The sequence below is a fragment of the Amia ocellicauda genome, chromosome 8, assembly GCF_036373705.1.
Source record: "Amia ocellicauda isolate fAmiCal2 chromosome 8, fAmiCal2.hap1, whole genome shotgun sequence".
Taxonomy (NCBI): Eukaryota; Metazoa; Chordata; class Actinopteri; order Amiiformes; family Amiidae; genus Amia; species Amia ocellicauda.
The window spans coordinates 13,518,511-13,587,738 of NC_089857.1; the positions used below are offsets into that span (position 1 = coordinate 13,518,511).

Sequence of the window (69,228 nt, forward strand, 5' to 3'; positions counted from 1 at the left end):
AATACATAGTAAAATGCACACAATACATACTGAGACACTACATAATGTGGTGGACATGATACTGAGACGCTACATACTGAGACGCACACATTATAAAATGAGACAATATACTGAGACAATATACTGAGACAATACATACTGAGACGCAAACAATATATACTGAGACAATATACTGAGACAATACCGAGACGCACACAATATATACTTAGACATTACATATTGTGACGCACGCAAAATATACTGAGACAAAATACTGAGACGCTACGTACTGCGACACCATATATACTGAGAAAATATACTGAGACAATAAACTGAGACGCGTGCAATATATACTGAGATACCATATACTGAAACGCACCCATTATCAGAGACGTCATATACTGAGACGCACATAAAAAATACTGAGACAATGCATACTGAGACGCAAAAAAAATATACTGAGACAATATACTGAGACAATATTAACTCATACAATATACTGAGACCCACAAAATACATACTGAGGCACCACTTACTGACACGCACACAATATAAACTGAGACGCTATATACTGAGACGCACACCATATATACTGAGAAAATATACTGAGTCGCACGCAATATATACTAAGACAATATACTGAGACAATACATACTGAGACGCACACAATATGTACTGAGACGCTACATACTGTGACGCACACTATACTGAGACAATATACTGAGACCTACGCAATATATACTGATACAATATACGGAGAGAATACATACTGTGACGAACACAATATTTACTGAGACAATACATTGAGACAATATATATTGAGATACGCAAAATATATACTGAGACAATATACTGAGATAATACACACCGAGACGGATGCAATATATACTGAGACAATACACTGAGACGAGCGCAATATATACTGAGATACCATATACTGAGACGCACACAACATTATCAGAGACGCGATGTAGTGAGACGCACATAAAAAAAACTGAGACACTACATACTGTGACGCACACATATTTACAGAGACAATATACTGAGACAATATACTGAGACGCACACATTACCAGAGACGCTATATACTGAGACGCACATAAGAAATACTGAGACAATACATACTGTGAAACACACTATACTGAGATGCTACATACTGAGACGCACACTATACTGAGACGCTGCATAATGAGACACACACAATATATACTGAGACAATATACTGAGACAATATATACTGTGACACACACAATATATACTGTGACACACACAATACATACTCAGACAATAAATTGAGACCCACGCAATATATATTGAGACAATAGATACTGAGACGCACAACATATACTGAGACGCACGCAATATATACTGAGACAATATACAGAGACGCTACATACTGTGACGCACACAATATATACTGAGACAATAAACAAAGATGCACGCAATATAAACTGAGACGCTATATACTGAGATACACACAAAAAATACTGAGACGATGCATACTGAGACGCACACAAAATATACTGAAACAATATACTGAGACAATACCGAGACGCACACAATATATACTGAGACATTACATATTGTGACGCACGCAAAATATACTGAGACAAAATACTTAGACGCTACGTACTTCGACACCATATATACTGAGAAAATATACTGAGACAATAAACTGAGACGCGTGCAATATATACTGAGATACCATATACTGAAACGCACACATTATCAGAGACGTCATATACTGAGACGCACATAAAAAATACTGAGACAATGCATACTGAGACGCACAAAAAATATACTGAGACAATATACTGAGACAATATTAACTCATACAATATACTGAGACCCACAAAATACATACTGAGGCACCACTTACTGACACGCACACAATATAAACTGAGACGCTATATACTGAGACGCACACCATATATACTGAGAAAATATACTGAGTCGCACGCAATATACACTCACCTAAAGGATTATTAGGAACACCTGTTCAATTTCTCATGAATGCAATTATCTAACCAACCAATCACATGGCAGTTGCTTCAATGCATTTAGGGGTGTGGTCCTGGTCAAGACAATCTCCTGAACTCCAAACTGAATGTCTGAATGGGAAAGAAAGGTGATTTAAGCAATTTTGAGCGTGGCATGGTTGTTGGTGCCAGACGGGCCGGTCTGAGTATTTCACAATCTGCTCAGTTACTGGGATTTTCACGCACAACCATTTCTAGGGTTTACAAAGAATGGTGTGAAAAGGGAAAAACATCCAGTATGCGGCAGTCCTGTGGGCGAAAATGCCTTGTTGATGCTAGAGGTCAGAGGAGAATGGGCCGACTGATTCAAGCTGATAGAAGGGCAACTTTGACTGAAATAACCACTCGTTACAACCGAGGTATGCAGCAAAGCATTTGTGAAGCCACAACACGTACAACCTTGAGGCGGATGGGCTACAACAGCAGAAGACCCCACCGGGTACCACTCATCTCCACTACAAATAGGAAAAAGAGGCTACAATTTGCACAAGCTCACCAAAATTGGACAGTTGAAGACTGGAAAAATGTTGCCTGGTCTGATGAGTCTCGATTTCTGTTGAGACATTCAGATGGTAGAGTCAGAATTTGGCGTAAACAGAATGAGAACATGGATCCATCATGCCTTGTTACCACTGTGCAGGCTGGTGGTGGTGGTGTAATGGTGTGGGGGATGTTTTCTTGGCACACTTTAGGCCCCTTAGTGCCAATTGGGCATCGTTTAAATGCCACGGCCTACCTGAGCATTGTTTCTGACCATGTCCATCCCTTTATGACCACCATGTACCCATCCTCTGATGGCTACTTCCAGCAGGATAATGCACCATGTCACAAAGGTCGAATCATTTCAAATTGGTTTCTTGAACATGACAATGAGTTCACTGTACTAAACTGGCCCCCACAGTCACCAGATCTCAACCCAGTAGAGCATCTTTGGGATGTGGTGGAACGGGAGCTTCGTGCCCTGGATGTGCATCCCACAAATCTCCATCAACTGCAAGATGCTATCCTATCAATATGGGCCAACATTTCTAAAGAATGCTTTCAGCACCTTGTTGAATCAATGCCACGTAGAATTAAGGCAGTTCTGAAGGCGAAAGGTGGTCAAACACAGTATTAGTATGGTGTTCCTAATAATCCTTTAGGTGAGTGTATACTAAGACAATATACTGAGACAATACATACTGAGACGCACACAATATGTACTGAGACGCTACATACTGTGACGCACACAATATATACTGAGACAATATACTGAGACCTACGCAATATATACTGATACAATATACGGAGACAATACATACTGAGACGCACACAATATATACTGAGACAAAAAACTGAGACGTACGCAATATAAACTGAGACGCTATTTACTGAGACACACACAATATCTACTGAAAAAATAAACTAAAACAATATACTGAGACGCGCGCAATATATACTGAGTTACCATATACTGAGATGCACACAAAATAACCAGAGACGCTTAATATTGGGATGCAAACAAAAAATACAGAGACAATACATAGTAAAATGCACACAATACATACTGAGACACTACATAATGTGGTGGACATGATACTGAGACGCTACATACTGAGACGCACACATTATAAAATGAGACAATATACTGAGACAATGCATACTGAGACACACACAATACTGAGACAATATACAGAGACACTACATACTGAGAAGTACACAATATTACTGAGACAATATACTAAGACAATATATATTGAGACATATATACATGAATACATACTGAGACGCACACAATATAAACTGAAACAATAAACTGAGACGTACGCAATATAAACTGAGACGCTATATAATAAGACGCACACAAAATATACTGAGAGAATACATACTAGGACGCACACAATATATACTGAGACGCTACATACTGAGACACACACAATATATACTGAGACGCACACAATACTGAGACAATGCATATGTGACTCACTCAACATATACTGAGACAATATACTGAGACGCACGCAATATATACCGAGACAATATACTGAGATGCACGCAATGTATACAGAGACAATACACTGAGACAATACATACTGAGACGCTAAATACTGTGACGAACACAATACATAATGAGACAATATACTGAGACGCACACATTACCAGAGACGCTATATACTGAGACGCACATAAGAAATACTGAGACAATACATACTGTGACACACACTATACTGAGATGCTACATACTGAGACGCATACTATACTGAGACGCTACATAATGAGACACACACAATATATACTGAGACAATATACTGAGACAATACATACTGAGAAGCACACAATATATACTGAGACAATATACTCAGACAATATATACTGTGACACACACAATATATACTGTGACACACACAATACATACTGAGACCCACGCAATATATACTGAGACAATAGATACTGAGACGCACAACATATACTGAGACGCACGCAATATATACTAAGACAATATACTGAGACAATACATACTGAGACACACACAATATGTACTGAGACGCTACATACTGTGACGCACACAATATATACTGAGACAATATACTGAGACCTACGCAATATATACTGATACAATATACGGAGACAATACATACTGTGACGCACACAATATATACTGAGACAAAAAACTGAGACGGATGCAATATAAACTGAGACGCTATTTACTGAGACGCACACAATATCTACTGAGACGCTACATACTGAGACACACAAAATACATATTGAGACAATATACTGAGACAATACATACTGTGACGCACAAAAAATATACTGAGACAATATACTGAGACAATATTAACTCATACAATATACTGAGACCCACAAAATACATACTGAGGCACCACTTACTGACACGCACACAATATAAACTGAGACGCTATATACTGAGACACACACCATATATACTGAGAAAATATACTGAGTCGCACGCAATATATACTAAGACAATATACTGAGACAATACATACTGAGACGCACACAATATGTACTGAGACGCTACATACTGTGACGCACACAATATATACTGAGACAATATACTGAGACCTACGCAATATATACTGATACAATATACGGAGACAATACATACTGTGACGCACACAATATATACTGAGACAAAAAACTGAGACGAACGCAATATAAACTGAGACGCTATTTACTGAGACGCACACAATATCTACTGAGATACCACATACTGTGACGCACACTATACTGAGACGCTACATACTGAGACACACAAAATACATATTGAGACAATATACTGAGACAATACATACTGTGACGAACACAATATTTACTGAGACAATACACTGAGACAAAATATATTGAGACACGCAAAATATATACTGAGACAATATACTGAGATAATACACACTGAGACGGATGCAATATATACAGAGACAATACACAGAGACGAGCGCAATATATACTGAGATACCATATACTGAGACGCACACAACATTATCAGAGACGCGATGTAGTGAGACGCACATAACAAAAACTGAGACACTACATACTGTGACGCACACATATTTACAGAGACAATATACTGAGACGCACACATTACCAGAGACGCTATATACTGAGACGCACATAAGAAATACTGAGACAATACATACTGTGACACACACTATACTGAGATGCTACATACTGAGACGCACACTATACTGAGACGCTACATAATGAGACACACACAATATATACTGAGACAATATACTGAGACAATACATACCGAGAAGCACACAATATATACTCAGACAATATACTCAGACAATATATACTGTGACACACACAATATATACTGTGACACACACAATACATATTGAGACAATAAACTGAGACCCACGCAATATATACTGAGACAATAGATACTGAGACGCACAACATATACTGAGACGCACGCAATATATACTGAGACAATATACAGAGACGCTACATACTGTGACGCACACAATATATACTGAGACAATAAACAAAGACGCACGCAATATAAACTGAGACACTATATACTGAGATACACACAAAAAATACTGAGACGATGCATACTGAGACGCACACAAAATATACTGAAACAATATACTGAGACAATACATACTGAGACGCAAACAATATATACTGAGACAATATACTGAGACAATACCGAGACGCACACAATATATACTGAGACATTACATATTGTGACGCACGCAAAATATACTGAGACAAAATACTGAGACGCTACGTACTGCGACACCATATATACTGAGAAAATATATTGAGTCGCACGCAATATATACTAAGACAATATACTGAGACAATACATACTGTGACGCACACAATATATACTGAGACAAAAAACTGAGACGTACGCAATATAAACTGAGACGCTATTTACTGAGAAGCACACAATATCTACTGAAAAAATAAACTGAAACAATATACTGAGACGCGCGCAATATATACTGAGTTACCATATACTGAGACGCACACAAAATAAACAGACACGCTTAATATTGGGATGCAAACAAAAAATACAGAGACAATACATAGTAAAATGCACACAATACATACTGAGACACTACATAATGTGGTGGACATGATACTGAGACGCTACATACTGAGACGCACACATTATAAAATGAGACAATATACTGAGACAATGCATACTGAGACACACACAATACTGAGACAATATACAGAGACACTACATACTGAGAAGTACACAATATATACTGAGACAAAAAACTGAGACGTACGCAATATAAACTGAGACGCTATTTACTGAGACGCACACAATATCTACTGAGACGCTACATACTGAGACACACAAAATACATATTGAGACAATATACTGAGACAATACATACTGTGACGAACACAATATTTACTGAGACAATACACTGAGACAATATATATTGAGACAAGCAAAATATATACTGAGACAATATACTGAGATAATACACACTGAGACGGATGCAATATATACTGAGACAATGCATACTGAGACGAGCACAATATATACTGAGATACCTTTTACTGAGACGTACACAACATTATCAGAGACGCGATGTAGTGAGACGCACTTAAAAAAAACTGAGACACTACATACTGTGACGCACACATATTTACAGAGACAATATACTGAGACGCACACATTACCAGAGACGCTATATACTGAGACGCACAAATTACCAGAGACAAAACATACTGAGAAGCACACAATATACTCAGACAATATATACTGTGACACACACAATATATACTGTGACACACACAATACATACTGAGACAATAAACTGAGACCCACGCAATATATACTGAGACAATAGATACTGAGACGCACAACATATACTGAGACGCACGCAATATATACTGAGACAACATACAGAGACGCTACATACTGTGACGCACACAATATATACTGAGACAATAAACAAAGACGCACGCAATATAAACTGAGACGCTATATACTGAGATACACACAAAAAATACTGAGACGATGCATACTGAGACGCACACAGAATATACTGAAACAATATACTGAGACAATACATACTGAGACGCAAACAATATATACTGAGACATTACATATTGTGACGCACGCAAAATATACTGAGACAAAATACTGAGACGCTACGTACTGCGACACCATATATACTGAGAAAATATACTGAGACAATAAACTGAGACGCGTGCAATATATACTGAGATACCATATACTGAAACGCACACATTATCAGAGACGTCATATACTGAAACGCACAAAAAATATACTGAGACAATATACTGAGATAATATTAATTCATACAATATACTGAGACCCACAAAATACATACTGAGGCACCACTTACTGACACGCACACAATATAAACTGAGACGCTATATACTGAGACGCACACCATATATACTGAGAAAATATACTGAGTCGCACGCAATATATACTAAGACAATATACTGAGACAATACATACTGAGACACACACAATATGTACTGAGACGCTACATACTGTGACGCACACAATATATACTGAGACAATATACTGAGACCTACGCAATATATACTGATACAATATACAGAGACAATACATACTGTGACGCACACAATATATACTGAGACAAAAAACTGAGACGTATGCAATATAAACTGAGACGCTATTTACTGAGACGCACACAATATCTACTGAGACGCTACATACTGAGACACACAAAATACATATTGAGACAAAATACTGAGACAATACATACTGTGACGAACACAATATTTACTGAGACAATACACTGAGACAATATATATTGAGACACGCAAAATATATACTGAGACAATATACTGAGATAATACACAGAGACGGATGCAATATATACTGAGACAATACACTGAGACGAGCGCAATATATACTGAGATACCATATACTGAGACGCACACAACATTATCAGAGACGCGATGTAGTGAGACGCACATAAAAAAAACTGAGACACTACATACTGTGACACACACATATTTACAGAGACAATATACTGAGACAATATACTGAGACGCACACATTACCAGAGACGCTATATACTGAGACGCACATAAGAAATACTGAGACAATACATACTGTGACACACACTATACTGAGATGCTACATACTGAGACGCACACTATACTGAGACGCTACATAATGAGACACACACAATATATACTGAGACAATATACTGAGACAATACATACTGAGACAATATACTCAGACAATATATACTGTGACACACACAATATATACTGTGACACACACAATACATACTGAGACAATAAACTGAGACCCACGCAATATAAACTGAGACAATAGATACTGAGACGCACAACATATACTGAGACGCACGCAATATATACTGAGACAATATACAGAGACGCTACATACTGTGATGCACACAATATATACTGAGACAATAAACAAAGACGCACGCAATATAAACTGAGACGCTATATACTGAGATACACACAAAAAATACTGAGACGATGCATACTGAGACGCACACAAAATATACAGAGACAATACATACTGAGACGCAAACAATATATACTGAGACAAAATACTGAGACGCTACGTACTGCGACACCATATATACTGAGAAAATATACTGAGACAATAAACTGAGACGCGTGCAATATATACTGAGATACCATATACTGAAACGCACACATTATCAGAGACGTCATATACTGAGACGCACATAAAAAATACTGAGACAATGCATACTGAGACGCAGACAATATGTACTGAGACAATATACTGAGACCTACGCAATATATACTGATACAATATACGGAGACAATACATACTGTGACGCACACAATATCTACTGAGCCACTACATACTGTGACGCACACTATACTGAGACGCTACATACTGAGACACACAAAATACATATTGAGACAATATACTGAGACAATACATACTGTGACGAACACAATATTTACTGAGACAATACACTGAGACAATATATATTGAGACACATAAAATATATACTGAGACAATATACTGATATAATACATAGAGACGGATGCAATATATACTGAGACAATACACTGAGACGAGCGCAATATATACTGAGATACCATAAACTGAGACGCACACAATATTATCAGAGACGCGAAGTAGTGAGACGCACATAAAAAAAACTGAGGCACTACATACTGTGACGCACACATATTTACAGAGACAATATACTGAGACAATATACTGAGACGCACACATTACCAGAGACGCTATATACTGAGACGCACATAAGAAATACTGAGACAATACATACTGTGAGACACACTATACTGAGATGCTACATACTGAGACGCACACTATACTGAGACGCTGCATAATGAGACACACACAATATATACTGAGACAATATACTGAGACAATACACTCAGACAATATATACTGTGACACACACAATACATACTGAGACAATAAACTGAGACCCACACAATATATACTGAGACATTACATATTGTGACGCACGCAAAATATACTGAGACAAAATACTGAGACGCTACGTAATGCGACACCATATATACTGAGAAAATATACTGAGACAATAAACTGAGACGCGTGCAATATATACTGAGATACCATATACTGAAACGCAAAACATTATCAGAGACGTCATATACTGAGACGCACATAAAAAATACTGAGACAATGCATACTGAGACGCACAAAAAATATACTGAGACAATATACTGAGATAATATTAATTCATACAATATACTGAGACCCACAAAATACATACTGAGGCACCACTTACTGACACGCACACAATATAAACTGAGACGCTATATACTGAGACGCACACCATATATACTGAGAAAATATACTGAGTCGCACGCAATATATACTAAGACAATATACTGAGACAATACATACTGAGACACACACAATATGTACTGAGACGCTACATACTGTGACGCACACAATATATACTGAGACAATATACTGAGACCTACGCAATACATACTGATACAATATACGGAGACAATACATACTGTGACGCACACAATATATACTGAGACAAAAAACTGAGACGTATGCAATATAAACTGAGACGCTATTTACTGAGACGCACACAATATCTACTGAGACGCTACATACTGAGACACACAAAATACATATTGAGACAATATACTGAGACAATACATACTGTGACGAACACAATATTTACTGAGACAATACACTGAGACAATATATATTGAGACACGCAAAATATATACTGAGACAATATACTGAGATAATACACAGAGACGGATGCAATATATACTGAGACAATACACTGAGACGAGCGCAATATATACTGAGATACCATATACTGAGACGCACACAATATTATCAGAGACGCGATGTAGTGAGACGCACATAAAAAAAACTGAGACACTACATACTGTGACACACACATATTTACAGAGACAATATACTGAGACAATATACTGAGACGCACACATTACCAGAGACGCTATATACTGAGACGCACATAAGAAATACTGAGACAATACATACTGTGACACACACTATACTGAGATGCTACATACTGAGACGCACACTATACTGAGACGCTACATAATGAGACACACACAATATATACTGAGACAATATACTGAGACAATACATACTGAGACAATATACTCAGACAATATATACTGTGACACACACAATATATACTGTGACACACACAATACATACTGAGACAATAAACTGAGACCCACGCAATATAAACTGAGACAATAGATACTGAGACGCACAACATATACTGAGACGCACGCAATATATACTGAGACAATATACAGAGACGCTACATACTGTGATGCACACAATATATACTGAGACAATAAACAAAGACGCACGCAATATAAACTGAGACGCTATATACTGAGATACACACAAAAAATACTGAGACGATGCATACTGAGACGCACACAAAATATACAGAGACAATACATACTGAGACGCAAACAATATATACTGAGACAAAATACTGAGACGCTACGTACTGCGACACCATATATACTGAGAAAATATACTGAGACAATAAACTGAGACGCGTGCAATATATACTGAGATACCATATACTGAAACGCACACATTATCAGAGACGTCATATACTGAGACGCACATAAAAAATACTGAGACAATGCATACTGAGATGCACAAAAAATATACTGAGACAATATACTGAGACAATATTAACTCATACAATATACTGAGACCCACAAAATACATACTGAGGCACCACTTACTGACACGCACACAATATAAACTGAGACGCTATATACTGAGACGCACACCATATATGCTGAGAAAATATACTGAGTCGCACGCGATATATACTAAGACAATATACTGAGACAATACATACTGAGACGCAGACAATATGTACTGAGACAATATACTGAGACCTACGCAATATATACTGATACAATATACGGAGACAATACATACTGTGACGCACACAATATCTACTGAGACACTAAATACTGTGACACACACTATACTGAGACGCTACATACTGAGACACACAAAATACCTATTGAGACAATATACTGAGACAATACATACTGTGACGAACACAATATTTACTGAGACAATACACTGAGACAATATATATTGAGACACATAAAATATATACTGAGACAATATACTGAGATAATACACAGAGACGGATGCAATATATACTGAGACAATACACTGAGACGAGCGCAATATATACTGAGATACCATATACTGAGACGCACACAATATTATCAGAGACGCGAAGTAGTGAGACGCACATAAAAAAAACTGAGACACTACATACTGTGACGCACACATATTTACAGAGACAATATACTGAGACAATATACTGAGACGCACACATTACCAGAGACGCTATATACTGAGACGCACATAAGAAATACTGAGACAATACATACTGTGACACACACTATACTGAGATGCTACATACTGAGACGCACACTATACTGAGACGCTACATAATGAGACACACACAATATATACTGTGACAATATACTGAGACAATACATACTGAGACAATATACTCAGACAATATATACTGTGACACACACAATATATACTGTGACACACACAATACATACTGAGACAATAAACTGAGACCCACGCAATATAAACTGAGACAATAGATGCTGAGACGCACAACATATACTGAGACGCACGCAATATATACTGAGACAATATACAGAGACGCTACATACTGTGATGCACACAATATATACTGAGACAATAAACAAAGACGCACGCAATATAAACTGAGACGCTATATACTGAGATACACACAAAAAATACTGAGACGATGCATACTGAGACGCACACAAAATATACTGAAACAATATACTGAGACAATACATACTGAGACGCAAACAATATATACTGAGACAATATACTGAGACAATACCGAGACGCACACAATATATACTGAGACGATATATACTGAGACGCACACCATATATACTGAGATAATATACTGAGTCGCACGCATTACATACTAAGACAATATAATGAGACAATACATACTGACACGCACACAAATTGTACTGAGACGCTACATACTGTGACGCACACAATATATACTGAGACAATATACTGAGACCTACGCAATCTATACTGATACAATATACAGAGACAATACATACTGTGACGCACACAATATCTACTGAGACACTACATACTGTGACGCACACTATACTGAGACGCTACATACTGAGACACACAAAATACATATTGAGACAATATACTGAGACAATACATACTGTGACGAACACAATATTTACTGAGACAATACACTGAGACAATATATATTGAGACACGCAAAATATATACTGAGACAATATACTGAGATAATACACACTGAGACGCATGCAATATATACTGAGACAATACACTGAGACGAGCGCAATATATACTGAGATACCATATACTGAGACGCACACAGCATTATCAGAGACGCGATGTAGTGAGATGCACATATAAAAAACTGAGACACTACATACTGTGACGCACACATATTTACAGAGACAATATACTGAGACAATACATACTGAGACGCTAAATACTGTGACGCAAACAATATATAATGACACAATATACTGAGACAATTTACTGAGACTCACGCAATATATGCGGGGACAATATACTGAGACAATACATACTGAGACACACACAACATATACTGAGATGCTGAATACTGACTCACACAATATATACTGAGACAATATACAAAGACGCTAAATACTGTGACGCACACAATATAAACTGAGATAATACACTGAGACGAGCGCAATATATACTGAGATACCATATACTAAGACAAACACAACATTATCAGAGACGCTATGTAGTGAGACGCACATAAAAAGAACTGAGACACTACATACTGTGACGCACACATATTTACAGAGACAATATACTGAGACAATATACTGAGACTCATGCAATATATACTAAGATAATATACTGAGACAATACATACTGAGAAGCACACAATACATGCTGAGATAATATATTGAGACAATACATACTGAGACACACACAACATACTGAGACGCTAAATACAGACTCACAAAATATATACTGAGACAATAAACTGAGACGCACGCAATATGAACTGAGACGCTATATAATAAGACGCACACAAAAAATACTAAGAGAATACATACTGAGACGCACATAATATATATTGAGAAGCTACATACTGTGACGCACACAATATATATTGAGACAATATACTGAGACAATACATACTGAGACAATACATACTGTGACGCACACAATATTAACTAAGACAATATACTGAGACAATATAATCAGATGCACGCAATATATACTGTGACAATATAATCAGATGCACGCAATATATACTGAGACAATATACTGAGACTCACGCAATATATACTAAGATAATATACTGAGACAATACATACTGAGACACACACAACATATACTGAGACGCTAAATACTGACTCACACAATATATACTGAGACAATAAACTGAGACGCACGCAATATGAACTGAGACGCTATATAATAAGACGCACACAAAAAATACTAAGAGAATACATACTGAGACGAACACAATATATATTGAGAAGCTACATACTGTGACGCACACAATATAAATTGAGACAATGTACTGAGACAATACATACTGTGACGCTCACAATATTAACTAAGACAATATACTGAGACAATATAATCAGATGCAAGCAATATATACTGAGACAATATACTGAGACTCACGCAATATATACTAAGATAATATACTGAGACAATACATACTGAGAAGCACACAATACATGCTGAGACAATATACTGAGACAATACATACTGAGACACACACAACATATACTGAGACGCTAAATACTGACTCACACAATATATACTGAGACAATAAAAAAGACGCTAAATACTGTGACGCACACAATATATACAGAGACAATATACAGAGACGCACACAACATATACTGAGACACACACAAAATAAACTGAGATGCTACATAATGAGACACACACAATATATACTGAGACGCACGCAATATGAACAGAGACGCTACATACTGTGACGCACACAATATATATTGAAACAATATACTGAGACAGTACATACTGAGACAATACATACTGTGACGCACACAATATTAACTAAGACAATATACTTAGACAATATAATCAGATGCACGCAATATATACTGAGACAAAATACTGAGACAATGTACTGAGACGCACGCAATATATACAGACACACTACATACTGTGATGCACACAAAATATACTAAGACAAAGTAAGACGCACGCAATTTAAACTGAGACGCACACAATATATACTAAGAGAGTATACTGAAAAAATACATATTGAGACATACACAACATATACTGAGACGCTACATACCGTGATGTACACAATATATACTTAGACAATATAATGTAATGCACGCAATATAAACTGAGACAATATACTGAGACAATACATACTGAGACGCACAGAATATATACTGAGACAATAAACTGAGACGAACGCACTATATACTAAGACGCTATATACTGAGACGCAAATAAAAAAATACTGAGACAATGCATACTGAGATGCACACAATATATAATAAGACAATGTACTGTGACGCACGCAATATATACAGAGATGCTACATACTGTGACGCACACAATATATACTGAGACAATAAACTGAGACGCACGCAAAATGAACTAAGACGCTATATAATAAGACGCACACAAAAAATACTAAGAGAATACATACTGAGACGCACAAAATATATACTGAGAAGCTACATACTGTGACGCACACAATATATATTGAGACAATATACTGAGACAATACATACTGAGACAATGCATACTGTGACGCACACAATATTACTTAAGACAATATACTGAGACAAAATAATCAGATGCACGCAATATATACTAAGACGCTACATACTGCGACGCACACAATATATACTGAGACACTACATACTGTGACGCACACTATACTGAGACGCTACATACTGAGACACACAAAATACATATTGAGACAATATACTGAGACAATACATACTGTAACGCACACAATATTTACTGAGACAATACACTGAGACAATATATATTGAGACGCGCAAAATATATACTGAGACTCTACACACTGTGACGCACATAATATATACTGAGACAATACACTGAGACAATATATATTGAGACGCACAGAATATATATTGAGACGCTACATACTGTGACGCACACAATATATACTGAGAATATATACTGAAACAATACATACTGAGACGCACACAACATATACTGAGACTCTACATACTGTGACGCACATAATATATACTGAGACAATAGACTGTAACGCACGCAATACATACTAAGACAATATACTGAGACAATACATACTGAGACGCACACAATATATACTGAGACAATAAACAAAGACGCACGCAATATAAACTGAGACACTATATACTGAGATACACACAAAAAATACTGAGACGATGCATACTGAGACGCACACAAAATATACTGAAACAATATACTGAGACAATACATACTGAGACGCACAAAAAATATACTGAGACAATATACTGAGACAATATTAACTCATACAATATACTGAGACCCACAAAATACATACTGAGGCACCACTTACTGACACGCACAAAATATAAACTGAGACGCTATATACTGAGACGCACACCATATATACTGAGAAAATATACTGAGTCGCACGCAATATATACTAAGACAATATACTGAGACAATACATACTGAGACGCACACAATATGTACTGAGACGCTACATACTGTGACGCACACAATATACACTCACCTAAAGGATTATTAGGAACACCATACTAATACTGTGTTTGACCCCCTTTCGCCCTCAGAACTGCCTTAATTCTACGTGGCATTGATTCAACAAGGTGCTGAAAGCATTCTTTAGAAATGTTGGCTCATATTGATAGGATAGCATCTTGCAGTTGATGGAGATTTGTGGGATGCACATCCAGGGCACGAAGCTCCCGTTCCACCACATCCCAAAGATGCTCTATTGGGTTGAGATCTGGTGACTGTGGGGGCCAGTTTAGTACAGTGAACTCATTGTCATGTTCAAGAAACCAATTTGAAATGATTCGACCTTTGTGACATGGTGCATTATCCTGCTGGAAGTAGCCATCAGAGGATGGGTACATGGTGGTCATAAAGGGATGGACATGGTCAGAAACAATGCTCAGGTAGGCTGTGGCATTTAAACGATGCCCAATTGGCACTAAGGGGCCTAAAGTGTGCCAAGAAAACATCCCCCACACCATTACACCACCACCACCAGCCTGCACAGTGGTAACAAGGCATGATGGATCCATGTTCTCATTCTGTTTACGCCAAATTCGGACTCTACCATCTGAATGTCTCAACAGAAATCGAGACTCATCAGACCAGGCAACATTTTTCCAGTCTTCAACTGTCCAATTTTGGTGAGCTTGTGCAAATTGTAGCCTCTTTTTCCTATTTGTAGTGGAGATGAGTGGTACCCGGTGGGGTCTTCTGCTGTTGTAGCCCATCCGCCTCAAGGTTGTACGTGTTGTGGCTTCACAAATGCTTTGCTGCATACCTCGGTTGTAACGAGTGGTTATTTCAGTCAAAGTTGCTCTTCTATCAGCTTGAATCAGTCGGCCCATTCTCCTCTGACCTCTAGCATCAACAAGGCATTTTCGCCCACAGGACTGCCGCATACTGGATGTTTTTCCCTTTTCACACCATTCTTTGTAAACCCTAGAAATGGTTGTTGGTGAAAATCCCAGTAACTGAGCAGATTGTGAAATACTCAGACCGGCCCGTCTGGCACCAACAACCATGCCACGCTCAAAATTGCTTAAATCACCTTTCTTTCCCATTCAGACATTCAGTTTGGAGTTCAGGAGATTGTCTTGACCAGGACCACACCCCTAAATGCATTGAAGCAACTGCCATGTGATTGGTTGGTTAGATAATTGCATTAATGAGAAATTGAACAGGTGTTCCTAATAATCCTTTAGGTGAGTGTATACTGAGACAATATACTGAGACCTACGCAATATATACTGATACAATATATGGAGACAATACATACTGTGACGCACACAATATATACTGAGACAAAAAACGGAGACAATGTACTGAGACGCACGCAATATATACAGAGACACTACATACTGTGACGCACACAAAATATACCAAGACAATAAAGTAAGACGCACGCAATTTAAACTGAGACGCACACAATATATACTAAGACAATATACTGAAACAATACATATTGAGACGCACACAACATATACTGAGACGCTACATACTGTGATGCACACAATATATACTTAGACAATATAATGTAATGCACGCAATATATACTGAGACAATATACTGAGACGCACAGAATATATACAGAGACAATATACTGAGACGCACACAACATATACTGAGACACACACAATATAAACTGAGATGCTACATAATGAGACACACACAATATATACTGAGACAATAAACTGAGACGCACGCAAAATGAACTAAGACGCTATATAATAAGACGCACACAAAAAATACTAAGAGAATACATACTGAGACGCACAAAATATATACTGAGAAGCTACATACTGTGACGCACACAATATATATTGAGACAATATATTGAGACAATACATACTGAGACAATGCATACTGTGACGCACACAATATTACCTAAGACAATATACTGAGACAAAATAATCAGATGCACGCAATATATACTAAGATAATATACTGAGACAATACATACTGAGAAGCACGCAATATATACAGAGACGCTACATACTGTGACGCACACAAAATATACTACGACAATAAAGTAAGACGCACGCAATTTAAACTGAGACGCACACAATATATACTAAGAGAGTATACTGAAAAAATACATATTGAGACGTACACAACATATACTGAGATGCTACATACCGTGATGCACACAATATATACTTAGACAATATAATGTAATGCACGCAATATATACTGAGACAATATACTGAGACAATACATACTGAGACGGACAGAATATATACTGAGACAATAAACTGAGACGAACGCACTATATACTAAGACGCTATATACTGAGACGCAAATAAAAAATACTGAGACAATGGAAACTGAGACGCACACAAAATATACTGAGACAATACATACTGAGATGCACACAATATATAATAAGACAATGTACTGTGATGCACGCAATATATACAGAGATGCTACATACTGTGACGCACACAATATATACTGAGACAATAAACTGAGACGCATGCAATTTAAACTGAGACGCTATATATTGAGACGCACACAAAAAATACTGAGACAATGCATACTGAGATGTACGCAATATATACTAAGACGCTACATACTGCGACGCACACAATAAGTACTGAGACACTACATACTGTGACGCACACTATACTGAGACGCTACATACTGAGACACACAAAATACATATTGAGACAATATACTGAGACAATACATACTGTAACACACACAATATTTACTGAGACAATACACTGAGACAATATATATTGAGACGCGCAAAATATATACTGAGACTCTACACACTGTGACGCACATAATATATACTGAGACAATACACTGAGACAATATATATTGAGACGCACACAATATATATTGAGACGCTACATACTGTGACGCACACAATATATACTGAGAATATATACTGAAATAATACATACTGAGACGCACACAACATATACTGAGACTCTACATACTGTGACGCACATAATATATACTGAGACAATAGACTGTAACGCACGCAATACATACTAAGACAATATACTGAGACAATACATACTGAGACAATGCATACTGTGACGCACACAATATTACCTAAGACAATATACTGAGACAAAATAATCAGATGCACACAATATATACTAAGATAATATACTGAGACAATACATACTGAGAAGCACGCAATATATACAGAGACGCTACATACTGTGACGCACACAAAATATACTACGACAATAAAGTAAGACGCACGCAATTTAAACTGAGATGCACACAATATATACTAAGAGAGTATACTGAAAAAATACATATTGAGACGTACACAACATATACTGAGACGCTACATACCGTGATGCACACAATATATACTTAGACAATATACTGAGACAATAAACTGAGACGAACGCAATATAAACTAAGACGCTATATACTGAGACGCAAATAAAAAATACTGAGACAATGGAAACTGAGACGCACACAAAATATACTGAGACAATACATACTGAGATGCACACAATATATAATAAGACAATGTACTGAGACGCACGCAATATATACAGAGATGCTACATACTGTGACGCACACAATATATACTGAGAAAATAAACTGAGACGCATGCAATTTAAACTGAGACGCTATATATTGAGACGCACACAAAAACTACTGAGACAATGCATACTGAGACGCACACAAAATATACTGAGACGCTACATACTGAGAAGCACACAATATATACTGAGACAATATATACTGAAACGCACACAATATATACTGAGACGCTACATACTGTGACGCACACAATACATACTGAGACAATATACTATAACGCACGGAAGATATACTGAGACCATGCATACTGAGATGCACGCAATATATACTAAGACGCTACATACTGCGACGCACACAATATATACTGAGACAATATATATTGAGACGCGCAAAATATATACTGAGACTCTACACACTGTGACGCACATAATATATACTGAGACAATACACTGAGACAATATATATTGAGACGCACACAATATATATTGAGACGCTACATACTGTGACGCACACAATATATACTGAGAATATATACTGAAACAATACATACTGAGACGCACACAACATATACTGAGACTCTACATACTGTGACGCACATAATATATACTGAGACAATAGACTGTAACACACGCAATACATACTAAGACAATATACTGAGACGATGCATACTGAGACGCACACAAAATATACTGAAACAATATACTGAGACAATACATACTGAGACGCACAAAAAATATACTGAGACAATATACTGAGACAATATTAACTCATACAATATACTGAGACCCACAAAATACATACTGAGGCACCACTTACTGACACGCACAAAATATAAACTGAGACGCTATATACTGAGACGCACACCATATATACTGAGAAAATATACTGAGTCGCACGCAATATATACTAAGACAATATACTGAGACAATACATACTGAGACGCACACAATATGTACTGAGACGCTACATACTGTGACGCACACAATATACACTCACCTAAAGGATTATTAGGAACACCATACTAATACTGTGTTTGACCCCCTTTCGCCTTCAGAACTGCCTTAATTCTACGTGGCATTGATTCAACAAGGTGCTGAAAGCATTCTTTAGAAATGTTGGCCCATATTGATAGGATAGCATCTTGCAGTTGATGGAGATTTGTGGGATGCACATCCAGGGCACGAAGCTCCCGTTCCACCACATCCCAAAGATGCTCTATTGGGTTGAGATCTGGTGACTGTGGGGGCCAGTTTAGTACAGTGAACTCATTGTCATGTTCAAGAAACCAATTTGAAATGATTCGACCTTTGTGACATGGTGCATTATCCTGCTGGAAGTAGCCATCAGAGGATGGGTACATGGTGGTCATAAAGGGATGGACATGGTCAGAAACAATGCTCAGGTAGGCTGTGGCATTTAAACGATGCCCAATTGGCACTAAGGGGCCTAAAGTGTGCCAAGAAAACATCCCCCACACCATTACACCACCACCACCAGCCTGCACAGTGGTAACAAGGCATGATGGATCCATGTTCTCATTCTGTTTACGCCAAATTCTGACTCTACCATCTGAATGTCTCAACAGAAATCGAGACTCATCAGACCAGGCAACATTTTTCCAGTCTTCAACTGTCCAATTTTGGTGAGCTTGTGCAAATTGTAGCCTCTTTTTCCTATTTGTAGTGGAGATGAGTGGTACCCGGTGGGGTCTTCTATTGTTGTAGCCCATCCGCCTCAAGGTTGTACGTGTTGTGGCTTCACAAATGCTTTGCTGCATACCTCGGTTGTAACGAGTGGTTATTTCAGTCAAAGTTGCTCTTCTATCAGCTTGAATCAGTCGGCCCATTCTCCTCTGACCTCTAGCATCAACAAGGCATTTTCGCCCACAGGACTGCCGCATACTGGATGTTTTTCCCTTTTCACACCATTCTTTGTAAACCCTAGAAATGGTTGTGCGTGAAAATCCCAGTAACTGAGCAGATTGTGAAATACTCAGACCGGCCCGTCTGGCACCAACAACCATGCCATGCTCAAAATTGCTTAAATCACCTTTCGTTCCCATTCAGACATTCAGTTTGGAGTTCAGGAGATTGTCTTGACCAGGACCACACCCCTAAATGCATTGAAGCAACTGCCATGTGATTGGTTGGTTAGATAATTGCATTAATGAGAAATTGAACAGGTGTTCCTAATAATCCTTTAGGTGAGTGTATACTGAGACAATATACTGAGACCTACGCAATATATACTGATACAATATATGGAGACAATACATACTGTGACGCACACAATATATACTGAGACAAAAAACGGAGACAATGTACTGAGACGCACGCAATATATAAAGAGACACTACATACTGTGACGCACACAAAATATACCAAGACAATAAAGTAAGACGCACGCAATTTAAACTGAGACGCACACAATATATACTAAGACAATATACTGAAACAATACATACTGAGACGCACACAACATATACTGAGACGCTACATACTGTGATGCACACAATATATACTTAGACAATATAATGTAATGCATGCAATATATACTGAGACAATATACTGAGACGCACAGAATATATACAGAGACAATATACTAAGACGCACACAACATATACTGAGACAAACACAATATAAACTGAGATGCTACATAATGAGACACACACAATATATACTGAGACAATAAACTGAGACGCACGCAAAATGAACTAAGACGCTATATAATAAGACGCACACAAAAAATACTAAGAGAATACATACTGAGACGCACAAAATATATACTGAGAAGCTACAAACTGTGACGCACACAATATATATTGAGACAATATACTGAGACAATACATACTGAGACAATGCATACTGTGACGCACACAATATTACCTAAGACAATATACTGAGACAAAATAATCAGATGCACGCAATATATACTAAGATAATATACTGAGACAATACATACTGAGAAGCACGCAATATATACAGAGACGCTACAAACTGTGACGCACACAAAATATACTACGACAATAAAGTAAGACGCACGCAATTTAAACTGAGACGCACACAATATATACTAAGAGAGTATACTGAAAAAATACATATTAAGACGTACACAACATATACTGAGACGCTACATACCGTGATGCACACAATATATACTTAGACAATATAATGTAATGCACGCAATATATACTGAGACAATATACTGAGACAATACATACTGAGACGCACAGAATATATACTGAGACAATAAACTGAGACGAACGCAATATAAACTGAGACGCTATATACTGAGACGCACACCATATATGCTGAGAAAATATACTGAGTCGCACGCAATATATACTAAGACAATATACTGAGACAATACATAATGAGACACATGCAATAAAAAAAGAGACGCTATATACTAGGGCGCACACAAAAAATACGAAGACAATGCATACAGAGACGCACACAAAATATACTGAGACGTGACATACTGTGACGCACACTATCTACTGAGACACTACATACTGTGACGCACACTATACTGAGACGCTACATACTGAGAAACACAAAATACATATTGAGACAATATACTGAGACAATACATACTGTGACGCACACAATATTTACTGAGACAATACACTGAGACAATATATATAGAGACGCACACAATATATATTGAGACGCTACATACTGTGACGCACACAATATATACTGAGAAAATATACTGAGACAATACACACTGAGACGCACACAACATATACTGAGACAATAGACTGTAAGGCACGCAATATATACTGAGATACCATATACTGAGACGCACACATATTTACTGAGAATATATACTGACGCGCACAATACACACTGAGACGCTAAAAACTATGATGCACACAATACATAATGAGACAATATACAGAGAATCACGCAATATATACTAAGATAATATACTGAGACAATACATACTGCGACACACAACATATACTGAGACGGTAAATACTGACGCACACAACATATACTGAGACAATATACAGAGACGCAAAATACTGTGACGCACACAATATATACAGAGACAATATACTGAGACGCACGCAACATATCCTGAGACACACACAATATATGATGAGATGCTACATACTGAGACGTTCACAAAAAATACTGAGAAAATACATACTGAGATGCACACAATATATAATGAGACAATATACTGAGACAATATATATTGAAAAACGCAAAATATATACTGAGACAATATACTGAGACAATATATACTGAGACAGCACACAATATATATTGAGACAAAACACACTGAGACGCACACAACATATACTGAGACTCTACATACTGTGACGCACAGAATATATACTGAGACAATAGACTGGAACACACGCAATACATACTAAGACAATATACTGAGACAATACATACTGAGACGCATACAATATAAACTGAGACGCTAAGTACTGAAACGCACACAAAAAATACAGAGACAATGCACACAGAGACGCACACAAAATATACTGGGACAATATACTAAGACAATACATACTGAGACGCACACAATATATAATGAGACGTTACATATTCTGACGCACACAATATATACTGAGACAATATACTGTAACGCATGCAATATATACTGAGATAATATACTGAGACGAGCGCAATATATACTGAGATACCATATACTGAGACAAACACAACATTATCAGAGACGCTATGTAGTGAGACGCACATAAAAAGAACTGAGACATTACATACTGTGACGCACACATATTTACAAAGACAATATACTGAGACAATATATACTGAGACGCGCACAATACATACTGAGACGCTAAATACTGTGACGCACACAATATATAATGAGACAATATACTGAGACTCACGCAATATATACTAAGATAATATACTGAGACAATACATACTGAGAAGCACATAATACATGCTGAGACAATATATTGAGACAATACATACTGAGACACACAACATACTGAGACGCTAAATACTGACTCACAAAATATATACTGAGACAATAAACTGAGACGCACGCAATATGAACTGAGACGCTATATAATAAGACGCACACAAAAAATACTAAGAGAATACATACTGAGACGCACATAATATATATTGAGAAGCTACATACTGTGACGCACACAATATATATTGAGACAATATACTGAGACAATACATACTGAGACAATACATACTGTGACGCACACAATATTAACTAAGACAATATACTGAGACAACATAATCAGATGCACGCAATATATACTGTGACAATATAATCAGATGCACGCAATATATACTGAGACAATATACTGAGACTCACGCAATATATACTAAGATAATATACTGAGACAATACATCCTGAGAAGCACACAATACATGCTGAGACAATATACTGAGACAATACATACTGAGACACACACAACATATACTGAGACGCTAAATACTGACTCACACAATATATACTGAGACAATATACTGAGACGCACACAATATAAACTGAGATGCTACATAATGAGACACACACAATATATACTGAGACAATAAACTGAGACGCACGCAATATGAACTGAGACGCTTTATAATAAGACGCACACAAAAAATAATAAGAGAATACATACTGAGACGAACACAATATATATTGAGAAGCTACATACTGTGACGCACACAATATATACTGAGACAATAGACTGGAACACACGCAATACATACTAAGACAATATACTGAGACAATACATACTGAGACGCATACAATATAAACTGAGACGCTAAGTACTGAAACGCACACAAAAAATACAGAGACAATGCACACAGAGACGCACACAAAATATACTGGGACAATATACTAAGACAATACATACTGAGACGCACACAATATATAATGAGACGTTACATATTCTGACGCACACAATATATACTGAGACAATATACTGTAACGCATGCAATATATACTGAGATAATATACTGAGACGAGCGCAATATATACTGAGATACCATATACTGAGACAAACACAACATTATCAGAGACGCTATGTAGTGAGACGCACATAAAAAGAACTGAGACATTACATACTGTGACGCACACATATTTACAAAGACAATATACTGAGACAATATATACTGAGACGCGCACAATACATACTGAGACGCTAAATACTGTGACGCACACAATATATAATGAGACAATATACTGAGACTCACGCAATATATACTAAGATAATATACTGAGACAATACATACTGAGAAGCACATAATACATGCTGAGACAATATATTGAGACAATACATACTGAGACACACAACATACTGAGACGCTAAATACTGACTCACAAAATATATACTGAGACAATAAACTGAGACGCACGCAATATGAACTGAGACGCTATATAATAAGACGCACACAAAAAATACTAAGAGAATACATACTGAGACGCACATAATATATATTGAGAAGCTACATACTGTGACGCACACAATATATATTGAGACAATATACTGAGACAATACATACTGAGACAATACATACTGTGACGCACACAATATTAACTAAGACAATATACTGAGACAATATAATCAGATGCACGCAATATATACTGTGACAATATAATCAGATGCACGCAATATATACTGAGACAATATACTGAGACTCACGCAATATATACTAAGATAATATACTGAGACAATACATCCTGAGAAGCACACAATACATGCTGAGACAATATACTGAGACAATACATACTGAGACACACACAACATATACTGAGACGCTAAATACTGACTCACACAATATATACTGAGACAATATACAAAGACGCTAAATACTGTGACGCACACAATATATACAGAGACAATATACTGAGACGCACACAATATAAACTGAGATGCTACATAATGAGACACACACAATATATACTGAGACAATAAACTGAGACGCACGCAATATGAACTGAGACGCTTTATAATAAGACGCACACAAAAAATAATAAGAGAATACATACTGAGACGAACACAATATATATTGAGAAGCTACATACTGTGACGCACACAATATATATTGAGACAATATACTGAGACAATACATACTGAGACAATACATACTGTGACGCACACAATATTAACTAAGACAATATACTGAGACAATATAATCAGATGCACGCAATATATACTGTGACAATATAATCAGATGCATGCAATATATACTGAGACAATACATACTGAGAAGCACACAATATATGCTGAGACAATATACTGAGACAATACATACTGAGACACACACAACATATACTGAGACGCTAAATACTGACTCACACAATATATACTGAGACAATATACAAAGACGCTAAATACTGTGACGCACACAATATATACAGAGACAATATACTGAGACGCAAACAACATATACTGAGACACACACAATATAAACTGAGATGCTACATAATGAGACACACACAATATATACTGAGACAATAAACTGAGACGCACGCAATATAAACTGAGACGCTATATAATAAGACGCACACAAAAAATACTAAGAGAATACATACTGAGACGCACACAATATATATTGAGAAGCTACATACTGTGACGCACACAATATATACTGAGACAATATACTGAGACAACACATACTGAGACGCACACAACATATACTGAGACGCTACATACTGTGACGTACACATTACATACTGAGACAATATACTGTAACGCACGCAATATATACTGAGAAAATATACTGAGACAATAAATATTGAGATGCACACAATACATACTGAGACAATATACTGAGACGCACTCAATATATACTGAGACGCTACATACAGTGACGCACACAATATATACTGAGACAATATATACGGAGACGCACACAATATATACTGAGACAATATACTGAGACAATAAATACTGAGACACACACAATATATACTGAGACAATATACTGAGACACACACAATATATACTGAGGCACCATATACTGTGACACACACAATATATACTGAGGCACCATATACTGACACGCACAAAATATAAACTGAGACGCTATATACTGAGACGCACACAATATTAACTGAGACAGTATACTGAGACAATAAACTGAGACACGCGGAATATATACTGAGACGCTACATACTGTGACGCACACAATATATACTGAGACAATTTACTGAGACGCACGCAATATAAACTGTGACGCACGCAATATAAACTGAGACGCACACAAAAAATACTGAGACGCTACATACTGTGACGCACATCATATATACTGAGAAAATATACTGAAAGTATGTGTACTGAGAAACACACTAAGACACACTCAATACAGTGAGGGAAAAATGTATTTGATCCCCTGTTGATTTTGTACGTGATTAGTCTATAATTTTAATGGTAGGTGTATTGTAAGAGTGTGAGACAGAATAACAAAAACGCATTTCAAAAAAGTTATGAATTGATTTGCATGTTAATGAGTGAAATAAGTATTTGACCCCTTCGACTTAGTACTTGGTGGCAAAACCCTTGTTGGCAATCACAGAGGTCAGACGTTTCTTGTAGTTGGCCACCAGGTTTGCACACATCTCAGGAGGGATTTTGTCCCACTCCTCTTTGCAGATCCTCTCCAAGTCATTAAGGTTTCGAGGCTGACGTTTGGCAACTCGAACCTTCAGCTCCCTCCACAGATTTTCTATGGGATTAAGGTCCGGAGACTGGCTAGGCCACTCCAGGACCTTAATGTGCTTCTTCTTGAGCCACTCCTTTGTTGCCTTGGCTGTGTGTTTTGGGTCATTGTCATGCTGGAATACCCATCCACGACCCATTTTCAATGCCCTGGCTGAGGGAAGGAGGTTCTCACCCAAGATTTGACAGTACATGGCCCCGTCCATCGTCCCTTTGATGCGGTGCAGTTGTCCTGTCCCCTTAGCAGAAAAACACCCCCAAAGCATAATGTTTCCACCTCCATGTTTGACGGTGGGGATGGTGTTCTTGGGGTCATTCCTCCTCCTCCAAACACGGCAAGTTGAGTTGATGCCAAAGAGCTCGATTTTGGTCTCATCTGACCACAACACTTTCACCCAGTTCTCCTCTGAATCATTCAGATGTTCATTGGCAAACTTCAGACGGGCCTGTACATGTGCTTTCTTGAGCAGGGGGACCTTGCTGGCGCTGCAGGATTTCAGTCCTTCACGGCGTAGTGTGTTACCATTTGTTTTCTTGGTGACTATGGTCCCAGCTGCCTTGAGATCATTAACAAGATCCTCCCGTGTAGTTCTGGGCTGATTCCTCACCGTTCTCATGATCATTGAAACTCCACGAGGTGAGATCTTGCATGGAGCCCCAGACCGAGGGAGACTGACAGTTATTTTGTGTTTCTTCCATTTGCGAATAATCGCACCAACTGTTGTCACCTTCTCACCAAGCTGCTTGGCGATGGTCTTGTAGCCCATTCCAGCCTTGTGTAGGTCTACGGTCTTGTCCCTGACATCCTTGGACAGCTCTTTGGTCTAGGCCATGGTGGAGAGTTTGGAATCTGATTGATTGATTGCTTCTGTGGACAGGTGTCTTTTATACAGGTAACGAGCTGAGATTAGGAGCTCTCCCTTTAAGTGAGTGCTCCTAATCTCAGCTCGTTACCTGTATAAAAGACACCTGGGAGCCAGAAATCTTGCTGATTGATAGGGGATCAAATTCTTATTTCCCTCATTAACATGCAAATCAATTTATAACTTTTTTGAAATGCGTTTTTCTGGATTTTTTTGGTTGTTATTCTGTCTCTCACTGTTAAAATACACCTACCATTAAAATTATAGACTGATCATTTCTTTGTCAGAGGGCAAACGTACAAAATCAGCAGGGGATCAAATACTTTTTTCCCTCACTGTATATACTAATACGCTATATGCTGAGATTCACACATTATATACTGAGAAGCTATAAACTTCAGACAATATATACTGTGCCAGTATTGCAGTCCTGTGTTCGCTATCTTTTCAAACACTTTTAAATGTCTTACTGCTACAAGCAACTGATCTTGTGTGGCACTTTTGAACCCTACACCAATTTTCAAAATGCAGTGCCATTGCGCCTGGCTACGAAAGGAGACATAACTAGATCAGTTTGTGACTCAGCCATTACAATGTACGAAACTGTGCCTCCTGAAACTAGTTTGGGAACTGGCGGAAGTGTACCTGGGGTATAGTGAAAGCGTCCTGGACTCGAAAGGTCATGCTCAACAGTATACACCTCAACGTGGCCAGTGGAAACTGCATACTTTCATTATGTTCTTCTCCTGGTGAAATGATCATAGATGATCACGTGAGTGTAGAGCTCTGATTGTACCGGTGTCCTCTCAGAGTTGTCACCAGGTGATGCCTAGGAGATGAAAGACAAGAAAAATGAAGAAAAAGCACTTTATATACAATTGTGTGAGATGTTATCTAACTGGTTGCATATTTACATATTTTTTTTAATAATTCTTAAGGTATATTTGTGTAACATAAAGGGAAATACTGAAGTGATCAATTTGTAACAGAACTATAGATAGATCACGTTTACATTGTATATTAGATGCACAATTAGATATGCAGACTTAAAAGACAATATTATATTACGCAGTTTTTTTCCATGCATGGGCCTCATTTTGACAGAAAACTATCATGAATTAATTCATTTCTTTATCAATCCTATTCAGTAACAGGCAATGTGTAATCACTGTCCATAGCAGGTAGTTCTTAAGTTATCAAAAACTTTGTTTGGATTACTGAGACTCGATAGTGCCTCGATATGACCTACTTGAGGGAATTGTGGTTCATATTTAACCTTTTTGAAAAGCAAGGAAATATCAATGAGGGCTGACAATCTGTGAGAAATGTTCACTGATACAGAGTCTGTGTAATGGGTGTCAGCAGATGCACTCTGTCTTGAGGTCAGCAGCACCATTTGTAATTGTTTGAGGAGAAAACAGAAACAAATGGCAATGTAGCCCTACAGAAATCTCCCGGCCCATTTCTGTGCAGGAGAGGACTATTCGCTCACCTTCGGGTCCACATTGAGGATTTTTCGGTCTCTTTTATTCTTGAAAAGCAACCCACTTGAATTCTCTGCGATGATGTGGTAGTTTGGGCTGGGGTTTGATGTGGAAACCTGCATCTCCCAGTTATAGAAACTATAAAAAAACACAAACAAAAAATGAATGAAGTGATTTATATTTGCTTTGAAAAAGATCTGGGTATACAAAGCACGAATCAGCTGCAGAATAAAGCCCAACACTTTGGTAAGAGAATTATTCATGTAACCTAATTAATTAATATATACAGAAATTGGCCCATCACATTAAAAGAATCAACCACAAGAGACTTTTGATCAACAAATTTCAAATTTAACATTACCATACTAGAACACCTGGATTGGTATCAACTGCAAAGTCATGCTTTGAGGGACTTGAAAATCTATTTCTTAGAACTTAAATATAGACAGTTAGAAACTCTAGGTAACATTAGTACTATTTACACATTCCTCAAAGCCATCACACCTCCAATACACATCCTTCAGGAATCAAGGGAGAGAAATGGCGAAGACTGCTTCAATTTAAATTTCCATTTTATTACCCCAAACTTGACCAATCAGAAGTTTGGAGGGAAAGAGATTAGAATCTCTTTGTCTTAAACTTATAAAATCAGAAAATTAAAAATAGCAATTCAGAGTGGAACAACCTGGGAGTGAAAAACCCTAGGAGACGAAATCCAGGAAGATTGGAAGGAACCAAAGTGGAAAACCAGAAAGGAATCAGGACCAGAACTTCTACACCAAAAACCTGGAAACTTGGAAGCCGAGTCCTCAAGTCGATGCAGTCTGACAGCCTTCCCCACTATCGAATGTCTGCATAGCTGAATCTCAGTTAACCACATAGGTAATATATTTTGTGTACTATTCAAGGATTAGGTAAATCACAATTACATAAAACCTGGTTGTGTATGGGATCTAAGTTTTATTTTGTTATTTTACATGTTTTTACATGTTTCGGTCACTCAAGATTACATTAATGGCTTCAAAATTGATATTAAAATTATATATCCGCATTGTTACAAAAGATTGGCTAAGGTAGATGATAATTTTTACCTGTTTATTTACCAATTTATTTACGAAGTAATTTAATTATAATTGAAAGATGAAATTGCATAATTGATAGTTTTCATCTGTTTATTGGGGAAAATATGAAAATATGAAAATGTGTATGTAAAATGATTAATGAATCGGCAGGATTTTGATGCTTAAATTAAAAATCATTGGACATGAAATAAACATATTAGTAATTGTCACTGAAGATATTATGGTATATTAAAATAGCAGTACCTTAAATCAGTTGGTCTTGGCAGAAGTCTCTTCTTTCCACTGAAGTATGGCTCAAATTCTTCAGTTTTAAGTCTGTGGGAGTAGTCTATATACCCAGATATTTCCTGTCCATGAGAGTTTTTGTCCCTGATGAAAATGACAGACTGTAAAGACAGAAATGGAAATACTGTGTAAATAATTAAGCATAGATTACTTCAAAAACTAAATAAAAGCTTGACATCAGTCATTAATAATGGAGATGTAGATATTAAATATACACTATGAATCATAAGGATGAAACATAAGGCATTTTCCCTGTATGTGAACTTTGAATACTTTAAATATAACTATTGGTAAATACATAAAAACACATTGTACCTAATACATTTATATATTTTAAAGAATAACAAAAACAAAGCATTATTTTATAATAATAATAATACTAATAATAATAATAATAATCATCATCATAATCATAATCATAATCATAATCATAATAATAATAATAATAATCATAATAATTAGTCCTTTCAATCCACCATTGTTTTACATTCAAATTCAAACTGAACAACTAAAAATTTAAAAGCCAAGTGTATCCTTGATTTGTGAGGAATGATGTGAGAGATGTGAGGAATGTGTTTAGCAACCAAAAAAGAGGTACAGTCCTACTCTTCAAACGTAAAAGGACTACTTCCTGTCGCTGTGTCAGGGAGGTGCTGCAGCAACCCTCTCAGTCGATCACATGCTGACCAGGGAAACTGTGCCTCCCTGAGCCCCAAATCCTCCGAACAATCACGCCCTGTCAGGGGCTCTGCAGGTGTCTCTGTGTGTCAGCTGGCCTCTGTATATTATTGGTGTGCTGTGCTTTAGGAGGCATCCTGGGCCATCACTAACAACTGTGTAAATTTGTTGGGGTAATGAAAACATGGCCTGTACGACAAGGAATGTTTGAGGTTGGAGTCCTTTTTCTTGGCACGCTCGCCCTAGTTCCTCCTTAGGTATTCCTTGAAGAGGAAAATAAAAAGTAAAAAAAAGAAAAAAAAAAGTTGCTTGTTTGATTTGGAAATGACTTCACACAGCCGTGCTTGTGCAACAGATGCAGCGGTGGAAACCAGATGTGTTGAGGTGCGCCGCTTGTTTAGGATCTACCAGAATTCCACTTCCTCTCGATATCTGATACAGGTTTCTCTTACAGAGACGGTTTATGTGCCCTGAGTCAGGTCAAGGCCAGCTTATAGAAGATTAAGCAGGGTAGATTTGGCTTTAAAAATAACAGATTGCTATGATATTACTTATGCACAAGAACAATGCTTGAAATCTTGATGGCAGATGCGAAGAATTGAGCTCCTTGATTTCCCAGTGTTATGAATCAGATACATGCTATCTCTTTCCCCTAATTTTATGAATTCTGACAATGTTTCAGGTTCTGAACAAGTCTAAATTAACCAATAGAAAGCCAGCATGACACACATGAACACATCACATGCAGAGGCCTGACACAATTGGGATAATATATTCCTGTTCAATGTTTGAGACACTGAGGACTTAGGAGTTCAAGGGGAATGATGCTCAGGCTATATATATATATATTTTTTTTTTTTTTGGAATGTTACTTTTTTATAATAATAATAATTTACTTGTGATCTTACACTGTTAAAAATGTGGACTATTAGTTTTCCAATTGGCTCAACTATGGAAGACCTCCACACAGGGTATATGTGAGGCCCTAAGCTCCAGTGAACCCCTTTTGGCTTTTCAGGCCCCATGAAGCCTTCAGTGTTTTCAGTTGGAACTCCGTCCATCCTCTGGCTGAAGGACAGGCCCTTCAAAGGACCACTGGACATTGTCCTCATCTCTCTCATGCTGGTGTGCAGGCTGCGGCAGTTTTCAAGCCGACTGAATCAAATGGCAGTTAAACTTCACACATCCCTTGTCTTACCTCAGTTCAATGACATTCTCTCAAAGGAAGGGTGTGAACATTTTTCAGAAATGTGTCATTGCAATTCCTTCTTCAAAAGATAGTTTTGTGCACTTCATTAAAAGAACATGCACTGTCTCTCTGATTAGAGTGAGAAATGCAAGATGAGGTGTCATCAGCATAGCCATGCTCCTTATGTTTTGAAAGTGGTCATTCACAATGAAATGGACGTAAGCACGGAAGGGCTCTGAGATGCCGCTCGGATGCCATTGACATAGAAATCCCATATTGTATTGCTCCAGAAGAAGTGAAGTGGTAAGAAGGACTTGACATACAACTCAATGTGAAAGTATAGTCGGATTAACAGACGAGCACTCTGCTCTATACCCAAACTGACTTGAACAGAAGCATTGCTTAGAATGCCTTCTTCAAACTAAATCATTTCATTTTTTTCAGATGAATATGTATGTTAGGAAACATACAGTACATAGGCTAAACTGATCCTCAAGTACACTGTACATCGTATAAAGCTTTAGGTTTGATTTGAAAATAATTGCCAGACAATGCACCAGTGTGCTGAATATAATACATTATTACATATTATATCATATTATGGAAAAAGTTACAGTCTTGTGAATGGATGAGCAACACACAGTCAGAATTTGCAACTGATTACAACTGAGGAATGTATCATTGATTGAGTCCTGAAGTGACAGACATAAATAAACTGATAAAGTCATATATAGAGAGCCGTCTAATTCAAACCAGAAGACAAGTATGCATTTGCTCGTGAGACCTGATAAAACTCCAACGTGTTGAGCACAAGGAGAATTACTGGCAGTTTTTGTTTGAAAAGAACTTAACAGCTGCTGGTGCTAGGCATGAAGCGTGGAGTGTAATTATTTAGTGTTGCGTTTGTTTATTGAAAGGAAATTAAATCAAACGTATGGATAAGCACATACAAGATCAAAACAAAGCACTCTGTGAAAGAGCTGAGAAGGGAGTGGCTCCTTAGGAGAGGAACTGAAGCCTTACTGTGCACAGTATTTACACATTTGTATCTTATTGACGTGCCTAAACACAGGGTATAACTTGTTAGGTTCATAATGGAATTGGCTAAATATCATTGGGGAATCCCATTACGTAGCCAATGAAGTGCTGTAATAATGTACTCACAGTCATTTTCCCACTGCGGTTGGCCTCCTCTCGCTCTGCCAGGGCTTTCAGGAAGTTATCTTTTAATTCTTTTCCTGCACTTGCCAGTGGCCTGGAAAAGACAATATTCAAACAATATGAAATATATCATAAAACCTTTTACAATCACACACAGCAGCACACTGTTTTCCTTGTATTATCACTTGTTGGCAATTATTATGATTCATTGGAACTCAGTGGGTCTCACTTGGTAGATATTGAAAGTCACTGCAGTGTAGCTATAGTGCATGAGTTTTACCCCCTCTAGGTTTTAGCGCTGCTTATTCCACTCAACAAATATGCATAATGGACGAAATTGTATGTCCTGTATTTGTTAGGAGGGAGTTCTGATTCCATCCTGTCAATTTAGTTTGGTCTCCTATCACCAAGACCTCTTGTGCTGACAGCAGCCACATCACATAAGTACACGTGTTATACAATGGACACAGCATTGCAACAGTCTTATCAGAACCCTGCCTATGAGCATGTTGTTTTCACTGGCCCTTAGCTCAATGAAATTGAAGGTTTAAGGAGCCAAGGTCTCGATAACTTGAGACTCGTTTGGAAGGAAAATCTTTACAATAGTTTAATTTTCAATGATTAAAGATTATAAACGATACAGCATTTTAATCTAGCTTTAAATAAATCCATTGTGAGATCCATCTTTCAAGGAAAAAATGCTTGTCTTATATGCTATGTCTAATATTATCTAAATAACCTAAATATTACATTTGAAAATGGTGAATTGAGAATCCTTAATTCACCCACATTAGGTCAATTCCAAGCACCGAACTGGGTATTGGATATCTTCTGAATTTAAAGACTAGGGGCCAGATTAAATCACAATTTTGACCCAACCGCTAACACAAAACTACAGAACTGTACTCAGTTGCAACTTCATTTTTAGTAAGATGCCACTTTCTTCTAATCATAAATGTAACCGCTATGATGAACAGGTTTGTAGTTTGCCATTAGTGAGTGGGTCAAAGTTATTTAATCCGGCCCTAGGAAGGAACAACTTTTAAAAAGACAAAGGGTTCATATAATTAAGTAATCCAGATATGAACAAAATGATCTGATTTAAAAAAATGAATCTTTTAAGCTTACTTTGGCTGGTTTCTTTTCAAGGCCTCTGCAGCTGCTTTTCTTGTCTCGAATTCTTCCCTTGTCAGGATCACTCTGCTTCCCCTGTAGCCCAGCTCCACCAGCTGGCAGGCCAACTCCTCATCCTTAAGGAGCAATAAAAAAGATCTGGTGAGCTGGGAGAATTGGAACTGAAGGTGTAATACTCAGAAGAAACCTTTTTTTTTCACATAACACTTAGCACAAGCCGTGTTAAACAAGGGTATCGCTAGGTAATTAAATGGGGGAACAAAAGCAATGTTTTCCTACAAAGGAGGTCTTGTGCGAAAGATACATACATGAGACAGGGCTAGCAAACCATAAGTATGACATGATATGCTAAATATATAACCGTGTGGGCAGTCCAGTGGCTTGGAGGATCAAGGGTTCTGCCACATGTCCTAAGTTAGACAAGTTTTCATACAACTTTCAACATCCTGACCACTGAGTGAAAATATCTCTTTCAAAAAGCAAGATAACTTAAATGTGGTGCATTGGTTGCAAAACCCAGACAATGCATCAGCTTTTTTTTTTTAATTCAAAAAATAAAAGGGGTCAGCTCTGTTGGAAATGTCTGGCAAGGACTTCACATGACACATGTTTTATGAGCGACGGATCCGGACACTTTGCTAATCAGAGTCAGTTCTGAAGTAGCAGAGTTTTGGGTGTGACTATTGGACAGGCAGGAGAGAGGGAGTGAGGCAGCATCATTAGTGACTTATGGCCTGTAAGGTCTTGAGAGCAGCACTGTCCTCCCCTTGTTCAGCTTGGTTCCATCACATCTGTATTTATTGGTCATTGAGCGAGAGCTGCTTCTTCCTATTTGTCCTAATTAATGGGCAATATGTCCATCTAGTGGTAGTATTGTATATTGCTAGAGGTCAATAAAATAAAGGGAAAAATAAATCAAAACAAATGGTGTATCTAAGGCAACAACACGATAGATACAGTGCATTTGTAAAGCAAACAGATCTTTCTAGGAAGTAAATGAAATATGTTTATACAACTGATGGTGAAACATTATTGCTTTTTATAGACAAGGGTCGGATTCAAGGTCGGATTAAGCCACCCAGGGGCCCAACTCAAAAATCTGAGCCCCACCCCCCTCCGTCATGTAAACGTAAAAATGCTCTAAATTTAAAAAAATGAAGGATATGTAATAAAAATGACAAATGGATGATATTACAAGTTTATTGTTCTTAATATAGGTTGGTAATAGACTTCAGTATGGTTTTTTGATAATAATACATTGAACTTGTATTAAGAACTAATAGTACATATGGAAAAAAAAAAAACACACACACAAAGACTAAAGTAAATCCAAGTCATCAATGTCAAAGAGAAGAGTAAGAAATACATGATCTGACTTCCAGCAACAGTGAGCACAAAACATGTATCTTATTTATAAACAGCTTCTTATTAGATTGCACTATTTATTGATGACAACATCTGAAGTAAAACAAAGAACTGACAAAGGCAACAATCATCCATTACAAATTTGGGGGATTTTTACGAACCCAGGGGGAAATGTGGGGGCAACATTTGAATGGGGAAATGTTGGGGGATAATATTTTGAACCTGGGGGAATTTAGGGGTTTGGCACAGTTGAATCCCCCGCCCCGGACCTCACTTCACCAGCACCACCTCCCCCTGGACCTCACTTCTCCAGACCACTGTGTGTGTTCAGGCCAACGGTAATGCTATTTTCTATTCATTCTATAATAATCACTTTTTAAATATTTTTTTAATTAAACTGTACTTTGCATTATTCCCATTCCAGGAAACATTATATTTTAACTTCTTCAAATAATACTATTTTCAACACGAGAGGCCTCTTAACTAAAGTACAAGTTTGGGACATTAAATGTTTTTTTTTTATTTGTATTTTTGTTCTGGGAGTCAGAAGGCTTTGTAGAAGGCTATCTAGCCTACAATGCAAAAGAGTCTCTGACTGGAGTCACATCAAACTATTTCGGGTCAGAAGCCTTCAATTTAATACTGAGCAGATGTTCTATTATCTTTTCCCAAAGTCTGTTTCTCCAATCATTTTCAAAACACTGGATGACAGACAAGGAACTGTAATGTTGCATTCTTATCACAATAGCTCTGCAAGTAAACAAATGGTTGGTGGAGTACAAAGTGGCAAAATCTGAACAAAATAATGAAAAAAAATAATAATGATGAATTCCTACCAAGGCCCAGACGGGGGAAAATCCTATTGCCTCAATAGCAAAATATATACAATAAACAAACCATCAAACATAATAATAATTATAAGATTAAAATAAGTTATGAAAATGAAGCAATAGCCAGTCAAACAATCATGAACTGTAAGCTTAAAACTTCAGCATTCATGAATTCATCCATTCTGTTTTTCTAAAGAAGTGTGTAAGGGAAATGGCTGAAACAAATCTACATTTTGAAAAGTAAATTATTAGTAGGCTGTTGGCTATTCCCAACTTTAACTAATTTAATCAATGTATTAAAGAGATGGGGCCATGGTACACTGCTTACAATTGCATGATAACAAAAATATATTAACCACAACAGTTATAATGCATGAGTTTGTTTAAAAAAATGAAATTCACTTCATACTTCTAGCACAGAAAAAAATAAGTTGATGATTTTATTTTTAAATTGCAGTTAGGTTTTTAAGAGATTATATACTCAGTATGACTGTTAAACTGTTGTTTTAAATAAATGTAATTAGAATCATATGTAAAAAGAGAAATTTCATATTTTATTGTATCATACCCCGCCCCTAAACACACACACGTTTGTATAAACCGCACAGAAAAGTTTGTAATTCATACTTTAAAACACCCACTTCCCAAATGTTTTTTTTTATTAATAAAAGACAGAAGCACATTTATTTTAAATCAACCTATAACTTTCAGTAGCTGCCAATATGTCCCCCCAAAGGATAAATTGCCAATAAAACAAATCTGATTAGTCTGGTGCAAATCAAAACTTTGACCCACATGCCAAAAGCAAATTACAATCACAATACCTAAGGCAGACTTTTTCTGACATACTAACTGACGCATACGTGTTTTCAAGGACAGAGTTTATGTAATCTGTGACTGGCAGTTGGGGGTTGAATATTTTATTTATGTTGTAGCATACTTTTGGTGAGCATCAGTATTCTAGGAAATAAAATATGTATTCTAGCATGGGGGTTATATTGCTAATTAGGTCCAATTCCCCTTGAATCTGCTCACCAAGCACAATTAAATGACTAGTGCGGCATCTAGCGGCCACACTACGACATGCAGTGTGCAATAACCAATCCGTCATTAATGTAAAAATCAAATAAAACACCAGGATGACACTTAAGAAAGAAAATATAACAAGTACGACTATAAGTAACCTTGCGAAAAAGAACCATTTAAACTCAAAGAACTGTGAAAAACGAAAAAAACGTTACCTCTAAATAAAACATATCCTGTGGTGTGATGTGGGAGCGAATATAATCCTGGTAGGTGTGACATTCGGACACCATATCATCGTGAAATGTGCCAGGGCTATCCTCCTGCATTGTAATGCCGGCTCCGTCCGTCTTCGCTGTCTGAGGTGAGCCGAGTCCGACAGAAGCGCACAGTGACGTAGTGACACGTCACACAACAATGGAAGTCACTGTCATCGTTGCCAAGGAGATCGACAGTATTGAACATCCACAAATAACCAATGCCCACGGAGCTAGAAGAGAGTACCTATCTAAAAAATACAACTGTGTTATCATATTAGTGTGTATTTTTAGGCTTTTAATTAGTAGTACGTTAGATTAGTAGAATCATTGTATTGGGTTCATAAAACAATTCAAAGAATACAAAAATGTACAGCTGTGTGAACACATTACTATAAAAAGTACTCAATAGGAAAGTAGTCAGTGCTACATTTCACATACAGATATATACTACTGAAGAAGAGAAACACTCGAAGAGCGCGCATCTATTTCTCTGTGCAGAACTGCGCTTCACGCCAGACCAAATATAGCGGTGTCCTTCTTCTACTTTACTGTTGAGTCGCTTTCGGCTCACCACCCCCTCTTGAGAGAAATGTAATTAAAAAGTTTATTTTTTCCCTAACGAAACCTGCCCAATATATTATCTGAAATGTCCAAACTCCCATATGACAGTTATTTACAATTGCAAACAGGTGATTAAACGTAGTCTTTGAAGAAAACCTGGGGGGGAAACAATAATAAGAATAATTGCATTCTTACATGTGCAATAATTATAATGCATGGGTTTTATACCATATTTCCTAAGATACATTTGAGATTTGGATTAGATATAACATGTGAATGAACAGCAAACAAGCTGAACTATGTCCATGTCGTACTGTAATGGAAACCCAATTGAGTCTACACGTCTTAAAATGGGAAAGTGAATGCAACAGACAATGAGGAAGTGCAGTTTTGAAGGACTAGGCGAATAAATAATTGTTAGGCTTTGTGAGGCTCGTCTCTATACGTTTTGCACTATAAGGCAAATGCATGTTATTTAATGTTATGCAAAGGTAATCTGCAACACAGTTCCTGCCAGTATAGTAGTCGATATTGATCCAATCTGCGTATCATATTGCACCTATGAGATTGTGGTAACTCTATATTTCCCACAGTTCAGTGTGGAGAATATTACTTGGAAGCAAGTGTCTTAGCTTCTCTAAGATAAATAAAGCTTAAAAAAGAAAAAGAAGCTCCACATATGATCAATAATTAATGCCACATACTACAACTTTTAATATTAAAATAAAAAAATATGTTGTTATAAATGAAGGTTTCACTTCACTGAAACACACTTTGTATTACTTTGTCTTACTCAGGTAATATTTTTATAAATGGCTTACCAGTAATATATAATATATAATTTATTTATATATTTTAATGTTTACTATTAGAGAGGTGCTTTAATAATCTTTTTATGTGGATCAGTAGGCATTTTAGAATTATTCTGTGCTGAAAGACTGACCTGCTGTGGATGTAACAACATTTGCAGAGTAAGGGCACCTATACCAACACAGACTCAATGTGAAAGAATGCATCTTTAACCATAGCATAATATTTCATTTTAGATGGAAACATTGGTCTACCTAAATCAAGCCATCAGACAAAAGAGCTGGCAGTAGAGTAGAACAAGTTTTCAATCCTGAAGAATTAAAATTCAAAATACATATCTGCTTTAGACTGTTTGATTGGTATGAACATCCTAACAAAAAACAAAAACATAATTATTTGGCCAACAGCTGAAATAAGGAGAAAAAAAACAATAGCAATTAATGAACATGCACAAGTGTTTTGTTAATAACTAAATGAGTGGTAATAAAATGCCAATATTTTTGGATGGAGCATCAATGCAATCGCTGTATTAGGTATAAACTAAAAAGCAGCAAAGTTCTTACAATATATTTGGTGGGGCAAATTGATCCATGCAATCAGGTTAGTGGGACAGTGATAACTAACCCAATGGTATATTTGTAACAAGATTTCAATTTTAAAAGTCGAGGGGCCGAGTATATTATTTATTTATTGACAGTATTTATTATACTATTTTGTGACATTTTAAAATTTGTATAGGTATTGCAAGATGAAAGCTCTGAATTTACCAATGAAAATCCCAAATGAATCAACTTCATTGCAAACATAATCAATTTGGCAAACAATAATCTGACTGCTGAAGTACCCTGCATAGCTGTCGACTCGATTTTAAGGAAACGGTTTTCATTCTGTCTTTTCGACTTGTTTTCTGTACTCTCTGTAACAATAAAACTGCGCTTGTGTAATGTTGTAAATATGAAGTATTGTATTATGGTTCTTGTGCACCCTGGAAGAAACACCATGGAAAAAGGCTTCAGCCAAATTTGTAAATAAAACAACTCTCAAGACAAACTCAAGAGTATATTAAAATGTCAGTTGATCCGTGACTCGCAGTGCTGAGGTTTCACATGTGCTAGTTTTAATGTCTTTAAAGCTTGTGACAGTCGCAGAGAAGTGGATATATCAGCCTATTATAAATTCAGTGGTTTGGTTCATTAATGTGCACGATCCTTTCTTCATGTAACAGAAACCCAAACACTGATCTGATGGAAAAATTAAGTATAGAAGAGTAATCTACATTTGTACATGCCCTAAACCAGTCCCGGAGGACCCCCTATCCTGCTGTTTGTTGTTCCAATCGAGCTGTTAATTGCTTAATTGGTTCCTTAATTGAACTAACAGCAATATAAGGCTTAATTATATAATTAAGAGCTCGGATGGAACAAAAACCAGCAGGGCAGCGGGTACTCCTGCACTAACATGACATACAACCGAAGACGCAGATGCACACCCAATCTAACTCTACTTTTCAGTGTCAAGCTGTGAGCCGCCCCGACAAAACTGGTATTAAGGGCCCGCCCACTCAATGCTTATTACAGGGTTAATTAGGTCAGACTTCCCTGTGCCATAATAAAGGGTTAATTATTATGAGAACCCAAGCGGTTTGGCCAGGTGACGTTTTGTTACTAAGGTTAGTTGAACTCAAGATGGCGTCTGTGTGGTTTAACGTAAACAAGACAACCTGCGCAAAACAGCCCTGCGCGCCAGCGTGGCCACGCCCCTTCCCTCACACTGACAGCGGCGGCCCCGAGAAAAAGCAACACAAAAGAAAGGATTTAAAACTCAAGGGAGAAAAACAGCAAAGTCCCTTGAGTCAGATGCAACAACATGTAGGAAGCTAACCGTTCGGTAGTAGTGCAGCTATGCCAGCAACGTCCATGCCGAAGAGGACGCAGGTGTTACGACGAGTGCAGTGACCACTAGGATCCCTGCGACCAGGTGGGTGTGCGCATGCGCTGTCTGCCTACGGGAGCGCGTCTTTGTCAATAGCGCATGCGCACTGCTGCAAACAGCGACATTAGCGCTTCTGCACGGAGCAGGGCTGTCTGCGATTGTGCGTGCTCAATGGATGTATCAAAACAACAGCAACTATACAGATTGTTTCTTGGGATGTGTATGCATTAGTTAAACTTACTATAGGATGTAAGTATATGTACTCTTACTGTGTTATCGAACTTTATAGTTAAAGTTGCACTTCTTAGTACTGAAGTTATTCTGTGTTTGATCTGCTCTTACTGTAAAATATATCTTTTGTGTAAGTCGCCCCGGGTAAGGGTATGTATCTGCTAATTAAAAAAGAGAACCTAATGTAGGTAATTACATTAAGTCTTGTGCGATGTAGGCGTATGTTTCACAGACCACAACACACGCATTGAGGCACTCTCGTTTATATTCATCTCTTATTACTACACAAGTAATACCACTTGTAAACGTATGCAGACATAAATGCAGTACGATCTTCCACATGTTTATTTGCTTACTTATTTGTAAATAATTACTTACAGCTTTTCACAACTATCACACACACAGGTGAAGCAATAACAGAGACGTGGAACTTTAAAGGATTATAATGGTCAGTTATTTGCCATCTTGGGCACACTCAACCATTTTTGTGACTCTGGTGTAAATTTTGGTGTGTAAGTTTTGGTGACCCCTTGCTTAGTGACAGTAAATACACACCAGAGTCACAAAAGTGGTTGAGTGTGCAGGTTGGAGGGGGACACGCCAGCAGTAAAGGTTTGGGCTTTTTTTGGAGAACTCCTGCTTGATGTACAGGGGGGTCACCATTGCCCAGTGGCTGTAAAAAACTGTGCCCCTTGGGGAAAAAAGTTAACTCTAAGTAAGTAAAATAAAGCCAGAACCTTTTCGACTCATTTCAGTACTTAACTTTTAAGACAAGTACAGATTGGCAGACACTCTGTCACTTGCATTTATTTAGGCATGAAAGTAATCCTATTGGGCATTTAGAAACATGAACAGTCTGTTTTTAGGCTGGCAAGGTTTCAATAAATACAAAGTTAAGTTTAATAGTGTTCTTCATAACATGCGGTTGTGTTCCTTGGCCAATGTATTTTGCCCCTTTGAAGATAAGCAGAAGTATAAAATGAAACTGATTGCCTTTGTAAATAATTGAATGAAACCAATAATTGTCTGCTGAAAATACATTAAATGTATTTTTAATAATATAAAATCGCGAATACAAGGCCAAAAATGGGAAGGGAAATGTCAGATATGCTTTCACTAATAAATATTGAATGTGGCTTATTTGTAGGCCACTCAAATATAATGACTTTCTGTAATGTTTATTTATTTATTCATGTTTTTTTTTTTTTTAGTATTTCAATTATTTTGTGTGTGGATGAAATATAGAAATTCTGTATGCAACATAACGTAAAGTTATTTTACCCTTAACATCTTTCATTTAATTCCTTTGAGATCTTAATCACTTTTTTAAAGACATCCCAGTGGTTGGGATAAGTCACAGATGGGGATACATTTATAATTTGTGCCATTTCTACAGAAACTGCACATCATCAAACTGAGGAACCGATTTATTGTTGAAAATAAGACAGAGAAACATACAAGGTATAGTAATGTATACTAAACTAAACTAAAAACTGAAAATGTGAAACTGACAGATCAGCTGATCAGATGAGCCAGTTCAGGGCAGTACAGGCACATTAAGTTAAAGTGTCTAAAAAGTATTGTGATTTTGTAAAAGAGACGCAATTAAAAGTCAATCTGAAGAGGTTGAATTCTATAATCAAACACAACGTTAATATGTTTAACAGTCCAGAAAGTGGATACCTGACACACCTGATATAAATGGTTTGCAGAGAGTTTATTCAATTAACCAAATGGTGATTTTGAAGACTACTTATTTTTAGCCTTTTCAGAACATGCTGACATTTGCTTCATTTCTGGTAGTCCTGTTAGCCAAAGTAGCCTTTCATCACGGTGAGCTGTTCGTTTCACAAAGGCTGGTCAGTCTTTTAACTATTCTAAAGCATTTGAATGGTGTATATTAGAATGGGAAAAAAATGGCTCAAATGACTTCCCTGCTCAACCTCTCCCCACAGCCTTGCAGAACTGCCCTGTGTGTATGTGGTTTATTTGTTGTCGTTGTTGTTTTTACCTTGTGTTTGTTCATTGGCTGACTTAGGGAGTTCATAAAGGTTAAACTAGGATAGCAACCTGAGAAGAAACTTCATTCCACTCAGGGGAACTGGTGTACTAAAAAGAGACTATACTGGCTCAATGGCCCCTTCACATTCACAGCTTTTTGTATTCTTCTGACAGCTGACTATCTTTGCTATCAACTGATACTTTTCCAACAATATACTCTTGACCTGGACAAGCTGTAACAGTCACATATGGGAATATATGCTGAAACATTGAGATTACACTTAGAGGGCATTGCAGAGATTTAATTGAACACATTGAGGTCCATATTATACCTACAGATGCACAAAATATGCATTAAAAAATGTGATTGCAGCTACAATTATGTTATTGGTTAAATCATGTTTTTACTCCTTGTGAGGAGCATTACTACTGTTACTACTACTACCACTACTACTATTATGAATAATACTTTGATTTAAGATACTTGTAAAAATTTAATTGAATGAAAAATGTTATGGATTATTTTTTAAAGAGTTTAAAGTGAATATTAGTCCACATTGGACTCAGAGCTGTCACAACCTAGCAGTACTTCAAATAATTATAATGGAAATTAGAGTGATAATGATAATAGTAATAATCATTAGTATTATATAGGAATATGTAATTTATGTAAGTTTTAAAAATCATTTTTAAATATTTGGGGAATGAGTATATATGAGGCCCACCAAATAACACAGGGTTACTGAATTGGCCCTGCTCAATATTTTAGTGGGGAACTCTGGTCTAGTTGATATCTGAAGATATTATATCATTAAGAAATGTGTCTTTTGTGAGACCTCTTGGGGGCAGCAGAGAGCTCTACTGTAGTGTTCGGCTTTCTCCCTGTCTTCTGCATGGAGCTGGGAATGAACAGGATATATGTTTATGTATAGAGAGGCTTTCCACCCTGGTCCTTCCCAGGGTCTGTGTGTGCTCAATGGCTTTAATGCTGCTTTCTTTAAACTCTGTTCCCTGCAGGACTGTGCCCTCCCTGCCCATTTCTTCAGCACTGGAGAATGTGTTGATGAAGGTGATGTGGGTTGAGTGTGCATTCCGTCCTGTGCTGGTTTAGAGTTGAACTGTTGAATCGGCTAACTTAAAACTTGTTAAGTCATGAGGGATGCCTAACCTAAAAATGTTCTGTTGAAAAATGGCATAAGGTTGTTATCTCCAGACAGGGATTATCTATGCTTTTCCAGAATATCTGCTCCAAGTGTATTTTCTTCTCTATTTTCAAAACCACATGTATTGATAAAGTTTTTATGGAATTACATCAGCTCCATTTTAAGCTTAAATATTTAGCAAGAATATATATATAGCTCCATGTTTAGCAAGAATATATATATATATATATATATATATATATATATATATATATATATATATTCTTGCTAAACACAAAATGACCACCTGACATATACTTTGTTAGGATTCAAGTGTCAAACATCAAGGAGGCGAGGTTTTACTAGATTTGTATTCCTTTACAAATAACATTGGTTTCTCAGCAACCTTGGTTGAACATTACTTAACTACACTTTCACAATAATAGTACTGGCTTGAAGACTGTAAAACTCTTTGTATTTCTAGATGTAGGCTATTTATTTATTTAATTAATTTGTATTTATCCAGTATTATTAAACTGGTAGTATACTTTGTTATTTAGTGATATATAATCTATTCACTGTAATGTTTCACTTTATGGATATTCTATCACCTCATAAATAGGACTATAAGAAATGTTTCAAATGAATTGATTGAAATGCAATTACATTTTCAGTGAGCTAAACTGCAGATGACTGGTGTAGCTTACTTATTCATACAATTATGATGATTAAATTGACATACTCAATTAAGTTATTTGCATATCAATTATGTAATATTCTCTACAAAAGATTGCAAATCAGGAGGAATGAAATTGTGGTATGTATGAATAAATTGGCATTTATTTAGACAGCTATTTAAAAACACTGAAACACAGTGATGGAAAAGCCAGTGTAATTGTGACAAAGCATCCGTCTCTGATAAAGAGAAATGGGGTTGAGGATTTAATCATGTGTTGTTTTGTCAAGTCATAAGATCATGTCTTTGTCTTTGTTCATAATGATGTTCTCCCAAGAATCACGTGCAGTAAATTAATGCACTAACTTACTAAAAGGTTTGTTTCTGAAGTTTTGTTTACAGAATAAACATTGCCTTTTTAATTTAATGTGCTGTATAAACCAGTGTTTATTCAAAACAGTTTAATGTGCTATCACATTCCTACTATTAAACCTGCCAGAAATAGCTTTTGAGCTTTGGATAACAACCACAAATTTTACATGAAATCCCTCTATTCCAAATGGCTGGATTAGTTCTCCTGTCCACTTTCTCTGTGTGTAAGGGAGGGGGATGTAGGATTTCAATGAGAAATCAAAGCAAACCATATTAACCACTACTGTATGCCTTTTCTCACAATCCCTTCAGGCACAATAAATGCTCATTATGATTTGATATCCAGCAACATGCAGATGGTTCCCATGGGCCCTGTGGATTAATGAAGAGTTTTATTTAAAATGTTTTTTGTGAATTGTTTGTTAGATTAGTCAGTTCACTTGGCAGTATGCTTCACTGAACCTTTATTAACTTTAATTGACTGCGGCTGGTAAAGTGCAGATAAAATATCCTTTTGGAATTTCAATTCAGCATGTTTTCTTCTTATGAAGGGGGAATGTAACATTTGAAATTAATGTATCTGAAAATAATAGGGAACGTAACATAAATCTCCTCGCTTTCCATATTGTTCTTGTGAATGGTAGCATGTAAAACATAATTAGAAGTGTTTTCTGAATGGCAACACATTTAATGAAACATTCATACTATTTAGATTAGATTAGTATTTGGTTCACTAACTGTTTAAGTTTGAAAAGGAAAGACTGATTGCAATACAGCAGGCATTGCTACTTCAGTCAGTCATCAAAGACATCATGTTTTCAGTTCTTTAAATTGAGGAATATTCAACACTAATCTATGGCAAGCTATTTTTGTAACACTTTATTTGAAGACTACTTCATTTTTTTTATATTACACAAATAATTGTGTGGACAGATACAATGGACAAGGTGGTCAAAAGTGTTTTAATAACAACACTGGGTCACTTTTGTTTTTACCTACAAGATGACGTCTCCATTTCAACCAATTTTATGTATACTCAACACTATTTTTTCAGGGCATTGTAAGCTTAAATATTGAGTATGAAAATGAAATCTCAATTAATTAAATTATGATCTAAATATATACATAAACACTGCTAAATCCTCATAGTGTAAACTGATACCTCTCTCCTCGAGTATTTATTTACATAGTATTCACAATGTACACTACTTGGTCATATTCTTACCAGCTAGTGCAGTTTCTCTCTTGGCAGATATTGTTACATGGATGCCCTCTACTCTAGTTCAAAGGATGTGCATAGAGGCTGATAACAGCTATGACAGCCTTTTGGCAATGCGGTAACAAGCAGGCCTGCAGTGCTGTTGATTGGAGTCAGCATTTCCATCCCAGATTGACTTTCTCCTCAATATTGTACTTTCAGTGTATTGCCTTGAATGAGTTATCTCCCTTAATATACACATTTGGCCAAGGACAAATGTTATTAATGTTGTCAGTAGACTAGATTGCACAGACCTGGGTAACTCAATTCACACATGGGTCACATTTGGAGACCTTGTGGCTTCAGGGTGGTGGACTGTTTACCACTGTGAAACAACAAAGCTTCAAGCAGCAGTCCATATTGTGTGACTTTAACTTGAGTTTTCCTTCTCCCATGCCGTGTGTATTCCTGCATGGGTTCTGTTTTGTTCTTTCTGTGTAGGTTCTTCTTGTTAGACTGATGCTGTTATATAATAAAACATGCCTTTGGTAGGTTCTGCAGGGTTGCTGTCACTTTGGAAGCTTTCTCTGTGTTGGAAAGTATTTTGAGGGATGATAACCTATTCAAGCTAATGCTGGAAGGCAGGAAAATGTGATTAGCATTTTGTTTTTCAGAATCACCCCAAATGCTCAGTTCAGACTGTCAAATGCATGGAAAAGACCACCAACCCATGTTGTCTAAAGATCTCTTGTTTTCATAGTTGCAGGGTCCTCACACATTTCATGGTGGTTGTTTGGTCATTTTGAGCTGTTATTGTTTTTTGCTCTTGTTTTGTTCATCTATTTTTTCTGTTTCTTGCTGATAGATTACTGTGACTTGGCATCGCCTAATTTATAAAAGGTTCAACACAAGTTTAATGTACACATACAAGTTTATATCAGTTAAGAGAGACATGTCAGCTAATACATATATAATTAAAAGGGAGGACATGTTGATCTGTGGTTGCACCTAAGAGACGACATCTTTGACGATGTCTTTAGCATGTTGTTCTAAAGAGATTGGCATCTGAAAAAATAGCTCTACACCAAGGATTGGTACAAGGAATGGGCAGTACTGGCTTTACCTCCTTAAATCTTTGACCTGCAGGGTGTAAACCTTTTTGTTGTTTTGCCAGGTATTTATTTTCTGTAAAAGCAAAGGTGTCCATTAGTTTAGTTCTGGTTTTATGTAGTTGAGATGAGCTATTGTCATTCTACAGTGCAGAATAATGCTTAAAATGCTGTCAGATTAACAGACTGATAGATTAAAATGTTAAGAATTGAGTATAACCTTTTATAGTGAGGTCTTCACTGGTATAATTTTTAAGAGCAGAGCTTAATACTATCAAACAAAGTAAAAGACACATGTTTACCAATACATCATTTTATTGTAATTTCAGTCAAGTTCAGTAAGAAAGCATTATTTTCCAATAAAAAAACAAAATGGAACAAACAAACAAAACACAAACTTTCTTTGGAAAACATTTAAACCATTATTTTGCTTTACTATATTTTATTGTATTAAGTCTATCATGAGGTCAGAGAATGAAAAAAGTATAGCAAGTGCCTTCCTGCAATAATAACAAGAGAGGAGCTTGTAGGACACATAACATTTTTTTTTTCTTTTTTCTTTTCTTAAGAGTACAATGTATTCGATTTTACTCTTTAAGTCATTTGTTTCACTTGTAAACATCACCACAGGAATCATTATCTTCCTGACCTAAGTCCCAGGGGGTGAATTTCACAGACTGGTTATTTAATGATGACAGAGTTTGATAATGGACCGTGACGCTGAAGACTGCTATCTGATACACCTATGGCTGGAGCTATCCTCAAAACATCGAGGTGCTCTCACAAGACATCTCTATCCCTGTGGAACGGCCCTAGAAGGAATGTTACAGGGTCAGGGCAGGGATATTTTAAACAGCCTTGCTTTAAAATGAGAGTTTTGATGGACAGTCTGCAGATCTCCCCCTTTCCAACTATTCTGGGAAACAGAACCCAGGTCTCAGAGGTTAAATGTACTAATTCACATTTCACCTCATAAATAACCAGCACTGGAGCTCTTTTGTATATACGGGGAAGATGGTACAAAACAAACGTTCGTATTTTTCTGTTCTGACTTACGGTGTATCAAAACATTGTCGAGAAGTCTCTCAGAGGAACACACTTGATACAAAACTTAGAGTGATGGAAAGGTATTTTTGAAAAGCAAAACAAACAAACAAACAAAAAGAAGCCTGTTTCTGTATTGACCTAAGTAAACTGTGGTTGATCTTCAGTGATAGAAATTAAAACTTCTTGGGCTCTCCCCTTTCCACAACGGTTCATAAAACAGCATTCGATGTTAAGGGCAGCAGGTGTTTTTTTCTTGTTTATTTTTTGGAAAGATGCTGAAGACTTGCTAATACCCCAGATCTTTTGTTTTACTTAATGTTGTAATTAAAAGCACATCCACTTTCTCTTTGTGGAGGCAAGGAAGACCCATAGGAAGAATTACACGGAAAATAGCAACTATAAGGAGATCAGTTTTTTTCTCTTAACTTTGAACCTTTTAAAGCTTTAGTCCTTGCAGCCCTTGTCTTGTATGCATGGTCAGTTGCTAGTTGGAATGGTTGGACGGGTTTGGAAAGCATTTTAGTTCTGAGAGAGCTGGACTTGGATGCCCTTGTGAAGAGACAGCCCAGCTTTGTCCACCTGTATGCGCCACGCTTTGACCATCCCACTCAGGATAAGTTCCCAGTCAGTCCTGGCAGAGCTTCTATCCAAATCTAAACTTGGGCCAGTATTTTATTGTCTGACCCCGCTTGCGTCCAGCATCGAAGTTAACCTTGGGCGTGGGGGGCTTTGGTGGCGGGGTCGATGTTTTTTTCTTCTCATTGCTCTTGTCCGTGATGGTGAACCCAGGTTCGGTCTTCTCCTGCAGGTTGAACCTGGGCAGGAAATGGGTCGACACGTGTTGGGATTTCACACGGGGACTAGAGCCCATTTTTGCTTTGCCTCTTTTGTTCAAAGCCACGAACCATTCCCTCCCAGTCCGGTGGTTCTTGTGTGTCACTGAGGCGTACGTGTTGTAGCTGTTTTCTTGAAAGCGTTCCCTGAACTTGCAATCATCTGTGAATTTTTCCTAAAACGTAAACAGTGAAAAAAAAGAAGAAAAAAAGAAAATAATAATAAGCAACTTCAAATGGGGGACTCTTAGATCTGTATGAGCTTTCCCAGGGTTTAAGCTCAGGAACAATAACAAAAAGATGACAGGTTAAAAAAAAACAGTGAACAAACACACAGTAGTTGACCCTGACGAGGTAGGCACATACCAGACCGGGAGCCAAAGAAAGCTGGAGTGTGACATTGACAGTTGGACACACTATGCCCTGAAGTACATTGAATACTATAATAAGTGACATTAATGAATAATACGTAGTTCTTGCTGTAATACTTTTGCTTTGCTCAGCTGGATCACATCTGGGAATCTGTTTACTTACTACCAAGTTACCTCAGTTTTTTTTTTCTTTCTCCATGAAGGTCTCTAATTAGATAATTGCCTTTATATGCCTGAGAAAATAACAATCACCCATATCCTTTTTCAGGAAATTTCTCATCAAAGAAGCATTTTGGAATTACACATTCAGCCAGACATTTCACATTGTTTATGTTCAGTTGCTTCCAAAGCTGAATTGCTCCTATGCCGCTGATGTACAATACTTTATATGAGCCGCTACTGCCATGATCATCTGCGAGTTGCATGAGAAGAAACTGTAAAAATGTAGATCAGCAATAATCAACAATTGTTCCCTGTTGGGTTCGGAACAGGTTTCTGGGTTGGAGTGTGGGAATAACATCCCTGCTTAAGACTGTAAATCACTTGAAGTACTTAAATGTGAGAAATGCACGACGAGCAGAACCCATTCTTCGTAGTTCACATTTAACTGTACTAAGTATCCCGAAGAAGACAGGAAATAACAGCAGCAAATGGATTTATACCACAGACTTACACTCTATCTTGCAATCTAATATCCATTCATGCAATAATCCATATAAGCAAGGATTTTCTTTATGAGATTAGAAGGTAGTCCACATGACATCAATCATAAACTGAATACTCCTGAAACTGCTTAACCCCTCCATTTATATACCACTGCTGTTCATTCCTGTACCAATCATTTATTGTCCAGAATGCCACCTAATTAAAGTGTAACTTCATTTGCTTGTATCAGCTTCATACATATTGCGTATATTCCATATTATAATGTGATATTGAAATAGTATTTAGAAAACATTATGTGAGACTCAACAAAACCTTTATACTTATAAACCCCACCACAAACAGACTTCTACACAACCTTTGGGGGGAATGGGGAATTAAAAAATAAAACAGAGGTAAAACACTGAATGGGCAAAAGCTAACTTATGAAACAGTGAGAAACACAGCACAAATGCAGTAACCCTGCCACAATTCATAATTGCAATGGATGCAAATTATGCCAAATTGTATTATCAACTGGAGAAAATGGGCCACTTTGTGGTTGGACTGGGCTGCCATCTATAAAGAGGGCTAATGAAAAGCACTGAGCAGATAAGAGAATCAAGCCACAGAATGATTGAGTGTTGAAGGGTAACAAAATAATTGCAAGACTTACTTTTATCTACAGTTCAGCTCAAAGTCATCAGAATGACTTTCCTATCAAAGAGCTGCAGTGAGTGACAGGAGCAGGGCGTCCTTTGTACTGGTTAAAACTCATTAGTCCATGAAATAACTTTATCCAACTAGGACAGGAAAAAAGACAGATGCCATTTTTGCATTAATTTCATCATTTGTAACAAGCGGGCAATGACATTTGGATTGGGTTTCACAACTGTTGTTGCTCTGAGGCTATAACCTAGAAGCCTTAACTGGTTTCTTTTCACATAAGTGAATTTTGGTAAAGATCTGGACAGGAGGGGCCACTGTTCAGATGAAATTATAAATGATTTTCTGCTCCATGACTCACAGCCGATTGTGCTAGAAAGACACAGGAGTGACAAGTCACAAAAAGGTGCCCGTACACAAACTAGCTAAACACAGGATCAGAAAGATCTATAGAAATATCTATCAGATGAAGCAGCTAAACTGTCTTTTTGATTTCTATATGGGTTGAATTAGTAATACTGACACACGTATCATATCCCACCATAACTAAAAGTATAAATGTAAATCATATACTATTGTTTAATTCCCTACAGCAGTATTAATACCAAACAAACTTGCAAAGTTTAAAGGTTTTATGTTGACCGATTGCTAAAAATATGTTTGGTGGGAAATTCTAAGAATATCGGCTATGGATGCATAGAAACTCATTTGGTCAGTATGTTCCCTTATGCAACCACTAAATTGCATTTTAAAATAATAAAACAGTTCTGCTTTGATGAACAGAGCAGCACAGCAGAAAATGGCATAATTACAATATTTTCTAAACATGTCATTCAGTCCTCAAGCTACCAGAACTATGTGGAACTATGTGTCCAAATTTATAACTGCCCACATTCAGATCAGCAGTATAATATTTATAATAATATTATTGATGTATTACAAGGCTTGCTAGGGTTGTACCGACTACAACAGCAAACATGATAATGAGCAAACGTTCAAAAAAACAATTATATATAAATCACATATTCTTCATGACACATGAATTGTGTTAGTGTAGCAATTCCTCTGTGTACTCTATAGTGTTTTTCACTGGCAGGACACTCTTGTCTTTTCCATCCTAGTTTCAACCTTATCTCTCTTGCTGTATCCCTTACACTGTAGAGGGGCTTACATGTGTCGAAGTAGTCTGTGCTTAAGAAGTTAAGCATTGTAGTTTGAAGCTCTGCTTAGTAAATAATAAATGTCTTTGTTTATTTGAAACTAGGAACGAGGAAGTTACACTACTATGAAGGAAGTGAATGTAACCAAAAATATTAGGTCGTATTTTCTTCATTCGGCTAAAGGAAATTAGTTTAGCCTTTTTTTAAGTTTGTTTTGTTATTCTGAGTTCACAACTACTTCTGTATATATTCTAAAGGAGTCCTGCTTCAGATATGTACACATTGGCATCTGGTCTAATGGATATTTCCAGAGTTCCAGTTTAATTGTTGAGCAGTAGTGATTGCTGTACATTGCTGCACAGCTAAATCATAGAGAGAACACAACAAAGGTGATAACCTTGTGGTTAAGTTAAGCACTGGGATTCAATGGAAATAATAAATGTGACAATAAGGCAAGCCTGTATTCTCTCCAACCTTACCTCTACTTCATATAAAAAACACACGGAACACGTAGATTCACCTACACTTAACTTTGCTGCAGGGGAGAAAGGCACTTATTGTCATAAGTGAATAACTTTTTTTCTTTATATATTTTTAAAGAAACTTATTTCTGCCAATATATTATTCAGTGGATGTGAAAATTAACTTGGCCTAAATGTTTCCAACAACTTGTTACAACATTAACATAAAAACTCACAATGACTATGTATTTTTGAGTAAAAACCAAATGCCTGTGTTTATTTATATAAAGACGCATCACTTAAAAAAATCAATAGAGTTGCTCTGATATTGTTAGACTGATGTTCTTATATCGATTTTGAGTGCCATTTCACAAAATATTAACCCAAACCTAGTGTGCCTCCTCATAAGATACTCTCCCTCCAACACCACTGTTTTACAAAAGGATCGCAAAGTCTTGAAACCAGCTGTTTCTGCATGCAATGTGTGCAGTGCATCAAAATGTTGTTTCTTTAGTGTTCAGTGGATGATTTCAATACATTTTTCTTCTATGCATTTGATTTTTTTCAACTATTTCAGGTTGATTTTAATCTTAGAATAAAATGTACACATTAATACACTGTGGCCCCAATAGGCTGGTTCCTTCATCAATTAAAGTTTTTTCATTTTGTATGTAGAACTGGATGGTTACAAAATAGAATATGCATGTGGTAGATCATTTTAAGCCTTTTTCATAATTGATTTAAAAAACAAATGAGGGCTAATTTATAGTTATGTTTTGCACACTTTCTCTTTTAAACATAACTTTATATTACACTTTAAAATATTCTTCTTGACTGTGCCATATTTATATTTCATAAATCTTGCCAAACAATACTTATGTTCCTCAATGAAAAATTGGGAAATATAGGTTTTATTCAAAAAGAATACTTTGAAATCTTCGGAAAGAAAACAATACATCATTCCAAAATACTAAACTTTAACTAACATAAACAAACATAATTACTTTATTATATTTTTGTTACAGAGAAATGTGATTAATGTATTAAAAAAATATAAATGTACAACTTACAATTGCATGGAGACGTCCCTTTTTATTCATGGCTAAGTATCTGTTACTGAAAACCCCTCGGATTCCTATTACCCCTTGAGAGACTGCAAACAGCTCCAAAACACCTGCAAAGAGTACAAATATAATCATCTTACTTGTTCATGTTTAATTACTCACTTACACTGAAGTATACATTGTACTTAGATGTTTGAAAATAAATAAACTGGCACCTATGTTCGAACAAAATTCTGTTTAATATAAAAACATCTATATTCATGGCAAAATATGAGTGTGGGTTACCCCTCTGCCTTATGCAAATTGGCAATGTACTAACATACTGTGTGGATGAGATAAGGTATCAAAGTCTGTGGAATTGCTGGCAAAGGATTGCTATTAGGGAGACCAGGGAAGCAAACGGGTTTACTGGGACACTTATGAATGGAAAGCTCACCATCACAAATCATAAACTTACTGGATATGGGGTGCAGTAGCAGTGGCTCAGGTCAGAACAAAGCCATCATTTCCTGACTCACTTTCTATATTTGTGTTGCATGTATGAAATGAGATGGGGCACAGTGTTCCTTTAAAACCTGCCCTCTTCGGACAAGAGGATCATTGGCACATACAGGCTGTTGGGCCTTCAGATAAATGCTGATGTTATATTTCTTTTGCTGACAATCGCCAGGAATTGATCAGTGGCTCAGACCACAACCAGTGGTTGCTGCCAACTATTGAAAATCAATTTCCACATTCCTCTTGCAGTGCACAATGTCTGCTGTTGCCTCTGGGTGTCCTGGACAGTGAGAAGGGGCTCTGTTTTGGTTTCTTTTGAACTGTATGATGCCACAGTTTTCCTTTGGCCTGTATCTTACAACCAGTACTTATAAGGCTGTTATGTACACTAGATTACCCTATAAGAGTCCCAGGAGGATATATGTACTTATGACAAGGTCTATATAGTTCTTCATCTTCATTCCTGTGTATTAACAGATGGTGTCATCATTGATTATCAGTTCACTGTTGCAGTTCACATGTGTACGTGTGTTTGTGTGTGTGTGTGTATATATATATATATATATATATATATATATATATATATATATATATATATATATATATATTCAATGCGTTTTTTAAATACTTAAATATAACAGGTTAGTTTGTTGTAATCAACACGTATTGTATTCTACACTCGGACAGTGTAGTTAAAGCTCAACTGTCACTTAAAAAAGATAAGCATAGTGTAAAATGATAGTTTATCGTATGAATTGTACTACCTAATCGGACAGTTGCCATTTCTACTTATTTTCTTCTGAAAACATAATGATAATTTTAATTTTGATAAACTTTAAGATATGGCATACTCACATTTACACACAAGAATGCACAAACAGTCGCGCTGTTTAAAAAGTCTAATGCATTAAAAAAAAAATTACTGCAAAATCCAGGACTAAATTCGTTTCATGACTCATTTAATAATGGCGTTATATTGAAAAATTATATATTGTTAAAATATTAATTTGCTACAGATCGTAAACACACACACACACACACATATATAGACGCGTACACTATAGACCTTTTGGCAAATAAATGAACGTCATGTTCATAATTACAGAGCACATGACAACCATTTGATCCATTACACTGGACTGGAGACAACCACGTTGGTTCTTAACTTAAACCATTCTGATCTCTGGAGTTGCACCTGTTACCCACATACCTGCTGCTACTAAAACAGCAACCAACAAGGAATTGGAGACAGAAAACCTATAGGCTTCATCTATTCATACAGTGGCCAATTAAGATAATAAATGTCCCGAATCGCACACAAATATAATATTGCACTTGTTCTGCACTATTTCAATAAAGTGTGTTTACCCTTATCTCAGCCTGAAACAAAGTTCTTATGTTCTCATGGGTGTGAACTGAATTTCTCCCCAAGGGTTGATGCCTCTTTCAATTCTCATGTTATAATGAATTTACTCTCCGAAACCAAAAGCCATGCTGCACACTTCAGACGAAATGTAAGCAACGTCTTCTTAATGTGCATGGCAGCTTACCAGATATCTGCTTACAAATGCAAAGCAGATTACAAAACGGACAGATATTAAATGTTTTGATGCACTGAAAACAATACAGGCATTGCAATGCAATATACAACCCAAATAGTAAAAATGTCCCCCTTCTCATCCACAAACTATTTAACCCTATGCCAATTTGTCAAAAATGTGCATTCAAATAAATGAAGAACTTACTCAGCTGGTCGGACTCGTGACTGCCATTGACTCTGCCATCGGGGTGAATCTGGAGATGAAAGCCAATGCCAACCCTGCAGTAAAGTCTGCCAGTCCTGCGCCCAGAATTGCTGCCCTCTTCGAGAAGTTGCTCCTCCAGTGGACCGTGCTGAGACTCTGTCCCGGCGGCAATGCGAATCAGATGAGCGCAGAAAAAAACGCAGAAAGAAAAGCTCATTCTTCCAAAAAGGGACGCCGTGTCTCTGCTAGGGCACTTCCAGCATGTTGTCGTTGATCCTGTGCTCCATGCACTCCTAACTGTGCGCACACACTCGCAGTTGCAGCTCTGGTAGGCATAACCCCGGCTGCAGTAGCTGGAGTTGGAGATATTTATAACACAAATGATCTCACTGCTTGATGCATGCCTGGGTTCTGAAGGACGCTCTCTCATCCCGGGTTTCTCCCCCAAAGCATGGACCTGCTGAGTATCGATCCACTGAAACCAGCCAAAAAGTGGATAGTGACCACGAAGGAGGGCCATCCCCAAAACCGTGCCAGGACGCAATATGCGCGGCATTTTACGCACGGGGAAGCGCATTTTTATAGGTTGCCAAAGCCCACAAATAATTCACAACACATAGAAAACGGAATCCCAGTGGGTCAGAGGGATGAGTCATTTCATGTGTCAAAGAGGGAAACTCTCCTAAATATATACATTTTTAAAATGCAGCAAGAATGATCAACAATCCTTGGGGACTACAAAAGGTTTAAAATAGATGCACACGGTTGGGTGGTGCTCTTCAGTGACTGATGCTTCCCATGGATTTATTGACCTGTGCATGTTTTTCTGTATGTTTTGGAGTGTTTGTCATTCAGTATCCTACAATGGATAATATAGCAAGCTGGTACCTTATCTGTCATGCACATGTGATACCCAAATGATATTTAAGTATATCATAAACTCTTGATGCACCAAGCAATGTAAATGTGTACATTTACACACCAAGGCCGAAAGTAGTATCAACTTATATCAGTCAATTAAAATTAGATATTGAAAAACAGTTTGGTAGCATATATATATATATATATATATATATATATATATATATATATATATATATATGTGTGTGGTAAAGACAACTTTTTTTTTTTTTTTACAAATATGTCAGAAATATTTTATTACAAATTTAAAAAAATACCTCTGCATTTGGCAAAAGGCTGTATATGTATACCTATATAAACAATAGAGTCTTTCTAATGACACAATTGCATATATGCTGTAACTATAGATTTTGACATTTTAAACTGGTCCAAATCTAGAAACCTCATAAAAGGCATAAGAGTGATAATTATTAACATCTGCAGTGTATTTGGTTCCCAGTATTAATGTAATTATTTATAGGGCTCATTCATTTTTTAAGACGCATATCCTGGAAAGAAGTATCTGTTTCAAGCTAATTTGACAAGCCTAAGTGCTACATATCTCATGCAATTAGTAGCAGCATTGTGTTGTCCTCCTATTTGTCATGTGTTCTAATATGAGATGTACAATTTTCTTCAGAGAGAATTGTGTCACTTTTACAAATTACAAATCCAAGATTATTTTAAAACCTAAATTCCTGATTTAGGAGCTATGAATTATTAATCAGTTTCTTCAATGCTACATAAGACTTCAACAAACAAACAAACAGACAAGAAATTGAGTATTATAATTATAGTAATTGTGTTGCTGTTACTGCAGCTGTTGCTGCTGCACACCTGTGCTTTACTATGCAGCCTAACAAAGCAAAGTGAGTTCTGGGTTTTGAAATGAATAGGGCTTCTTCATTTCTAATACAAATGTTGCCTTAACCACAGTAACCTTCCTTATCATATGAAATGTAATGTGATTTATTGAAAGGGTTAAGTCTATGATCCTCTAATTAAAGTAGGGAGAGATGCACAGTGGGAACCTCACAAATACTTTGTCATGGTGTCACTACCATATGAGATCATAATCAAGAGAGAAATGTGTGTTATTTGATCAGCAGGAAGTTTGCATTTGTCTGTGTATGTCTGTGAGTGTGTGTGCGTGCTTGTGTATGTTTGTGTGTGTGTGTGAGTGTGTTTGTGAAAACAATATTTTGTGGATTTTAATACTGAATGCAAGTGATCTCATTAATCTAGACCAACAATTGAGCCTGAATTATTTTATATTATCTGCCTGCAGAGGAGATCACTGATAAAGACATAGGTAGAGTATATACATATATACATTTTAAACATATTTTTCTGTCTTCAATATGCATTGTTTTACAGCATAGCTAAGGTTACACATGGGATGGCTGTTTGTCCCACAGTGCTCATTAAGTTATTATTGGCCTTATGGTATGGTAGCTGCAAATGTATTTGTTTCCAAATCACTAAGAAAAAATACCTCTAGAAGGTACCACAGAAACCTGACAGCAGTTTTTTTTTAATTTTAATTTTTTTAATTCAGCGCTTAAATGATCAGAACACATAAGAGCTTCTTAGGAAGAGAGGTATTAGGTTGTAAGGTTTATGAAGGTCTAGTGGATTTTCTTAGCAAAATGATGAAATGACATCCTTCACAGAATAACTGAGAGATGTATGTTATGTAAACTACTCTGAACTTGCCATTATTATGAAAAATCCAGTTATAGGATAAGCTATTTTTGCAAATCTTTGTTGAGTGGGATTTCATGTAACATTAATTACATCACGCTTAGAAGAGTGTAAACACACATGGCTCTGACAGTTTTGTAAGGCCTGACATGAGCTTCCTGGTGTATCAGATGCAACTGTGGGTCTTTTATACCTCATCTTCCACTCCCACTGGGTGAACCACACCTGCAGATTATGAAAATCTAATAAAACACCACTGTCACTGAGCATGCTCTGGTGGAAGCATTTAAAGTATTCCATTTAAAATATATGATTTGGAAAAACTCATGACTTTTTTTGGTTGACTGGTTTATGTGGTTTTAAAAGCATTCTGTGTTCTCTGTGATGCGTGAGGGTAAAGGAAGAAGCATACGCACTCGATTCCTCTACTAGAAAATTCCACGCACAAGTTACGCACAGCAGTGTTGTAATGTCAGTATGTGAAAACATTTGTTGTTGCAAAATATGACCTCTGCAATGTTGATTCAGCCTACAGAGCAAACCTTTAATTCAGTAACTTTGCAGCATATACCTTTCATTACTAATTAGCAAGGGCATGATAATTAGCTTATATAAACAGCCTACTGCACATTAAGCTAAATGAGCATTGTATGAGTGAAGCATTAGCAAAAATAAATAATTAAAATAGTAACACAATACTTCCCTGATAATAGGTATAAAACATTATTTGTGTGCTCACAGAATATTGTTAATGTGAAAAAGTAAAATTTTATTTGTATTTAAAAGCCCTGTAATTGAGAGCTTCCTCCTACTCCAAAATCTAATCTACTGAATACGTCAGAATGAAAACATTGACTTAATGGAAGTCTGTTCTAGGCATTTAGTCGAAAAAGATCATAATGGAATTTTTGTGTATTTTCCTGAAGGGAACTATAACTATACACTATGAAATGTGACATCAGCTTGTTTGAGAAACACCCAGGGCACAATACAATTTCTTGTTATGCAAACATGAAAGAAAGAAAGGTTTTTGAACAGGAGATTAATGAAAGTCCTTGCAAAGTGGACCGATTGAATATGCAGCGGCTTGACTGAGTCAATTCAGTTGGACACATTAGAGGAAGCTGTTCGTGATGTTTATTTTCTGACAGCTGAACAAAGATATCTGTCAGAAAAGCACTTTATATGAGAGCAGAAAATAATTACTGTAAAAGTAATTTGAGCAGATATGTTACAAAATATTGCAGAGAGGTTCAAAGACAAAACTATTCGTCCACATAATTAAAGGTACATAAGGACTGTATGGTGTAATGAAGATCAATATCACCTCAGTGAATTTAAAGATTGTATATATTATGTGTTTTAATATACTTTGCAAAAACTGGTATCATGCATTCTAACTAAGTTGTTCACATGGTTTTTAATAGATTCCCATATCTCTTCGACAAATGATGGCATAAGGGATAGGTAATTATTGATAAAAAATATTAATTATTCAGTTAAGGATAACCACCGAAAAACAACCATAATTTATTGGCAAGTCAAGGCACTTCTGTAAACAGCATGGTAATTGCTTTCACACTGGGCAATATCTTGCAGCATGATGATATTGGCTATTGAACATTCATGCTAAAATGCAGGGAACTAGATAAAGCTCCCCTTGAACAGACTCCCTTATTTAAGCCAGCACCAGGGGCTGGGTGTTTCAGGCTTAGTGTTTTAGTGTGTTAAACTCTGTTTAGACTGCAGATATGTTGATACAATAATGTGAACATATATAACTGAAGCTTGGAAACCCTGAAATTAATCAAACTGTTTTCAGAAAATGTAACAGCTCATGTAAAAATAAAGCATGTGACACAGATGCACAAAAATGAACTTAGACGGCATTAATACCTTCATTCATGCTTGGTATCAATTTTCAAAAAGAGGTTTTACTATTAGTTTTGGAAAGAGTATTAAATCTATGCTTAAGAATGTATGATACAAGTAGTATAAGACTTGAAGATAACCTATTGTATATTTAATTCACAAGCACATTAGTATCAGTATGTGTTGTGTATGTAAATACACTCCAATGTCACCACAAAAACAATTCACATGAATTCTGCGCTCTGCGTGAATCCTGAGTCTGTAATGTCAATAGTTCCCCCTCTACAGTCTTGCTAATATGTTCTTACTGACCCGTGTATCCCATCATCACAAACTGGCATACAGCTATGCTTTTCAGTCGCCTGATGTCTCTCAGTCACCGCTCCACTGAAAATATTTTTAAAGCCTGTTTTAGGGGTCAAAGGCTCAGCCTAAATCGGAGAGCAGGAGGCGGATATAGTGTTTAAAAAGTAGCATTCTATAAAGCAGGCATGTCAGTGAGGCATTTAATCATCATGCTGATCTAAACATTTGCGTAGCCATAATTGCCGGCCATTAATTTGTGGGAAAGAGGGCTTTGTTTTTGTGTCGTGGTCATAGCCCATTTGATGATGAACAAAGAAACACCTGTTGCCTGGTTACAGAAAGAACCACCTGTCAATGGAAGCACTAACTAGTGACAAGATGCTGTCAATAGCAACCCTTGAGAGACTTCCCTACTGTCAGTGATAATGAACAGACACCTGCCCTATGATACTGAAGACTGAATGACAGTTCTCTGACGGCTTTCACAAGATGTCAATAGGTATTTCCCCTGAGAGATTTAAATGGTGAAGGATCTATTGCCAAAACATCTGCTCACAGATGAATGACTGTGCACAGACTACCTAGGACAACCAACCACACAAGCCAAAGGAACTGGAATTATACCGGAAAGCTTTTCATAGCTGAACGTTACATGCAGTCTTGGGGAACAAAATTCAACTGCATTCATGTTGTTTTCTTTATGTGCATAAACTGAGTGAGATTGTGCCTAGACAAGCAATTTAACACCATTACCTCTGTGTATACTATATGGTATGTGTACACTGTTATAAAAGGGAAGTTCAAATAACTAAATGGCAATGCTATAATGTGATCTTCAGGCTCAATAATGAAAAAGAGATCCAAGGTCAGAGGTGTAAATTAAGAGCAGGGGCTTTTATGACTAGAACCTGCATACATACTAACCTGATTCTGGTTATCTTCTCTTTTTCACTAAATAGGTGGATCAATTAGCTACTAGCGGCCTAATGAGAAATGTTGTCCAAATCCTCTCACCTGTATCATATATGTAAACTTTATTTATTTGATGCATTCCAAAATACATTATGCTTAAACAGTTAATTTTTTGGTTCATAATAACAAATACTACTCATCACATAATATGCACAAAAAAATTATACTCTGCTTTGCATGTTACTAAAGCAAGGCAAAGATGTCTGGTTATTTTATTTAGATTCCTTACTTAGTAATATCTCTCCCATACCACACATGCTATGGGGCCTACTAGTAGACTCAAATGGTGACCGAACCTTGCTGAAAGAATTGATCAATCATTCCATCAGGTTCGTTTTTTTCTCTCTTGCTTTGTTCACGTTTTTATAAATGTCAGATGAGTGTTTTTTAATATTAATTATTTGCTGATAATTGAATCAAATTCTATTGAAATGATGAACTATAAAACAAAATAACAAAAAATATGTTTTACTAGACGTTTGGAGGCCATAGGCGAGAGGTGGGGCCCCTCACCTTGCTGCAAAACATTTTAGTGGTGCCCATCTTTATGGCGGAGAGAGAATGTAAAGGCAAAACTAAAAGACAAACAAACATTTAAATAGTGCACATCATAGAACATTCATTGGACTTTAACATACACTGTACATGTTGAATAAATAGATTTAGTAATACATAGAAATGTAAGTAGTGCACTGTGCACATTGAAATAACAGCAATAACTAATAAACAGTTTAGGTAAAAAACACCCATGCCATAAAAACTCAGTACTGAAAATACTTTATTGTACTTGCATTATATTGACAGTGCACATAAAAAAAAAACTAATTAAATAATAAATACAATATTATAAAAAATCATTAGCTGACAACTGGTAAACTAACTACCAGTTAATCATTATCATCATTTGGATGGCAACTGGCAATAGGCTAGCTATCAGTGTGATGTTACCCTCCACAACAAAACCAGTCACATCACCAAAATTTAAAAATATATATTTCATCTGATTGAGCTGGATGTTAAGATATGTTAATCCTTCACAAAATTATGAAATTTTAAATGTCATATTATAATATACAAAACAGAGAAAATCGCTGTTACGGTTCCGCTGATACTCTCTTCATAAACTCTTATGTACACAATGTAGCAATGTACACTTATATCCATCATATTTACATGACATTTAGCAGACATATCCCTGACATGTGTGTTTCGCATTGCCATTAACCATGAAACGTGCATCAGCAATTTACTTTACCTTGAAATCCCCAATAAATGGACCAGTTATCTTGCACGTATAAAAACCTAATTTTTCACATCAGAGAATGCTTCACACCGTTAGAAGAAGCACACGGATTTGGTGCCTTTTTTAGGGTACCAGAGGGGTTTGTCAGCTTAAGGGTTAAATTTTGCTAAATAAAACGATACCATGATTTCCAATTGTTTATTTGTTTTAAGCTTTAATTTCAGAGTACATTGAGATGTACTGGAGTATATGGGATTGACGCTGTCCTTCTCTGTGGCTGTATACCTCGATTAAATGCCTTATGGTTGATCTGCTTTAGCAAGTAGGTTGAAATGACAACCATGTTTGACAAGAGGAAGGTCTGAGCTTTGTTTTGACACTAAACATCACGGCTTTTAGTACCGGCATGATACACAACTTTTATGCATAAGTGACTGAACTTTACTGGACTTTTCAATACACTGAAATTATACACAAAATAAATTATATAGACCCTTTTGACAACTTTTCCCTGTACTTGTAATCTGGTATTTGCGACTTCCGTGGTGAAGCGTTACATATTTTCTTTTACATTTTTCAAACATGTAATGCATCAATTAATTGTCACATTGCAGCAGCATTTAGAACCAGTCAGTAGGTCATTAATTTTGTCATTGCTCATTAACATTTTGGTTGTTATGTTGATTTCAAAACTAAGTACTAATGCCGATTTGAAAATTAGTTAAATAATAGCTTGTTGCATGCTTTGAGGTCACACACTTAGCATCACTTGACAGGTGAGGTGAAATAATGAATAACATCTTTAACATACAGTACTGTGCAAAAGGTTTAGGCAGGTGTGAAAAAAATGCTGTAAAGTAAGAATGCTTTCAAAAATAGACATGTTAATAGATTATATTTATCAATTAACTAAATGCAAAATGATTGAATAGAAGAAAAATCTACATCAAATCAATATTTGCTGTGACCACCCTTTGCCTTCAAAACAGCATCAATTCTTCTAGATACACTTGCACACAGTTTTTGAAGGAACTCGGCAGGTAGGTTGGCCCAAACATCTTGGAGAACTAACCACTGTTCTTCTGTGGATTTAAGCGCCTCAGATGCTTCTCTCTCTTCATGTAATCCCAGACAGACTCGATGATGTTGAGATCAGGGCTCTGTGGGGGCCACACCATCACTTCCAGGACTCCTTGTTCTTCTTTACACTGAAGATAGTTCCTAATGACTGTCGCTGTATGTTTGGGGTCGTTGTCATGCAGCAGAATAAATGTGGGGCCAATCAGATGCCTCCCTGCTGGTATTGCATGATGGATAAGTATCTGTCTGTACTTCTCAGCATTTAGGAGACCATTAATTCTGACCAAATCCCCAACTCCATTTGCAGAAATGCAGCCCCAAACTTGCAAGGAACCTCCACCATGCTTCACTGTTGCCTGCAGACACTCATTCATGTACCGCTCTCCAGCCCTTCAGCAAACAAACTGCCTTCTGCTAAAGCCAAATATTTCAATTATCAGTCCAGAGCACCTGCTGTCATTTTTCTGCACCCCAGTTCCTGTGTTTTCGTGTTAGGCTGAGTCGCTTGGCTTTTTGGCCGCAAGTCTTCCATGAAGGCCACTTCTGACCAGACTTCTCTGGACAGTAGATGGGTGTACCAGGGTCCCTCTGTTTTCTGCCAATTCTGAGCTGATTGCACTGCTGGACATCTTCCGATTGCGAAGGGAAGTAAGCATGATGTGTCTTTCATCTGCTGCAGTAAGTTTCCTTGGCTGACCACTGTGTCTACGGTCCTCAACGTTGCTCGTTTCTTTGTGCTTCTTCAAAAGAGCTTGGACAGCACATCTGGAAACCCCTGTCTGCCTTGAAATGTCTGCCTGGGAGAGACCGTGCTGATGCAGTAGAACTACCTTGTGTCTTGTTGCTGTGCTCAGTCTTGCCATGGTGTATGACTTTTGACAGTAAACTGTCTTCAGCAACCTCACCTTGTTAGCTGAGTTGGGCTGTTCCTCACCCAGTTTTATTCCTCCTACACAGCTATTTCCGTTTCAGTTATTGATTGTGTTTCAACCTACATATTGAATTGATGAACATTAGTACCTGTTTGGTATAATTGTTTAATCATACACCTGACTATATGCCTACAAAATCCCTGACTTTGTGCAAGTGTACCTAGAAGAACTGATGCTGTTTTGAAGGCAAAGGGTGGTCACACCAAATACGGATTTGATTTAGATTTGTCTTCTGTTCACTCACTTTGCATTTAGTTAATTGATACATATAATCTATTAATATGTCTATTTTTGAAAGCATCCTTCCTTTACAGCATTTTTTCACACCTGCCCAAAACATTTGCACAGTACTGTACCTCTACCTTGCAACACTTGTCCTCGTCCTCTTTTCTGCACTCTTTTAAAATATGCCATCTTTCTCTCCAACTCATAGCTCTCTCGCATCAGCAGCACCACTGTAACCCACGCCTCACCTGCCCCCCCACATTAGTTCACGTTTTTAGACAGCTCAAGCTACATCTCAGTCACTCCGCTTGCAGCCGGCATATTGTGCGCAACACAAAAGCGCTCGGTTGGAACTTTTTTTGTTGTAGAGAAAAAATATTATTTATGTCATATTTTAGGGGCCCTTTGATATTCTGGGGCCCTAGGCGATGGCCTAGTTCACCTGTATGTCGGGGCATCCCTGAACAGACGATCCAACAAACAAATAAAAAGACAACAACAAAAGACATTCTTTAGGTATGGAAGCTTGTCACTCACCAGAAGAATGTAAATTGCTGAACATGTGTTTATGGCAAAGGAAGCTGTCACACAAGCCAGCCAATAAGGAGCAGCTCCAACAGAAAATATCTGGAAGAAGAGAAAGGAGTAACCAATCACATGTGGAAGGAGGACTGTGGACAGGGTGTAACACATCTGTCAGTCGAGAAAAAAAAGGCAGTTTGTGTAACTTAAACATTGTATCTGAGGAGAATTAATCAATACAGTTAGTCCTCACTAAAATTTTAAGGAATGGAAAACCTTGTACATCATCATATGTCATCGGCTCCAGTTATTTATGTTAAACTACTGGTGTTTCCACCCAGGTAAAATGCGCTTTAGCAGTGATGATGTCAGTGATGTCATCTTTTCCTGACTGGCTATGATATGGTGTGCTGATAGTGTGACACACGGTAGATCTATATTTGTAATTAAATAAACATGGATTTCCAGAATTGGAAAAAGCAGACGCGTGGCACACAATCCAAACCAAAACAAGAAAACATCGATGGAAGT

The 69,228-nt window shown here is 36.9% G+C and overlaps 2 protein-coding genes across 2 annotated transcripts; both read right to left on the reverse strand.

The window, feature by feature from the left end:
• Positions 1–30,237: 30,237 nt before the first annotated feature.
• Positions 30,238–40,537, reverse strand: LOC136755235 (cilia- and flagella-associated protein 299). Its single transcript, XM_066711715.1, has 6 exons — positions 40,381–40,537; positions 36,939–37,060; positions 35,814–35,904; positions 32,741–32,883; positions 31,424–31,553; positions 30,238–30,760 (listed from the first exon to the last, which is right to left on the reverse strand). Exons 1-6 carry the CDS (start codon positions 40,489–40,491, stop codon positions 30,665–30,667), a joined length of 693 nt encoding a protein of 230 aa, XP_066567812.1. The 5' UTR covers positions 40,492–40,537; the 3' UTR covers positions 30,238–30,664.
• A 10,316-nt stretch (positions 40,538–50,853) lies between these two features.
• fgf5 (fibroblast growth factor 5) lies at positions 50,854–59,339 on the reverse strand. Its single transcript, XM_066711716.1, has 3 exons — positions 58,942–59,339; positions 56,705–56,808; positions 50,854–52,510 (listed from the first exon to the last, which is right to left on the reverse strand). Exons 1-3 carry the CDS (start codon positions 59,156–59,158, stop codon positions 52,145–52,147), a joined length of 687 nt encoding a protein of 228 aa, XP_066567813.1. The 5' UTR covers positions 59,159–59,339; the 3' UTR covers positions 50,854–52,144.
• Positions 59,340–69,228: the final 9,889 nt, after the last annotated feature.

What these genes read in the sequence shown, in the direction of transcription:
- LOC136755235 (XM_066711715.1), bottom strand. Translation starts at nt 40,491, where the DNA reads ATGCAGGAGGATAGCCCTGGCACATTTCACGATGATATGGTGTCCGAA. An exon ending in ACCGCAGTGGGAAAATGACT is followed by an intron (nt 32,884 to 35,813) that starts GTGAGTACATTA and finishes CTGTCTTTACAG; the next exon opens with TCTGTCATTTTCATCAGGGA. An exon ending in CCAAGACCAACTGATTTAAG is followed by an intron (nt 31,554 to 32,740) that starts GTACTGCTATTT and finishes GTTTTTTTATAG; the next exon opens with TTTCTATAACTGGGAGATGC.
- fgf5 (XM_066711716.1), bottom strand. Translation starts at nt 59,158, where the DNA reads ATGAGCTTTTCTTTCTGCGTTTTTTTCTGCGCTCATCTGATTCGCATT. An exon ending in TCACGAGTCCGACCAGCTGA is followed by an intron (nt 56,809 to 58,941) that starts GTAAGTTCTTCA and finishes TACTCTTTGCAG; the next exon opens with GTGTTTTGGAGCTGTTTGCA. An exon ending in AGGGACGTCTCCATGCAATT is followed by an intron (nt 52,511 to 56,704) that starts GTAAGTTGTACA and finishes TTTACGTTTTAG; the next exon opens with GAAAAATTCACAGATGATTG.